This window comes from Trifolium pratense, linkage group LG5 (genome assembly GCF_020283565.1).
Source record: "Trifolium pratense cultivar HEN17-A07 linkage group LG5, ARS_RC_1.1, whole genome shotgun sequence".
Lineage (NCBI taxonomy): Eukaryota > Viridiplantae > Streptophyta > Magnoliopsida > Fabales > Fabaceae > Trifolium > Trifolium pratense.
The window spans coordinates 14,015,842-14,087,930 of NC_060063.1; the positions used below are offsets into that span (position 1 = coordinate 14,015,842).

At 34.2% G+C, this 72,089-nt stretch overlaps 3 protein-coding genes and 3 pseudogenes across 3 annotated transcripts; 3 read left to right on the forward strand and 3 right to left on the reverse strand.

Annotated features, from left to right (window-relative positions):
- Positions 1-8,383: 8,383 nt before the first annotated feature.
- Positions 8,384-12,012, reverse strand: LOC123886080 (NDR1/HIN1-like protein 10; the record flags this gene model as incomplete). Its single annotated transcript, XM_045935420.1, has 2 exons — positions 11,381-12,012; positions 8,384-8,405 (listed from the first exon to the last, which is right to left on the reverse strand). Coding segments are annotated over exons 1-2 (654 nt in total), but the record flags the coding sequence as incomplete, so codon positions are not given.
- Positions 12,013-13,750: 1,738 nt separating this feature from the next.
- On the forward strand, positions 13,751-15,082 carry LOC123884361 (annotated as a pseudogene).
- Positions 15,083-19,627: 4,545 nt separating this feature from the next.
- Positions 19,628-24,323, forward strand: LOC123884360 (annotated as a pseudogene).
- Positions 24,324-25,179: 856 nt separating this feature from the next.
- Positions 25,180-27,818, reverse strand: LOC123884363 (B3 domain-containing protein Os04g0386900-like). The gene is made up of 3 exons (XM_045933447.1): positions 27,685-27,818; positions 26,175-26,332; positions 25,180-25,719 (listed from the first exon to the last, which is right to left on the reverse strand). Exons 1-3 carry the CDS (start codon positions 27,710-27,712, stop codon positions 25,372-25,374), a joined length of 534 nt encoding a protein of 177 aa, XP_045789403.1. The 5' UTR covers positions 27,713-27,818; the 3' UTR covers positions 25,180-25,371.
- A 420-nt stretch (positions 27,819-28,238) lies between these two features.
- Positions 28,239-30,962, forward strand: LOC123884362 (annotated as a pseudogene).
- Positions 30,963-51,344: 20,382 nt separating this feature from the next.
- LOC123884364 (glycerophosphocholine acyltransferase 1-like) lies at positions 51,345-52,855 on the reverse strand. The gene is made up of 4 exons (XM_045933448.1): positions 52,634-52,855; positions 52,446-52,514; positions 52,215-52,272; positions 51,345-52,097 (listed from the first exon to the last, which is right to left on the reverse strand). The coding sequence occupies exons 1-4, from the start codon at positions 52,718-52,720 to the stop codon at positions 51,955-51,957; spliced, it is 357 nt and encodes a 118-aa protein (XP_045789404.1). The 5' UTR covers positions 52,721-52,855; the 3' UTR covers positions 51,345-51,954.
- Positions 52,856-72,089: the final 19,234 nt, after the last annotated feature.

The following is a 72,089-nucleotide window of genomic DNA, read 5'->3' on the forward strand; positions in this document are numbered from 1 at the left end:
CCAAACATGCTTACTATGTTGTCTAGTGTTAGAGAAAAATCTTGGTTTGGAATAATGACCTTTTTGAAACCTTTTCTTTTGAAATCTGTTATTATTCCAGGATTTGGATTGTTTATGATTCCAGGGTTTGTATTTATCATCAATCCCATGTTCTGATTGATTATATCTACTGACTCTAGAATCATAAATAATCTGAGTCCTGTACTTCAACTGAGATTTAGAATTTTTTCTTTTAAAAACTTCTGATCTTTTAGATTGACTGGCTTCAGGTACTGAAGTTCCTTTGGATCCAGAATTTGAAGTCTCAGATGTTGAAGCTTTCAGAACTTCTGAACTGATGTTCTCAGGTTCTGAACAACTTCTATCTTCTGAACTTTTCTCTCCAGATCCTGAGGAACTGGGTTCCTCTGAGCTGTCAGCTTCTAAATCACTCAGATCATCATTGTCATTTTCAACAATACCAGGATTCTTTCCCTCTTCACTTGGTGGAACAACATAATAAACCCAAGATTTTCCAACCTTTTTGGCAAAGGTCTTCAGCTTTGAATATGTTCTACCATATTCATAGCCAAGTCCTTCTCCTCTATGTCTCAAAACGTTATAAATTCTATTAGCAGCTTTGCTCTTCCCAAGGTTGAGATGCACAAACTGTTGAAGAGCTATTTCCTGCTCATCAATAGGTTTGTGACAAACAGCACAACCTTTTTCAAAGTCATTTACTCTATTCAGAGTTTCTTGATATAGACCTTGAAAATGTTCTGCTTGTTCAGTAAGAGTGTTAAACTTTTCTTGTAAAACTTTTTGTTTACTTAACACTCTGAGATGTTTCTCAATGACCTTGTTAAGTGCAGTTATAAGTTGAGATTTAGAGCAGTCAGAAAATACCTCATCAGTTACTTCTGAATCTAATTCTGATTCATCGTCTAGGTCTGCATCTGAGTCAGTTGAAGCCATCAGGGCTAGATTTGCCTCTTCTTCTTCCTCAACTTCTTCCTCAGATGATAGCTCTTCAAAAGTAGCCATCAGACTCTTTTTCAATTTGCTCTTGAATTGTTGCTTCTTTGAGCTGTATCTTTTGCTTTTGTCTTTAGAAGACATTTCTGGACAATCAGCAATAAAGTGTCCTGGCTTCTTACAGTTGAAGCAGTTCTTCTGATCATCCTTTTTGCTGACAAAATTTCTGGAGCTGTTACCTCTGAAATTTCTTTTGTTAAATCTGTTCCATTGCTGAAACTTGGTGAATAAAGCAAACTCATCTTCACCCATTTCCTCCTCTTGACCATCTGCAGAAGATTCCTCTTCAATGTCAAGAAGCTGAGTCTTAAGAGCTTTAGAAGGAGTCCTAGTTGACTGTAAAGCTACAGACTTGGACTTCTTCTTAGCTTCTGAGTCAGCGTTCAGAACCATCTCATGGCTTCTGAGATTGCTTATCAGAGCCTCAAGACTCAGAGTCTTGAGATTTTGAGCTTCCTCTATTGCAGTGACCTTAGGTCTCCAAGCAATAGGAAGACTTCTCAGAATCTTCTGAACATGGTCATAGGTGGAATAACTTCTCTTAAGAGCTTTAAGACCAGATACAAGGATTTGAAACCTTGTAAACATAGTCTCAATGTTTTCATCTTGTTGCATAGTGAATAGTTCATATTGCCTTATCAAGAGACTAGCCTTAGCCTCTTGAACCTTTTCATTACCATCATAGGTAGCACACATAGAGTCAAAGATAGATTTAGCAGTAGACTTGTTCTCTATTCTGACATAATCCTCATGTCTAATAGCACCAACAACAATGTCCTTTACTCTATGATGCTTAGTGTAGGTTTTTAAGTTAGCTGGTGTGAGTAACTTTCTATGCTCAATGGACAATCTTCCATGTTCATTTAAGTTTTCAAAAGTTACTCCCAGCTCAACCAAATCCCACAACTCATGATCAATAGCAGTAATATTGCTATACAGTCTTTCCTTCCACCACTCAAATAAAGATGCATCACCATTGAATATAGGGGCTTTTCTATTGCCACTATGTTCATGTGATTCATTACTTAAGTAGTCAAAACCAAACGCATTTCTAGGACCACCACCAGCACCACTGGCCTCACCGGCTTCACCGGTTGTTCTAGTACTACTATCGTCTCCTCCAGACATAGTGTTCTCACAAGATCTTTACTGTCTCACTGTTAAGTGAAAGTAACAGACCAGAGCTCTAGATACCAATTGAAGGTGTGAAAACACAAGAAGGGGGGGTTGAATTGTGTTTTAGTCAAGTTTAAAACTTTTTCAAGTTCTTAACTTAACTACAACAGCAGCGGATAAATAACACAATAAAACAAGTTAAGAGAGAGAGAGAGAGATCACACAAGCAATTTATACTGGTTCCTCTCACAAAACGAGAGTAGTCCAGTCCCCTTGCACTTCCAAGGGATTTCACTATAATCACACAAGATTACACCTGCTCAAGCACACAAGCAAGAGACTTCTCAACAATGCTCAAGCACACAAGCTTAAGACTTCACACTTAAGCACACAAGCTTAAGTTTCCTCAAGTAATAGTAAAGTATATGAAAATATACAAATGCTCTTAGAAGAACCTAAAGAGAACAAATACAAAGAGTACAGAGTATTTGACTAAAGTGCAAAAACACTTGATAAGAGGTTCAGAGCTTGTATACACAGAATTCAGAGTTTGTTCAGCGCACGTTCAATCCTTGATAATTGTATATGTATATTTTTTAATGCAGCTGATCCTTCTAGTATATATACCACCAGAAAAGAGTCGTTGCAAAAAGAACCGTTGGAGTTGATAATCTTTTGTCTTCAAGTAGTCTGTCTTGATGCAGTTTGTTTGTATCTAAACTGAGTAAGAGTTTCAGATACTTTGACTACTGCAGAGTGGACTTTCCTTATTCAGCTAACAAGTCTGAAGACCCACGTTCTCAAGTGAGGACAGACAAAACGAGAGTAGCTGAACTGATCAGGCTTGAAAGGTCCTTTTCTTCATTGGTAGAAGAGTTGACTTGCAAAGGGAATCTTCACAGCTTTCAAAAAGATCTTCAGAGGTTGATGAAGCTTTAGTCACTCAAGAAGTTCTGAAGACTTCATCATCTGAAGGTTGTAACTTCTGAAGTCCAACATCTTCTGAGCGCTTATGAACTTCTGAATTCACATCCTCTGAGCTTCACTCAGAGCTTATCTGATGCTTATATCTGCGCACTTAAAATAAATTTTTAGTCCTTCCAATTGTTTATTAATACTTTGTTATCATCAAAACCTTTATAGATTTAGGGGCTAACATTTTTAAATCAATTTTGTTCCAACAGACAAGATCTCAACTGAGAAATGAGGAATCTTTTGTTGGTCTTATCTCAATGATGGAACCTTCAAAGATTGATGAAGCTCTAAAAGATGATGCTTGGATTGTAGCAATGCAAGAAGAGCTGAATCAATTTCAAAGGAATGATGTATGGACTCTAGTGCCCAAACCTTCACACAAGAACATTATTGGAACAAAATTGGTATTCAGAAACAAGCTGAATGAACAAGGTGAAGTGGTAAGAAACAAGGCTAGATTGGTTGCACAAGGTTATAGTCAACAAGAGGGGATTGACTATACTGAAACCTTTGCACCAGTTGCTAGACTTGAAGCAATCAGGTTACTTCTATCTTATGCTGTTAATCATGGAATAACTTTGTATCAAATGGATGTTAAGAGTGCCTTCTTAAATGGTTTTATTTCTGAAGAAGTGTATGTTAAGCAACCTCCTGGTTTTGAAGATGTCTCAAACCCAGAACATGTTTTTAAATTGAAGAAATCACTGTATGGTCTTAAACAAGCTCCAAGAGCTTGGTATGATAGACTCAGTAATTTCCTTCTTGAAAAGGGTTTTGAGAAAGGGAAGGTTGACTGCACACTCTTTAGAAAAACAACCAAAGAAGACATTTTAATCATTCAAATTTATGTTGATGATATTATCTTTGGTTCAACTAATGCTTCCTTGTGCAAGAATTTTTCTAAGATAATGCAGGATGAATTTGAAATGAGCATGATGGGAGAATTGAAATTCTTTCTTGGAATTCAAATCAATCAGAAGAAGGAAGGAACTTATGTTCATCAATCAAAATACACCAAAGAACTTCTGAAGAAATTCAACCTAGATGACTGCAAGATAATGAATACTCCTATGCATTCAACTACCAACATGAGCAAGTCAGATGATGAAGGAAAAGTAGATCAAAAGGTCTACAGAGGTATGATTGGTTCCTTACTCTATCTGACAGCCTCTAGACCAGATATTTTATTCAGTGTATGCTTATGTGCAAGATTCCAGTCAGATCCTAGAGAATCTCATCTTACTGCTGTAAAGAGAATCTTTAGATATCTGAAAGGAACAACTAATCTTGGACTTCTCTATAAGAAATCCAATGATTATGTGCTAAATGGATTCTGTGATGCTGACTATGCTGGAGATAAAATTGAAAGAAAATCCACAAGTGGCAATTGTCAATTTGTTGGTGAAAACCTTATCTCTTGGGCTAGTAAAAGACAAACTACTATAGCTTTGTCTACAGCAGAAGCAGAATACATTTCAGCAGCTAAGTGTTGCACACAACTACTCTGGTTAAAATATCAGTTAGAAGATTATCAGGTAAGCAGTAACAATATTCCTTTATATTGTGATAATACTGCAGCCATTCATTTATCTAAAAATCCTATCCTACACTCTAGAGCCAAACATATTGAAATCAAACACCATTTTATCAGAGATTATGTTCAGAGAGGCATTATAGATATTAAGTTTGTTGATACTGAAAATCAATGGGCTGACATATTTACTAAAGCCTTACCTGTTGAAAGATTTGATTTTATAAAGAAACATCTGAACATGTTTTCAATCTCTGAATGAAAATTTTTTTTTTGGCAATTAAAGTGTAAGAGGTTATGTATATCAGAACTTATGTCTCAGAACATCTGAAACACAAGCTCTGAAGTACTTAACTCTGATAGAGAATTTTAAATATCTCAGAGGCTCTGAACTATTTTAAGTGGGAAACGTTTAGTATTCACTGCTGAACAGTTGTCCATTAAAATAGCAGTTACCGAGTAAATTTCTGCACGTGGTCTACGTGTGTCAGGTAGTGGGTGGTTAATGATGATTTTTGGTATTCAACTTTCTGTCAATTAGCGTAACTTCCCAAATTTGCTATTTTCGTGTTAACTGTGTGCATTTAAATAAAACTTACACAATACACTTGCACACTTCTCACTCTCACAACCCACACTTTCATTTTCTCTCTAAACCTCCAACAAAAATCTTCTTTCTCTCTCTTTAGTTCCTACCCTTACCCTAACTCCATCATGGCCGGTTCTTCATCGTCTTCAACAACAAAGATTCCACCGTTCATGTTTAGAAATCTTCAAATCGTTGGGAACGAAATGGAGTTTCCAGAATCTGAGCTCATCTTTCTTTCTGAAAAGATGATCGACTTTGACAGTTTGAAGGCAAATGGGTTCGATGTGAAACATTACTTCTCCGCTCAAGGATGGGATAAGTACTTCAGCATGCTAAATGGTCCTATTTACCCAGATCTTTTGAAGAAATTCTGGATGAAAGCTAAGGTTTTTGATAAGGCTGAAGCTAAACAGGAAGAACGTGCGGCTATTGAGAGGAATCCTAGTTTAAAAGGTAAATCTAGGAAAGAAATGGGTTTATTGGAATTCACTGGAAAACAGATTAGGTCAAATATCTGTGGTATGAACTTAGCTTTCTCTCCTATTCATTTCAATGCGTTGCTTGGTCTGGATAACTCTGGGATAGAGTTGGATGTTTTTGAGAAGGACACAAGGTACAGAGATGATCTTCTGGCTCTGATGTGTACAGATTTGAAACTGAAGGGTAAAGTCAAGGGTTTGACTGACGTCTGCAGAGTGCTATTCAAGATCATACTAGCTGCTATCAGTCCAAGAGTTGGTGGTACTGATACAATTTCCTGGACTCATCGTCATCTGATCTACTTTCTTCTGAAAGAAATGAAAGTGAATCTGGGAGAATACTTCTTTGAGAGGATCTGTGAGGCAATCTTCTTAAGCAAATCTCAGAGGAAGACAGCTATAGCTTATCCAAGATTACTCTCAGACCTTCTCTATCAAGGTCATGTTGTTCAAAATCTGAAGAAGTTCCATCCAGAACTTGTTGAAAAGAAGTTCACTCCTGAGATTCTGAATGCTAGCTTTCTCACCAAGATGCGTCTCATCTCATCAAAAGTGGTTCCACCTTCACAAGAGTTTACAGCCAGTCTTGAAGATCGTCTGTATGTGGATGGATATCCAGTAATCTCTGAAATGGATGCTGAGCACATCATTCAAGACTATCTGGAAGTTCTTAGAAAAGAAGGATATACTGTTGATAGGAGTATGGTTCCAAAAGCTCCTGCAAACTTGTATAATCCTAAGAGGAAACCTAAGAGGAAAGCTGAACAAGAAAAACCAGATCTTCTGGCTCAGAAGAAGGTTAAAGTAGAAGAAGCTGTTGCTGAGCAGAGAACTAAAAGGAAATATGAAGCTACTTCTAAGAAAGCTGCTGCAACATCATCAAAGGAGCCTATCATTGTTGATGATGAAGAGGAAAGTGAAGAAAGTGACTCCTCTGAAACTCAGTCTGAATCAGAAACTGAGTCTGATGAAGAAACTCTGAGTACTAGGCTGCGTCAGAAACATGTTCCTGATCCTAAAGGTAAGACTCCTAAGTACAATTTTAATGAAGCTGAAATTGGAATAGGTTATACAAAACCACTTAGGACTATACTTCCTGTACCCACAATTATTCCAACCTCTGATAACCCTCTTTCTGAACTAGAAAAACATCTGAGCCCTGACCCCCTCAATAATCAACCTCTTACTCATGAAACCCACAAATCTACCTCACCTCCTAAACCAAAATCACCTCTACCTCAACCTCAACCACAAAAAGTATCATCTGACATTCCACCATCTGAACCTCAACCAGATATTCCAACTGCTGAACAAACCTCTCCCACCAAACAACCCTCTCCACATAAATCTCCTGAACCATCACCTGAACACATTTATCCTGAATCAACCTCTGACATCTCATCATCTGAATCAACTCCTGAACCCAATCCTAATCCAAGTACTAAGCATACTTCTCCTGCACGCACTCATACTTGTGCTCCTAACCCTTCAGAAGCAGAAGTTGTTATCATTGACAACCCTGCTAATGACCCAACAAAACTCTCTACCATTCCCAACATCTCACCCTCATCCTCTGACCCTTTTGGTAACCTTTCCAATCAGCTGTATGATGATCTACTTAGGTTATCCCATATTCAGGACAAGTTTCTGGTGTGTCCCTCTGATGTGGATATGGAGGTGTCACTAATCAAGGCTAGAATCTGCAAAGCTCTGGATGTAATGGGTGATGAGATCAAGACTGTGATTGGACAACGGGATTTGGATTTAGTGTATCTTCTGAAGGACAGCTTAGCAAGAGCTAATTTGAAACGACTGACTGGGTTTAATCATGTAGAGCATGAGCGTGCTAAGCTTGCTGCTATTGCTGCTACTGCAAGGCATATGTCTGTTTTTAAGGAATGCTGGATTGATTCCAAGCTCTTTCAGAGTCTTGAAGCTCACAGGGTTGAGAAGGAACGTCTGGAAGAAGCTGCTGCTAGAGTTGCCCGGTTGGCAAATGAGCTACAACAAGAGGATGCCCCAGAAGAGGATGTACTGGATGTACTGAATCAGGATGATGTTCTGATGATCGATTATCCAGAGGAAGGTGAACCCTCTGATAAAGGCAAGGCACCTTTGGTTGAAGAACAAGCACCTTTGGTTGAAGATCAAGCTCCTGTGGTTGTTAATCAGTTGCAGATCTTTCAAGAAGCTCTGAGGGAACAACAAGAAAATTTGGAAAGGCAAAGGACAGCTCACCTCAATTTGGAATCCAAAGTGGATGGTCTTGTTTCCAACGTGGGGTCTCTGAATGACAAATTTGACCAGCTCTTAGCCTTTCTCAAGAAACCTTAGGATTCTTTGCACTTTATGTTTGTTTTTGTTTTTATCTTCTGAACTTGTTATTCATATTTTTCTTTATTCTGTCTGAACAATTTCTTTTTGGATTTTCACTTAGTTATGTGGTGTGTTATTATTTTTGTTTGTGCTAACTTTCTTTGATAAATAAGAACATAAGAACACAAGATGCTTTTAAACGAAAATTTTTATTCATGATCTAACAATGTTGAGTACATTAGTAAAAAGAAAAAGAAAAAGACAACCTAATCCTAATCAGATGGATAAAACTCAGAAGAAATCTCAGATTTCTCCTCAGCATCCTCTGATGAAATTTCTATGGGATCTGGGTTCTGCTCTTCTTCTTCTTCTTCTTGTTCTTCTTCTGGAACATAGCCAGCCAAGAACTCAACATAGTCAGCATCATCTTCATTCTCCTCAGCTTCAGAATCTGATGAGATGATTATAATCTCAGCTTCTTGTGGTTTCTTGTCGTCTTCTTTATCTTTCTCATCTTTTTCGCGTTTTTCTTCTTCTTTCTTTCTCCGAAACTCTGCGATGCGTGAACTAAACCTTCTCATTCTTCTTGATCTTTCTTGATATACTCGTTTATTCTTGTTTTTATGTGAAGAATGCATGTTAACTCGTTCGCCTTTTATAAACCTTTGAGCGCGTTGTTTTTTGTTTTTGAAATAACTTCACCTTTGTAACAACCAGTCTTCTTCTTTCACTGTCTTGGTTATATAATTTTTTTTTTACTTTTTGATAATGACAAAAGGGGGAGTAGTTACGCATTAATTGATAAGTGATAAGTTTTAAAGCTGAAACCACACTTTTATCTCGCTTTTATCCGTTAAGTTAAAAGTTGTTACTTTTAAGTTGATTTACGTATTTCAATGTGGAGACTAAGTTAGTTGAAACTGAAATAAATTTCATAAGTAAGGATAAGTTAAGAGTGCAATTTTAACTTAGCCTTATGAGACTTAGGGGGAGAGCTTGCAAACCTCTCACTCTGAAGAAAGAACTGAAAATTTGTTTTATTTCAAATTATCTTAATCTTATACTAAATTAAAATATCATGGATATAACTTAAAGCTTTGGCTTTAAGAAGTATCAATCTTAGGGGGAGCTTGCAAACCTCACAAACCTAAGAGAAACATGATAAGTTAATTTAACAACAATTGTCAATTAATACTTATGTTTGTCATCATCAAAAAGGGGGAGATTGTTGGAACAAAATTGATTTAAAAATGTTAGCCCCTAAATCCATAAAGGTTTTGATGATAACAAAGTATTAATAAAGAATTGGAAGGACTAAAAATTTATTTTAAGTGCGCAGATATAAGCATCAGATAAGCTCTGAGTGAAACTCAGAGGATGTGAATTCAGAAGTTCACAAGCGCTCAGAAGATGTTGGACTTCAGAAGTTACAACCTTCAGATGATGAAGTCTTCAGAACTTCTTGAGTGACTAAAGCTTCATCAACCTCTGAAGATCTTTTTGAAAGCTGTAAAGATTCCCTTTGCAAGTCAACTCTTCTACCAATGAAGAAAAGGACCTTTCAAGCCTGATCAGTTCAGCTACTCTCGTTTTGTCTGTCCTCACTTGAGAACGTGGGTCTTCAGACTTGTTAGCTGAATAAGGAAAGTCTACTCTGCAGTAGTCAAAGTATCTGAAACTCTTACTCAGTTTAGATACAAACAAACTGCATCAAGACAGACTGCTTGAAGACAAAAGATTATCAACTCCAACGGTTCTTTTTGCAACGACTCTTTTCTGGTAGTATATATACTAGAAGGATCAGTTGCATTAAAAAAAAAAACATTTATTAAGGATTGAACGTGCGCTGAACAAACTCTGAATTCTGTGTATACAAGCTCTGAACCTCTTATCAAGTGTTTTTGCACTTTAGTCAAATACTCTGTACTCTTTGTATTTGCTCTCTTTAGGTTCTTCTAAGAGCATCTGTATACTTTCATATACTTTACTATTACTTGAGGAAACTTAAGCTTGTGTGCTTAAGTGTGAAGTCTTAAGCTTGTGTGCTTGAGCATTGTTGTGAAGTCTCTTGCTTGTGTGCTTGAGCAGGTGTAATCTTGTGTGATTATAGTGAAATCCCTTGGAAGTGCAAGGGGACTGGACTACTCTCGTTTTGTGAGAGGAACCAGTATAAATTGCTTGTGTGATCTCTCTCTCTCTCTTAACTTGTTTTATTGTGTTTATTTATCCGCTGCTGTTGTAGTTTAGTTAAGAACTTGAAAAAGTTTTAAACTTGACTAAAACACAATTCAACCCCCCCTTCTTGTGTTTTCACACCTTCATTTACTACAGAAACAATGTACGTCTATAGTAATTTATTTTCGGATGAAAAACGCCGTGCAATGAATGTATACACAATTTAGAAATTGAAAACTAAAAGTAAAAGTTCTTGGTCAATGAAAATTTCGGCATATATATATCATTACAAAAGAGAAGACAAAAAAAAACAATGATGAAATAGGTTTTAAAAAAGAGAAACAATTCAAATTGGAAAAAATTTATTTTAAACGTACTTAAAATAGTGGAAGAAGGGTGTTTTGTTCCAAATAGAAAAGATGGGCATATTGCTAATTTAAATATTTGTTAAGAAATTTCACATCAGTTGCGAGATGACCTGAATATGTGTTTATAAGTAAGAGATAATTCTCACCTTATAAGCCGATTAAACTGGTTTTATAAGGATGAATTAGAATCAATATTCAATTTTAAGAATATTCATGTTTTCAAATGTGTTTACTACAGAAACAATGTACGTCTATAGTAATTTATTTTCGGATGAAAAACGCCGTGCAATGAATGTATACACAATTTAGAAATTGAAAACCAAAAGTAAAAGTTCTTGGTCAATGAAAATTTCGGCATATATATATCATTACATTAAGTTATAATATATCAAATGATGGGTCTCAATAATATATCAAATGATTTTCAAAAAATTTTAAAAAATTTATGGATGATCTATACGATATAAACTTTCAATCCAACAGTGAATTTCATAAAATTTATATTCGGTAGATCACTTGTCCACAATGAATCACTTGTGAAGATGGTTCACCGTAGCATTAGCCACAGAAACAATGTAGGTCTATAGTAATTTATTTTCGGATGAAAAACGCCGTGCAATGAATGTATACACAATTTAGAAATTGAAAACCAAAAGTAAAAGTTCTTGGTCAATGAAAATTTCGGCATATATCATTACATTAAGTTATAACTGGCTAGCTATGATCATAAGAAGAAAAAAAAAATATTACTAGCAATGTGACCAAACGCAAGGTATTCTCTTTGTTGCAATGTCACCATCCTCGTCCTGGTTTAGACCTTGATCTTGAACTCAAAATCCACACCGAAGAACTATGATCTTGAGACCGTTTCTTGCATCTTGTAACATTGAAAATAGGTGGTGATGATGATTCACTATTAGAAATTAAAGGAACTTTCAAACGACCACATTGCGCTAACGAAATATGGCCACTCTTAAACCCTCCAAATTTGGCTTTAATTTTAAGTTCCAAATCTACAGCCAAATCTTTATATATTCCAACACGGGTCTCCTCTTTATATTCATTAAGTTGTTTTTCTTTAAGGTTAATCACATAGTTCCCTTCAAAAACTATTGGCCCAAGTAAATTAGTACTCTTTTTGCTTTGATCAAAAGGTGTCAAACTCACCCATGCAAAATCATGATCTTTATACCATGCAACTGCTGTGATCCTCCTATAATGAATTTTTCCATTGTTGTTAGGGTTTCTTGCTGTAATGTTAACCCTAAAGTTGTAATATAAGGTGTTGTTGGTTGTGAGATTGAATTGTTCGAGAGAAAAATTTGTTATGTGGAACTTGACATTGAATGGGAACGTGGTGACAATTATTAAATATATGATGAAGGTGGTTAAGGAAAGTATAAGAATTGACGCAAGGGTGAAAATTATGCAACTTGTTTTACTCATCATGGTGAGTGTGATTTGTGGAACATATGCATGTTTATGAGTATTTATAGAGAGTATCAATTTAATAAGGTAAATTATATATTTGATTTTTATTTTCTGTTGTAAGAAAAATTCGATTTAGAAACAATGAGATTTAATAAAAAATTAAAAAATTAGATTTAATTTTTTTTTATAAGCAATATTAGTTGTTAGTAATATAAATTAAATTTAATATTGGTGATAGTTGTATAAAATAAAAAAATTTAGATTGATCTCATAAAAAAATTTAGATTGAAAATCAATAAATATAAAAGATTTGAAACCATGCCTAAACAAAAAAAAAAAAAAAAGATTTGAGGCCAAGCCTTTTATTAAAATTAGCCTGGTTGTAGACTTAATTAATTAATAAATATGATTGTTGGGAGAATTTTCTTTGAGAGAAAGTTGAAACTTTTATTGATTAACTTTGAACAAACATAATAATTATCAAAGGAAGCATAACATAGTGAAACTTATGTGATCAACTTATAAATTGCCACCACCACGGAGCCTAAGAACAAGGTGAAGTGTAGATTCTTTCTGAATATTATAATCGGCGAGAGTCCGTCCATCTTCAAGTTGTTTATCGGCAAAGATCAATAGTTGCTGATCAGGTGGAATCCCATCCTTATCCTGAATCTTGGATTGGTTTTTCGTCGGTCGACACTCAGTAGTTATCGGAACATTTTCTCCAGTTTACTTTTTCTTCATGTGTGGAATGAGAGAAATAAGAGATTATTCAGAAATTCAAAGTGCTCCTTATCTCAAATGGTGGACAAAGTCAAAATTTATTCTTATCGGTGGTTGAAGATTACAAATCTTAATCTAGTCTCCAATTCTCATTGTTGGTGGTCGAGCCCGTGTATTTGTTTGGGCATTTTATAGTTTTCATATTGTGACTTAGACATTGTATAATCTTTTGTAGTCTTTTTAGCACACCTTATACCGAGGAAATTATTTGGTTAATATATATATTTCATTTTTGCCTTTTCAAAAAATAAATTTATTCATAATTTTCTATGCAATGTAGTCTTGGGACAATATTTTTTGGAAAAGGAGAAAATTAATTTTATATTTTGATGGTTTCTCTCCCGACCCCTCTCAATTCTTTTCTACCCCCTAAAAATTCAAGTTTGCCCCTTGCGGTTTGAAACATTTTTGCCAAAAAACTTCGGTTCGTATTCACCGAAGCCAAATATTAGACCATTTCGGTAACTGCAAACCGAACATTAGCGTTTTCGGTACACAAAAAACGAACGTCAGCTTGTTCGGTATCTGCGAACCGAAATGTTCTAGATTTCGATACGTTGGTCGCTGGAATTAGGCCATTTTCGGTAGAATTTTACCGAAATAATTGTTTCGGTACCTGCGAACCGAAATGTCTCAGATTTCGGTAAGTGGTTACCGAAATTTATCAGTATGTCAGCTTATTTCGGTTCGTATAAACCGCAGTACCCCCAGGGGCAAAAACGGAAATTCAGGGGGTAGAAAAGAATTGAGGGGGTTGGGAGAGAAAACATCTTATATTTTTTGAAATGGACTTATCCCAAAAAGTCTATTTCGGTGGGCTGGACTACAGAAGTCACTATATTTTTAAGTTGCACATTAGATAAAATTTAGCTTTTCAGAATATTATATGGTACATGACCTTATCATAAGACCTTTATAAAAGGGTTGCTCAATCGATCTAAAGTAATCAAACTTTTTAAACACAAAGTATAATATGAGTTCCAAAATTGAAGCATTGATCCTTTTGTTGGTCTTAACAATATTTCCATTCACTACCAAAGCATCATCATTATCAAGTGATGGTGGCATTGCAATCTATTGGGGTCAAAATTTAGGAGATGGCACATTGTCATCAACATGTGACACTGGTAACTACAAAATTGTTCTCTTAGCTTTCCTCCATGTCTTTGGAGATGGAAGAATTCCAAATTGGAACTTTGCTGGTCATTGTGGTGACTGGAGTCCTTGTACAAAACTCGAACCCGAAATAAAACATTGTCAACAAAAAGGGGTCAAAGTTTTCCTTTCTCTCGGAGGTGCATCTGGATCTTACTCTCTTAGCTCACCAAACGATGCTAAAAATGTTGCCGAATATCTTCATACTAACTTCCTTAGTGGTCAATTTTGTCCACTTGGAAGTGTTACCTTAGATGGTATTGATTTTGATATTGAAGAAGGTTCAAATCTTTATTGGCATGACCTTGCTAGGCATCTCGACGATCAAAGAAAACAAGCCAGGTAAATTTTTTCAATTTATTTTTAGATTGCGTATACTTCTTTATAAAATAAAAAAAAAAACTATGCGCACAAATTTTGCTGATAATACGAGTTTTTTTTGGTTGAATTGCCATACGAATTGTGATGTAATAAATAAATATATAATGAAAAAAAAGGATTAATGTTTAATTAGTATTTTAAAATGAAAAATAATGAGAAAAATAAATATGAAAATTAATGTGACACTTAATTAATATTAGACATAAAAAATATATATTAGTCTTATATTGTGGGTGGAGAAAGAACCCTCAACATTCAAAATTCTTAATAATCGGTAAACTTTTTAACTTTTTCACTCTGACTAACAAGTCATCCTTATATCTCCTTGCAGATACTTTTACTTGTCTGCTGCTCCACAATGTTTGATTATGTACTTGTTCAATTCTACAATAACCCTCCATGTCAATATAATCTAGCAAATGGTGATGCAACATTGCTCTTAATTACAATCATGGAATGCTTGGACATCATTAGTTTTACCAAATAATATTGTTTTCATGGGACTGCCGGCATCACCTAGTGCAGCTCCTAGTGGTGGTTATATACCACCAAATGATCTTATTATTACTAAGGTTCTTCCTCACATTAAAAAGACTTCTAACTATGGAGGAATTATGCTTTGGGATAGATTCAATGATGCTGGAAATAATTACAGCAATCAGCTCAAGGGGCATGTAAACGATCTGTTCTTCAATCTGTGACACAAATTTCCAAGGCAATAGTCGGGTCTGTCCACTCGGAAGCTTTGAATGCCATATTTCCGAATTAATATTGATCGCGCGCAACTATGTATGTGTATGGAATAAGACAAAACTTTGATCCTCTACATCCAACTTTATGGTGGTTGTAGACCACTGGATCGAAAATAAGACGATGACTTGTTAGGTTACGTACCTTCATGTAACCCACACAAATCAAAACATCTTATCTTAGGTATGTACCGGAATTCGCTTTGAAATTTGAATAATATTCACTTGCACAATTTCAACTAGTATATTATTATTAGCTATGCTATGTAATTCTCGCAAATGCACCTGTTATATTCTTATAAGATTTTGTAGTTCCGTGTTTTTCGGCCTCTGTTCGTCTTGTGAGAGACCGATTATTAATAAAAAATATATTTGTTGTTAAAAAAAATATATTTTGTGTAAAATTTTCCATAACAAATGTGTGTTGTAAAGGGAAATTTAAAATAGCCAAACCATCTAATTGTTGGGAATCACTTTTGAAGCTTCAAGATTGAAGTTGTGAAATTATATCATTTTTTGTAAATTGGTGACACTTATTTAGGCAACGGTTGTTGCAATTTAAAGCAATTAGGGTGATTGGAAGCCACTAGATTTGGTCTAGTTGTGAAGGATTTGGGTAGTACGTTGTAGGTCATGGGTGTTGAGAATATAGCAAGTGTGAGTTTGTGGAAATAGTCCCACATTGGATAGAAATGTGGTGACTTGAACATTTATAAGTGGGAGAACCCACTCACCTATCACCTTAAGGTTTTGGGTGGACAAGTGGTGTGTCTCTCACAAAAGTGTGTTGCTCAGACGAAAAAGTGCCACAAAAGTGAATGCTTCATCGCTCGACCCTCTCCGATTGTTGCGCCAACAAATGGTATCACGAGCCTTTGGTTTCAAGAAAGGGACCAGCTTACTTGTATCGAAAAGTACCCCACATGGTCATGAGTAAGTGTTCCACATGTGGGTAAAAGAGTGTCCCGTTGAAGAGAGTCAACAGCAGTACAAAGGGTATGTGGAAGAAAGAGCTTCCACTTGAGGGGCGCATTGTGAGTTTGTGGAAATAGTCTCACATTGGATAGGAATGTGGTGACTTGAGCATTTATAAGTGGGAGAACCTGTAACGACCCATTTTTCGTATTTATATTTCTTAAATGTTATTTGATTTATTAATTGGCTTTTAATTATTTTTAGTGATCGACGAATAATTAGATAGCGCGATCATAAGTTAGTAAGCGCGAAACTTTAGTTTTGGGCCAAGATTGGGGCGTGGAAAGGCAATGGGCCTAAGCCAATTGGGCTTGGTTCATGACAGTAGAAAGTAGTATAAGTAGCAAGTCAAACCCATGAATAGTATCACAACTTATTTTCTTTGAGTGAGCAAGAGCAAGAACAAGCAAAGCTAAGCTAGGGTTTTGGCTAGGAGATTCACGAGAAAGAGAGGAGAGGAAAGGCTTGGATCATCATCTTTGCTAAGGTAAGAGATTAGAATTCATGATTCTTGAGTGGCAAGGAGAGGGGAGATTGTCTATGTCTCCATTCCCGAACTCTCCCACTCAATTTCTTTTTAGACTTTTGATTAGGCTTTTTTATGTGAGTGTGATGTTCTTCATCATCACTTTGTATGTGTTCATCACTAGCTTGATCCCATGAAAAATATGTATGTGTTTGAATCATGTTTGAAAAGTTTATGAAAGTTGCTTAAAATCCAAGTAAAGGGCATGATCATGATTTTGTGAGGTATTTGGAGGTTTGTAAGGAATGATTAATGTTCCTTGATACCATATATGTTTGAAATTGCTGTTTATAAGAATTTATAACATGTTTGAATGAATTTTTGAGCTGATTCAATGTTAAACCGCCTTAGAAAACTCAAGAACATATATTTTTCTGGTGTAGTTCGCTAAGCGAACAGGAGGCTCGCTACGCGAACCTGCTCGCCACAAGCTCGCTACCTGTTCGCCATGCACCTGTAATCCTCTGACGTTGTTCGCTGCAGCGAACTGAGCTTCGCTTAGCGAATAGCTCGCTACCTGTTCGCTACTGCTTCGCTTAGCGAACAGTACTGAACCTGCAACTTTTGTTAATGGTTGTAAGTGTAATTAGGCACTTGTAACATGGTTTAAGGGTATCCTTACATGATTGTTGATACATGTTGATACTGTTAATGCTTATTGTTAATCGTTATATGATTGATAAACGTGTATGCAATAAGTTGTAGTTTAAAGTGAGTAATGTGATGTTTTGGCATTAATTTGTAATGTTAAAGTGAATGTGTTAGGATTGTGTTCCCGCATTCATAAAAGAGTAGCTTCGAGCTAGAGAATATCATATGGTTGATATGTGCATACATACATGCATTCATGATTGTATGTGAACATTGGAAACTTGGGTTCCAATAACGAAAATGGATTATGTGTCCATAATGAAGCCGAGGATCGGATTAGATGAATCCATGAGTACAGAGCTGCTATCCAACAGGATATAAAACTGTGTTGGCTTATCCAAGGGAGATAAGATGGTTCGGTAAGTTCCGACATATCCAGCAAGATATAAAACTGTTCTTGGTCCACCGTTGGTGAGACGCCTTGGTACCACATGCATTTAGTCATGTCTAGGGATGGCATGACAGTGAATTAATTGGCATTAGATTGCATCAGGGTATATGCACATTTACTTGGTAATTGTTATGTGACATTACTTGACTGGTTTTGACGTGTTTGCTGTAAGTAGCATACTAGGTAAATTCTTATGTATTTAATACTGTAATTGTATGGCGTGAGTTAGAATATGTATGATAGTTCGAAAGTGTAAGGCCTTTCTTATACTCGTATGATATGCGATTATGTTTTTCTAACTCTCTGCTTTGTGTTAATTGCTGGACCTTTGGGGGTTCAGATATTCAGGCTAAGGACTGTGCCGACGATTAGACTGCTGTTTTAGCTTGGTGTTGAAGTATCTTTTGGTGAGGAGACTTAGCATAGATTTCTCCTTTTAGTACTAGCTTTTGGTTAGAGTTTGTAAATAGTAAATGCTCTGGTAATGTAACATCGAGTCGGGGATTACGCTTGGCTTTCATCGTATATCGGTGTTACCTTTTTGTTATGCTAGTTCTTGTATAAGTGATATCCTTAGGGATGAATATGGCTTATGTATATATATGTATATATATGCATGCTTGGTTTGATTGAATCCGCTGTTGCTTTTCATGTTAAACTTCATGACGCTCTGTGTGTATGCTTGTGTTTTAATTACCGCGTGGCACTCTGCCTTTACACTTGTTAAAAAGTTTTTAATATTACGTTTTTAAGGGTAGTATGGGTTAGGGTGTTACAGAACCCACTCACCTATCACCTTAAGGTTTTGGGTGGACAAGTGGTGTGTCTCTCACAAAGGTGTGTTGCTCAAACAAAAAAGTGCCACAAAAGTGAATGTTTCCTCGCTTGGCCCTCCCCGATTGTTGTGCCCCACTTACCTATCACCTTAAGATTTTGGGTGGACAAGTGGTGTGTCTCTCACAAAAGTGTGTTGCTCAAACAAAAAAGTGCCACAAAAGTGAATGTTTCCTCGCTCGACCCTCCCCGATTGTTGCGCCAACAATGGGTTCTATCCCCAGCTCATTGTAAACCAAAAAAAAGTAGAGTAATTGGACATGCAATTAGGTGGAGGATGTTAATTTACCTGTAAATTAAGTTGAGTAGATTCAATTAGATCTTCAATAGTCATCTTTGGAGTTTGCAGCAAATCATCAACGACAATAATCATCCCATAAACTAAGTTAGCAATGTTAGAGAACAAATTTCTATTATTTATATTTTATTTTTAATTTAATATCAAATTATTTTATTATTTATATTTTAAAATATATTTTATAAAAAAAATTTATTTTGTTTTTTTTATGAATAATAAATTATTTTGTTATCCCGTTGTCACACCAAACACTTGATTGAGACAAAATATATCCTATCATGTCTCTTATCCTATGCTCCAAACAAATCCTTTAGGTGGATAAGTAAGATGAACAAGATTCGACCTTATATATTATATAATCGAGATGTAACATTATATATATATATATATATATATATATATATATATATATATATATATATATATATATATATATATATATATATATATATATATATATATATATATATATCCTACCGATCGGAATGACTTACGTTTAAGTTTTTATAAGGCTTAATTAGTAAAATGGTCCTTTAAAGACATTTTTGGTTTCACATTGGTCCCTTAAAGAAAAAAAGGACAAAATAGGTCCCTTAAAGAAAAAAAGGTCTGAATTGGTCCCTTAAAGATATCTCCGTTAATCAGTTTGGTCCTTTAAAGACATCTCCGTTAATCAGTTTGCTCCTCAAAAAAGTGGACGGAAAGGATCAAACTGATTAACGAAGATGTCTTTAAGGGACCTATTCGGACTTTTTTTTCTTTAAGGGACCTATTCAGACCTTTTTTTTCTTTAAGGGACCTATGTGAAACCAAAAATGTTTTAAGGGACTATTTTATTAATTAAGTCTTTTTATAATTAGTCAAGATTTTTTTTTAAGTTTTTATAAAAAAAAAATAAAAAAAAATCATAAACCTCTTGAATGAAAAGAAGGATGGAGAAAGGGCAATCGAGTCGTGGAGACAATCGGTTGAGTTGGCGGTAGGTCGATAGCTGATAGCCGTAGGCAGCCAGTGTCTCCGTTTTGTATCGTGTTCCAAATCCCCAAATCCAATCACAAAACCCTAATTTAAAACGCAGTGCCTTGTTGTCGTCGAAAGAGATAGTTGCGTTGAAATGCTGGGTGGGTTATACGGAGACCTACCTCCACCTTCTTCTGCCGAAGAAGAAAAACCAACCACCAATGTCTGGTCAAGCAGCACCAAAATGGCCCCCGCCACTCTCCGTAAACCATCTTCTCCTTTCACACCTCCTCACACCCTTCTCAGATCCCAAAACAAACCTAAAATCACCAATTCCAAAACGGTTCTGTCTTCTGCACCACCTATACTTGCTCCGGCACTTGAAGAGGTGATGCAACCGGCTCTGGTGGGCGTGCAGTCGACTGTGTTGGAGGAGTATGATCCGGCAAGGCCGAATGACTATGAGGAGTATCGAAGAGAGAAGAAGAGGAAGGCAAGGGAAGTGGAGATGATGAGGGAGCTGGAGAGACGGCGGGAGGAGGAGGAAGAGAGGGAGAGAGAAAGGGAGAGAGATAGGGATCAGGGTGATTCCAGGTTGAATATTTCGGGTGAGGAGGCGTGTGGGGATGAGTGGAGGCGGTGGAGGTGGTGGGGGTGGTGGGGCTGTGCCGAGGTCCCCATCGCCTCCGGGGAATGTGGATGGATTTACTATTGGGAAGTTGGAGACTGGCGGGTTGGGGGTTGGTGCTGGTGGGCAGATGACTGCTGCTCAGAGGATGATGGTGAAGATGGGGTGGAAAGAAGGGCAAGGGCTTGGGAAACAGGAGCAAGGGATTACTACTCCGTTGATGGCGAAGAAAACCGATAGACGAGCTGGTGTTATTGTCAATGCCAGTGACAGTAAGTCTGATAAGAAAGTCAAGAGTGTTAACATCAATGGAGTACCTACCAGAGTGCTGCTACTTAGAAACATGGTATGCACATTTTCGCATGTTAACTACTGGTGGTTTGGTTTCATTTCAGTGCTTATGTGTTTGTTAACGATGCTGATATATTTCCTGAACTTTAAGCCGTGTTTTATATGAGATGGATAATAATTGTGATGAGTTTATTCCCTGCTTTATAGTGTTGCTCTCCTGCATTGTTATGATGTGTTTTTAAGAATAGTAGTACACATTTTGTTGTTTGTTATTTTAATTCTAAAATATCACAGGCTCATTGTGTAGTTGTTCTTTGGTTTATTTGGCATATGATGTGGCCTTCTGATGTTTTGACTTGGTGATCACTGGATGTGATTTCAATTATTTATGGTTTTCTATTATAACTTAATAAGCTATGATCAGCTTATATTATTTGCCTTATTAAAATGAACATCACACTTTTTACCAGGTTTTCTTTTTGCTAATGATTCTGTTTTACTGGTCAGAAATTGTGTCTTAGTAATAATTAGTGACTGCTCTTTCAGTATGGTTTTGAAGATATATATTAAATATCTGTTAACATTATATATTAGAAGAACGTAGGGCCAAATGGGCTTGCCTCTGTTAGTTAGACATTGTTTGTAGAGACTTGAAAGTATTAGAGAAGCTGTGCTGCACGTACTAGAGGTAGTCGTATATAAAGAGGGGGAGAATGTAATCGAGGGATCTTAGTTGGTCAGTTAGTTATTGGGGCAGACCAGGTGCTTGATCTTTGAGCAACTTTTTTTTTATCATATGGGCTCTTAAGTTACAGCTCAAGACCTGGCTTCTACACTTAATCTGGCAGCTACTGTTTGTTTTTTTTTTTTTTTGAAGAAGTTAAATTAGCCGACCCAAATTGGCACCAGAGAGAATCGAATCTGAGACCTTAAGGAGGAGCACACTCCCAGGTCCCAAGCCAATACCACCAAATCAACCCAAGTGGGTTCTGTCTGCTTCTTGTTGCCACAATATCATATTTCCAAGAAAGAGCACAGTAATCTCATGTAGAATATCTTTCTGAAGGAGAGTCTGCCCAATCAACATTTATATAATGAAACTCATGTACAAACTCATTGAAAAATTCGGCCTGGCTGCTATAAGATCATCGATGTTCTATGAACAAATGTTAGGAAGTGAAGTGTGAACGAGAGTAGAAAATAACTGCTGTAAAGATGAGAATAGATGAACAGACATACAAGATAAGATATGATGTAGAATGAAAATATCTGAAAGAAAGTTGGAGTAATAAATGTCGAGGATATAAGTAAATGTCCATGATTGATACTGGTCCTGAGAATATAGAAACTATGAAAGAAAAGGTTGGAGAAAGAATGAGTACAATCAGTTGTTCCTTTCAGGGTTTTGAGACCCTGAAATCTTTCCTTCTAAAACCAATATCCAACAAAGCATAAAACCCCTAATCTTTTCTCCCTTCTCTTTATTGTAGCCTATCCCTGCCAATCCTGTTAGAATTGTAACCAACTCTATCCGTGTTGACTAATAAATCAGCTCATTGGGTGTACCTGACAATACTCCACCCTGAAATTTTCCCCTTCTCCTCGTTAAATTCAGGAGAATACTCTTTCACTCATTATCACGCAGCAATCAATAACCTTCTCCTTCCCTTGAATATCCCTCCATCAATTTCACATGGAATTTCATTCTTGCAAACATGGGTTTGACAATATTTCTCATCACACTAAAAAAATAACCCCTTCTTGACCTTCTCCTGTAATTATGCCTCAGTAGATGAGTAACTGTTTTTCAATGGCCTGTTCTTATAATGTTATGATGTTAATGCAATGTGAGGGGAATAGGGGATGATATTTATAACTATTTTTATTTATAACTATTAATATACGGTGTAATTGTAAATAGGGAGCTTGGGTTTATTAGCAGATTGGAATTTTGATATGTTGTCCCTGGATAGATTGTGGCCTTATTTCTTATTTTGGAATTTTGGATTAGAACTACTTCAGAGTTCAGTCAAGTTTGGGTAATGCCTTTTAAGAATTACAGTTCTTGGAGTTAAGTATGTATGGTATAGTTTCTTTCTCGGGGATGCTTGCTACTTTCAAACTGATTTGTATCACTTCATGGTTCTAACAGAGTATATATTATTCCTACCAAAGCCAAATAACTTTTTTTTTCTCATTGAGAACGGACCTGGGAGTTGAGATTCTGTTCCTAATATTTTGAAGGAATTGAAAAAAAAAACAATTCAGTTCCTTTTTTGCAGCTCTGAAATTCATTTTCATTCTTTAGGGGATTTTGTGGGGATAACTCCCTTTTGATTTTGCGCCTGCATTGTAATTAATGGTTTGATAAATACTTGCCGACACATTTAATATGTCGTGTCTGTTGTAAACTGTTTAGGCATGGGGGTGGAACATAGAGGTGTGCACTATGTTTTCCTTATTTGCATGTTATTAATGCTGAGTTTGATCACGATTCACAAAGCAATATATCAAATTTAGTTGTTTATCTGAAGTTGTCTTTGTTTGACATTTTGATCAACAGAAGAAATTTACTTAGAAAGAGGAGGGGGAGGGAGCAGTCTTTCCTAAGAAAGAAAGAAATAATGCCATCCCCCTCCCCTGCACAAAAACCTAAAACATCAGTCTTGTGATGTAAGGAGCTCTCCAATCCCAAAAATTAGAATGCTCAATGCTATGTTATTCTTTTTATTTCTTCCAATCAAATTTTACTTCTGGTTGGATTGAACTGAAATTGATACTGTAGTTGTGATTTCCATCACACGTCTATACTGAGCAGAGATAAATCATAGTTCATAAAGAGCCAGTGCCCTGTATACTGTAACTTTAGGTTGTTCTCCAGAGTACCTGATGAACTTGACGTAGTACACATATGCTCTGCATGCTTTTGAGTCCTTATTATTTATCTGTATCATTAAAAGCTCAACAGTGATTGTATTAGTTCGTCCTAAAATGGTGTTTAATTTGTTATGTTTGAACATGACTCATTGTTGCTTTGTTTTGAAGGTGGGGCCTGGCGAGGTAGATGATGAGCTGGAAGAGGAGGTAGGATCAGAATGTGCCAAGTATGGAACAGTAACCCGAGTTCTGATATTTGAGATAACAGAGCCAAATTTTCCCACCGACAAAGCAGTGAGAATCTTTGTGCAGTTTGAGATATCCGAAGAAACAATTAAAGCGCTCGTTGACCTTGATGGTCGATACTTTGGGGGTAGAGTAGTGCGTGCCACATTTTATGACGAGGATAAGTTTGGCAAGAATGAGCTAGCTCCGATGCCAGGAGAAATTCCTGGCTTCACTTAGAAGAACAGAGCGTCTATGATTTTTGTCAAGTTGTTCTTAGTGATTATGCGACTTGAAGTTGGAGTTTAATATTTCATTACATGATAGTTGAGCATTTGGTTAAGCTCCAATCTCGGTCTAAATGTTTTTGTAACAGTGACTAAGGATTGTTGCTTAGGGAATTATTGCGATGTCCACACTGAAAATACCTTACCTGCACTAATGAGTAAGTCGCCACTGTACATTGTTTGAACTTGAACGTTCCTTAATATTATGATCACATGGAGATTTAGATACCATCGAATATGCTATTGCCATTTGATCTTAAACTTATTAAGACTAATTTACTGAAATTTTTGTACTAAATAGTTGTTTTTGTGTGTAAACAAATCCATCCACAATACTTGCATCCCTGATCCTACCTTGCGCATGTTTGAAAGTATGACATTGATTAGAATAAAATGTAAATGTTTCATTCAAAATGAGAGTGTGAAACCCGTTTTTTTTTATAAAAAAAAAAAAAAAAAGAGGGTGTGGAAGTGGAACTACTATAGTACTATGCTACACAAAGGCCTGTCTAAAAAATTGGAGAATCAAGGAGTGAACTGCATGAATTTCACTTCTCTCCTTTGTTAAACATCCAAATAACATTTTCTATTCCACTCCATTAGATACAGTTTTCCGTCCTCTTTAAAACTCTAAACAAATTATAGATGTTAGATTGCTTAAATAGCTTAGAGAGAAGAAAAGGGTCAGGTGTGAAGGTTGGTTCAAATTTTCGAAGTCTCACCAGTGTTTTATTTGATTTACATACTCTCATTTTGCTCGTTACACGACTAGAATATAATTTTATGTTAGTTGCACATGAAGTTATATTTCACTCTTCATAAGGGTACACAAGGAAATAGATACAAGACTGTGAAGATGCTTCTTGGATAGAAAGGAACAAATACACAGTTATTTAATCTAATGAAACTTTAGTAGACTGTTGAGAAAACGGGGAACCATGATGTTAGTTAAAGCCATTCTGTTGGAAGGAACTAATAAGGTGTTCAGACCTCAGATTGCCAAAACCATTAAGCTACAACAGGGTACTACGAAATGGGTCTATTACCAGAAAAATTAGCTATAGTCAAAATATTCTTTGAAAAGTTAAAAGGATCATATCTTTACACTTCAATAAAAACATATTATCAAACCCTGAGTTAATCAAGAAAATTGCGTTCTGAGTTAAACCATCAGTACAAAACAATATGTTTCTTTGACATTAGTAATAAAATTCCAGTGGCATTTACTCATTTAGCTAGCAAGTTGACGTAGTGCATTGTACATAACTTCACTGCTCCTAACACCAAAATCTATGTTCTAACATGCCTCACAAAACAAAAGCATCTTCCAACCTTGAACAATCCCACAAAGGCATGTGGTTTTCAGCTAGTCAATGAGAAAGGGTGCATCCCTCTCACCAGTTCCAGGGAATTCAGATAGGACAACTGGCATTTCTTCACTCTCACCAATTCCAGAAAATTCAAACTGGAAGTCACCTCTAAGAATTTGAACTTCAAAGACAATTTTATCTTTACTTTGCTCCATGAGCTCGAAAACGCATGCGTCTCCAAGCTTCAAATTATTACCCTTCACAAAATTTCCCCAGCCCTTGCGATCAAACTGCTTGCATATGTTTTGGCCATTATAAATCATGTTCCAGCCCTTACCACGACAGTTAATAATAGTCGGAACTGCTACAAAAGGAAGTGTTGAGCATATATTGCCAGATGGCCCCTATATACACAAACAATACAAGATTTAAACGATTTTTTCATGCACCTTTCCAAAACCTTCATTAATTGACAGTATACTATATTGATTGCCTGCACAAATATGAAACTGTCTTGTCTTGTGTGCTAAAATGTGCTCAGCATTTCAATAGAAAAATGAATTTCCTATATGATACAGAGAATATGGACCTTTTTGAAACAACAAAATGTGCTAAAAATGAATTTCCTTTATGATACATTTCCAAGCATAAAACCAAATGTGTTAAAATCATGGCCATAAATCTGTCGTCTGAATATATGATAAGATCTATCTTGTTAGAAGCCACTGCAATTGATCCAAATGAGGAGAAATTATATCATAGATGTAATAGTAAGTAATGCATCATCAAAGAAAATTATGGTATTTTACTTCTGAAAGTGTGGTAGTATATCCTTTTGTAAAATCGAGTATGAAATTACCACTGCATAACGGGGTCCGAGATGTGTTTTTGAAATAATCACATCAAAGTATGGCTTTCCTGAAAGCGGCTTAATTCCATCCGTTTGCATATTTGTCATAGGAACAGAAGGCGGTGGTAACGGGCCTTGATTTTCCACTTCAACTTGACAGCTACTCACTGAAAATAAATGTGAAGTTGGTGATAGGTGGTGAAGATGAAAGTTGACAATGAACTGAGAATGAGGGCAGGAAAACCTAAGTTACATCAGTAGACTCGGTACATCTAGCTCAAGCATTTAGAAGTTCAAATAAGAATGATGCAAAGTGATAATTCTCGAACAAGTTTCTTAGTAAAAGCAGGAATTTAGATGAACTCCAGTTTGCAAATGTAATACTAGTATAAAACAATGAGGAAGATGAGTAATCATAGAAGGAAACTCATTAAACACTCGAGTCCAATCATTTGGTTAGTGACTAGCGAGTCCTATGTAAACTGGTTGGTTTTGAGACACAGAACACTCATTCACATTGAAGGGGATCTCTTCTCTTTTAAGGCTCTGTTTGGTAAGGCCATATTTTGAGCTTATAGCTTATAAGCTCATATGACAAAAAAAAATCTGTTTGGTAAATGTTTTTCAAAAAGAGCTTGTAGTTTATTTTACTAGCTTATAACTTATTTTTCAAATGTTATTTCAAGTAGCTTATGAGCTTAGAGCTTATCATTTTTTTCTTCCAATTTTACCCCTACTATCTTACTTGAAAAAAATTAAATATTAATTCAACCTATATTTTTATATCATTTCATACTTATAAGCTAGTTCAACCGTTAATTTTATGAAACACTACACATTCAATCAGCTAGCTTATTCGCTAAAAGCTAGCTTATAAGCTATTCACTATAAACTCATCTGCTATAAGCTAGCTTATCAACTATCCGTTATTTTTTACCAAATAGAGTCTAAGTGTTGCTTTAAGGAGTGTATCTTTTCCAATACTTCAAATGAATTCCACGTTATAAGAGACCGGGTTTTGACAACAGTTATTTATAAAAGGGAATTTAGGGAACGGTCAAATTGGATATACAAATTTGGGTTTGTTCCATTCACTCCTGGAAGATTAATGAAACTCATTAATAGTGAGTCCCATTAATTAGTGAGTCTCACTAGTATTCAATCGTGTCTATCCCTCTCCTAAATGGACAACAAATGAAAGGAGTAAACTCAAACCCTTAAAATTATACTTTTGAGCGAAATTTGTTTTGATTTTGAGTATCATAAACATTGAATCAAATCTTTTGACCAAAGTTGTGTAGCATTTTTACAACTCATGCAAATATTGTTAGAGTAATGTCTTATGAAAACACACATGTTCATGGGCATGCAGTAGTAGTACCATTGTCAGAATTCTATGTGTATATAAAAAGGAACAAAATATAGAGAAAATAAAAACGCTATACAGTACATGAATATATTGGTGACAACCAAGCTCAAGCTTAAGTTATTATGCTAAATAAACCAATTTGAAGATTACCTCTTCCACCTGACTCTGAAGACGACATCACTAGAGACGAGAGAAACTTGTGGGTACCACTCCCGATCTATTTTGGCAAAAGGCAAGGGTATGTTTTGTTAAAAAAAAGTAGGATGGTAAATAAGGAAATGAAAAGATAGATATTTAAAAAGAAAATTTGATTATAAAATGTAACTAATTGAAGGACAAAAATATTATATTGGTATTTTAAAATATTTGCACTTAATATAAATAGTTGTTTAGTGCGGCGCAACATCATTAATCCCGACTCTCAGTTGTGTGTGATTGGTTGCGGGAGTGTGAAAACAACATAACATTTGGTGGTGAGCTCGTCACCCATGCTTCTGGAGGCTCGTGAGCACACCGCTCATTCATGCATCTACTTTGGTGGTGTAACATTTAGGTGGTGTGGTATAAATGGAACAATAGACTTTTTAAGACTAAAAGTTTCAATTGTCCATATGTTAGATAAGGTCAAAGCACATTCACTATAGTGGATGAAAGCCTATAATGCGAATATGATTTAAATTCTCACATGTGATGGTCGAGTCTTTTCGTTTGCCGCCTAATTAGCGTTTTGTTCGTGTGTATTATGTAAACTGCTAATGTTCTGTTTGACACACATTGCACTATTACATTTGCACATGCCTTTTCGAAATTAAAATACGATGATGGGGGCGGTGAACAGCTGAGCTGAACATGAGACGACGCCGACTCGAACAAAGCTGAAAGTATCTATCTATCTATCTATCAGACATGTGTATCACGGTGTTCATGTGGCAATGTCATCCAAAATACCCTTTCCTCCTCTTACTCAACAGAGATGAATTTCATTCTCGGTCGGTACTAATCATTTCACTTTTACTTACTATTTCATACAAACAAACAAACAAATTCATTCTTTTGACTCTTTAATTAAGGCCTACGGATCCGTTGGCTTGGTGGGGCGGCGCCGAAACAATATTGGGCGGTAGGGATGGACTCTGCGGCGGTACATGGTTGGCTGCCACCAAAGATGGTAAGGTTGCCTTTCTCACCAATTTTAGAGAAGTACAAGATATTCCACAACCCAACACTAGAGGGGATCTCCCACTTCGTTTTCTTCAGGTCAGTCAATTCATGCACTCCATCTGTTTGTCAAAATTCTCCAAATTTAACTATCATTCTGATACTTAGGCTAGGCCTTGTTTTCATAAACTATAGTATATATAAAATCAATAAATTGTAGTATTTATAAGTTATGGTAGTAAATTTATGGACTAAGCTAATAACAGCGTACTGTATATTAGACATGTCATAAACTATTTTCATAAAAAAGTTCTCCCAAATATTGTCACAAGTGTTTATGACTTTATGCAAAAGTTCAAATAAGTCAATTCAAGCATACCTCGTTAGTCCTAAAGTCTATGAAGCAAATACACAGACAAAGGGCATGGGACTGAATATGAATGTAAGTGATTGAATGTAGTCACATATGCCGTTATTGTGTTGGTATCAAACACCGACCGGCCTGTGTCAGTGCTACATTGCATAAAGTATATGGAAATAATATAAGAGCAACTTCAGCACGTAGAGCTTGCGAGTTGCCTAAGGAAATGAAACCGTACCTATTACTTTTCCTTCGTTGGAGTTTGATGATTTGGCACCATTGATTGCTTAAAAACAAATCATGTAAACTATATAAGAAACATTGAAAGTTGGTTGCTTATCAACAAAATACTATTTATTTTGTATAAAAAGGAGTAAAAGACAACAGATAGAATTAATATGGGTGTGTTCACTATTTGATTCTGTTTGCATTTGGTTTTGGATGTTTGATTGTGGCCTTGGATCAATGCAATTGATTTTTCCTTATTCTCGTGGATTGGATTGGGGATAAAAGAGCTGGTGTGCATATTAAAAGCAAGGCCATTCAATGTTTTTGAAATTATGCTTCTTGATTGTGATGCATATGTAAAAAAATTATCATTGTTTTGGAGCCTTTGTCTATATGTTGTCACTGTCTTCTGTTATTTATGTTTTTACATATTTTAGTTAAAGTAGAAAATAAAGTATTACTTGAGAGACTGAAGTGGTGGTTTATCTTCCTTACTCGCTTTCAATTGTGTTTGCTTGGTACCTATTGTAACATTTCATTCATTGATGGTTTTTATGTTGCTGGCAATAGAGCAATAAGAGTCCCCAGGAGTTTGCAGAGGAAGTGCTCAAAGAGGCTCATCTATACAACGGATTTAACCTTGTATTAGTTGATATTTGCACCTCCACCATGGTTTATGTCTTCAATAGACCATAAAATGGTTATCTTTCTGTTACCCCTGGAATTCATGTCTTGACTAATGCATCGTTGGACACTCCTTGGCCAAAGGTACACACACAAAGTTACTGATAACTGATTCATGTATGCAAATTAAGTTACACCAGCACTTAATGAAACTAACAACCCCCGCTGAATTTTGACACTATTACGTTCCTTTTTCATTAAGGCTGAACGGTTGCGCCATAGTTTCAAAGAGCTTATTGATGAGTATGGTGAAGGTGAATTTCCAATAAAAGAAATGGTTGAGAAACTAATGACAAACACAATTAAAGATGATGAACAGTGCTTGTTACCAGGGATTCGTCCTCCAGAATTGGAATTTCCATTGAGTTCGATATTTGTTGACATACAACTTCCCTTGGTAAGTAACAAACACATTCCACTTGTTTGCATGCTTAAGCTTAATCTTGATTTTGCACTTGACACTAGCTGAAAATTTGCCTGTGCTTAGGGGGCTTATGGAACTAGAAGCTCCTCTGCTTTGTTTGTTACATCAAACAAAGAAGTCACATTCTATGAGAAACATCTGGACCAGAAACAATGGAAAGAGAACACGGTAACCTATCAGATCAGTGAGACATAAAGAATGTCAGGGATGTGGTTTAATACCGCTGCAAAAAGAAAAATGTTTAATTAGTTGGATACTATGGTTTAGCCACTCACTAGCACCTTGTCAATATGAATAAAGGGGTTTTCCACACAAATTTGATTAACTAGTCCAGTCTTACTCTGTTCAGTTTTGTTTGGATTAGTTGGTTATTTTTGTCAACTTGTTTGTAACATTTTTCTCACTTGGATTATTTTGTTGTTGCTGACCTTTATAGTGATACCTACATCTTGGACTAGTTTACAGAATAAGCACAAGCTCGTCATAAGGCTGGCTTGCTTTTATGATGTAACATAAGTATGAATTTTAACTTTGTGCCGTCCATATAAATAGAAGTTCAACATATTTTTGTTTTCCTCTGGTAACAATTAAATTGAGATGAAGATTATCACATCTGATTTGTGTTACTATTATAATGTCATTGTGCAATTTTAATGAGATATATCATATCATTTTGCTCAGTTGTCGCAAAATACAAAATACGAAGTTGGAACCTCTGCAACCGTGTACAATGTCGCCGATAGCTACTATAAATCCACCAACTCTGGGTAAGATAGATTTTCCTTACTGGAATTCAACCTCGGAGAGGGAACTTTCACTTTGAGATTTACCTATGTATAGCAAAGATAACCGTCCTGCCGAAGAGGACCTTCTAATTGAATAATAATACTGTATTGATCAAGACAGTTGGAGTAGATTCTTTAGCCTTGGTTTACATAAGTGAATTGATTTGAAATATACCTTTAAATGACATGGACCTGTGGTTTTTGGATCAAAGTTGAAAACGGTGCTGGAATTATGATTTACTCCGTCCGTCCTTTAATAAAGTCCTCATTGACATTTTTCACGTATATTAAGAAAAGTTGATATTGTAATAAATGTGTACTTTTTGGATATTACAATTACTAAGTTGTCCTTTGTGAAAATATGTTGTAGTTAACTTTTCGTATTTCAATGCAAAATAAGGTTATGTTTGGAAAAGTAATAATAAATGTGTCTAGTGAATTGGAAATGAGCTTATATTTAGGGACAATTTTTATCTTTAAAAGAGTGATTATAATTAGGGTAATATTTATGAATGATGTGTGATGTCATGTCATCTATGAGCAAAACTAATCCTTGAGATGGTTGTCAACAACTTGTAGCAAGCACTTTTAGAGCAAGGAGAATACTAACAAGCTAGGAAGCACCGACACTCCTCAGATTAGGCGTGACCGTGTCGGACACGTGTCGGTGTCCGTGTTCAACACAAACACCGACACTTATTACACTAAATATTCAAATATTTTATCCCGCAACAGTTGCAGCCCTTGTGCACTGGGATGCCCTCTAATGATATTTAATTTAACTTGCCTTTTTTGCTGGCTGTAGGGATGTTGATATTGTTATCTTCAGCATGTGGTTTGTGGTTTGGATCATGCAACATGCCACTTCCTGGGCATGTTGTAATATATGGACCTCCGGTGAGTACCACTTAAGCTTTATTATGATATTAAGTTCAATGTATAATGAACAGGGTTATTAGCAGACTAGAAGTTCGAATTGCTGGATGGTTAAATATTTATACCTTGAAGTCTTTCCAATCATTTGTTTACTGAATTACTCTTCGATGCTCATTATACAGTATTTCTTACTGTCATTTTTGTGTTGCTTGTTACTTCATATTTCAACGGTGAGATTTGTAAAGAAGGTGATGCATGTTGTATATTTTAACTAACAATAATGCTAAATGGTACGACTAAAATTTTCGTGCAAATCACACGAATGACATATAAGTGCTTGTTGATTGGCTAAATAGCATTACTCTTGATCATTTGTACATGGAATTTATTAAGGATTTGTTTTGGATATTGCAAACTCAACGCTTCTGTAAATGCGATTGAACATTCAATAGTGGTGGTGAGCAGCTTCATCTAGCAACCGGCATGATGGCCAATCAACAAGCACTTATATGCCATTCGTGTGATTTGCACGAAATTTTTAGTCGTACCATTTAGCTTTATTGATTACGAAATAGGATTTATACGTTCCCATTCACACAAAAAAAATTAATTAATTAATTGATTTAAATATCTTTATTAAAGAATATAACACTAATAATTTTCTTTTAAAATAATATTTATGTATTTTGTTTTAAGTATTATTTGAGTAATTTGATTTAAAGAAATTTGGTTTAAAATTCTATGATGAAATTTGGTTTAATTAATTCAAATATCTTTATTGAAGATTTTTTTTTTATTTTTTTGTAATGACTGGTTAGAGAAGATTCAATTGAATGCCAAACAACCTCTCTAATTGAAGTTTTTTTTTTTTTTCAATAGGTTAGATAAGATTCAATTGAATATGCCACCTAAGCAATTCTAACGAGAATGCCCGAAAACTCCGTGGAAATTTTGTAATGTATATAATAGAGATTTGAAAAATATTTCTCAGATTCTCTATAAAATATTACTTCTATTATTAGATATATATATTTGAATATTTTTTAACATAATCTTTTTACAATTTTTTCTTTATGAATATGGCAAGATGTTTGTCAAAAATATATATAATATGGTAAGACAATTAAATAGGCACTACGCAAGACAAAACAACACAAGTAGAATTCTTGTTTTGGAAGAGACCTCGTCATTCTGAAAAAGAAATAATAAGTTCGTCAAATATGACCTCAAAGGTTGAACAAAGAGTTGGTAGTGGTAAATTGAAATTGACATATAGTTTGAATGTGAGTACACATGATTTAAGTGTTTGTTTTGCATGTAAAAGTAACATACATGGTAAAACCATATACATGTACAGGTACGAGCTACTTATTGATTTCTATTTGGTTAGAACTATTATATTCTTTGAGCGATTTATTTGTTGATTGCAATTGTTATTTGTTCCTTCTCTTTATTCTTATTTGAATTCGCAACATCCTACAATTTTATTTTCCGCAATTCCTTCTAGGCACCTTTGAATTTAATTATTATGAACTCTTTTTTTTTTGTTGAATTAATTATTATGAACTTTATTACCCAATTCTAGTCGATGTTTTTTAATTTAGTGATTACATTATCTAATGAAAGTACAGTAAAAGTTAAATTCTTATTTTACACTAGTATGAATTCAATTTACTTTATTTTATTTATGAAGGTGAGTGAATATTATGTTGTTGATGACTTGATGTGAAAACAAATAACCAAAACGTACCTAATAATTTAGTTAAAATTTGATGCCTAAGTTTTGAATTTTTTGTGCTTCATTTGATAAAAGTATAATATTTTCAAATAATTAGAGGTTCAATTGCTAAAAATATAATCTAAAATAATTAGAGCTCAACTATAATTTCTTTATATATATATATATATATATATATATATATATATATATATATATATATATATATATATATATATATATATATATTGACAAATACACACATTCAAGGACTAAATTTTTAAGCTTAGAATCTAATTCCAAATTTTTTTTCTTTTTCAGGAGCAATGGTTACTGCACAGAGCGATGTCGTACACGACAAATGATCTATGATGAGAACATGGAAATAGAGAAATCTATGAAGAGCTCAGTTATCTCAACCTAATACACGTCTCAAAAATCTCAAATTGCCACCGCAAAAAATCCATCTTACCTTGCTAACATCTAATAATCCCTATGTTACCTTATCTAATATGTTTTATGAATGATTCCTTAATCATGCTTCATCAACTCTATTAGTTTAGTATTTTATTTTTTTATATATGGAAGGAATACTATTATTGTTTATTTAGCAAAAAAGGTATTAGACTATATATTTTCCAATGGAACTTTAATTTCAGTATTTGCGTATAGTATATTTATTTATTTATTTAATTTTGGGTTGTATAACTAAAACTTATAATTTTTTTTCTTTCACGTTTGGTTAGTATCATTGTGAGTCTTTTATATCTTTTTAGATTTTTTTTTATCAGTAACTGGTGACTACAAATTCTACTTGTGATGACTGAAGGTTCGAATTCCGCCCCCTACATATATAATACAATATTCCTGTCAATTTATCTAAGCTCACAAAACATTTTTTAGAACTTATTACTAATGATAAAAGGTGTTTATGGCCTCATTCTCATTGTCTCATTAATCCACCGTTCTAAACTAACTATTATTAATTAAGGTGCCGTTTGACCTAACTTATTTCAAACTTTTTTCCTCAGACCAAACAATTTTTTAAGAAGTTCTTGATCAAAACAAAAAAAAGTTATTTAATTTTTATGAATAAAATACATAGGTAAATATCTTTAAGGTGAATTTTCTAGCTGACTACTTACAAAAAAAAAAAAAGGTAAATGACTTTTGTATTTATATTTATTTATTTTTACCTTTTTGTTTATAAGTCAGTGAATTAATCTGACGGAAGAGAAGATACCATTTGTTTTATTTCCTTCCAAAAACTATTTCCTCCCTCGTTATTATGGTATGTTTGGTTGTGAGAAGAAATTGAGAAGAGAGAAAGAGGTAAGAGAGAGTATGAGAAGAGAGAAAAAGATGAGAAATATGATAAATTTGCAGTGTTAATTTGTTTAAAAGAAAGACGAGAGAAATAGAAGGGAGAGAAATGTGTTTAGCTTATAAAAAGACAAAAATATTCTTATAGTTAAAAATTAATTTATTTTATTTGTATAAAACTTCTTTGAAGAATATTAATACACACCCTCCAAAAAAAATATTAATACAAAATTATATTTTTTTTGAAGCAAGTGCGTTTCATTTAATTATAATAATAGTTTTAATACAAGGTGAACAATAATAAAAAATTTGGGGACTAGCATTAAAACGAGTTGCCAGCGCAAGATCATGAGCTACTCGGTTGACTTGTCTCTTAACATAACTGACCTTAAAATTTTGACTCATATTTAATAATCTACGACACGACTCAATAATAACACCAAGCTCGGTGTTATTTCTATACTTCTTTTTTATAGCTTGTACCACTTGGAGGCAATCGGTTTCAATTTGAAAATTTGACAAATTAGCATATTGTAACCATTGAAGTGCTTCCGCCTCTGCTATCTCCGATTTTTTTGGCATTCTATATTGTTTATTAATTATACTATACAATTACAGAAAAATTAATTATACTATACAGTTTTCTTTTTTAAGTAAAGCACTAGTTAAAAGACCCGTGCATTCGCACGGGTCCATTGACTTTTATTCGATATTTAAGTTTGTCATTATATTAAGGTTGAAAATTTATTTAGAGACTTTGTACCATGATATAGGTGTATTGCGAGTTCTACACTTCCTGATTTTCATATTTTCTAAATTTTTTAACAATAATGATGTGGGTCGTGTGAATACAAATAATGTCTTCTCACCTGTTGAGGTTGAGATGCATATTATTATATTTAGGAAAGAAGTTGATCCGTGCTACCCGTTTTGTCTGGTTAACTTCTTTGTTACTTAAAATTCCCTATGTTTGTTTGAGCGGTTTTAGGCTGTTAGTATTGATGATCAATTCACAGAATTGTTAGAATTTTCTTCATTGATGCTGCTTCACATCAATTTGAATTCAACTCATCCAAATATTTTATCCTGCAACAGTTGCAGCCCTTGTGCACTGGGATGCCCTCTAATGATATTTAATTTAACTTGCCTTTTTTGCTGGCTGTAGGGATGTTGATATTGTTATCTTCAGCATGTGGTTTGTGGTTTGGATCATGCAACATGCCACTTCCTGGACATGTTGTAATATATGGACCTCCGGTGAGTACCACTTAAGCTTTATTATGATATTAAGTTCAATGTATAATGAACAGGGTTATTAGCAGACTAGAAGTTCGAATTGCTGGATGGTTAAATATTTATACCTTGAAGTCTTTCCAATCATTTGTTTACTGAATTACTCTTCGATGCTCATTATACAGTATTTCTTACTGTCATTTTTGTGTTGCTTGTTACTTCATATTTCAACGGTGAGATTTGTAAAGAAGGTGATGCATGTTGTATATTTTAACTAACAATAATGCTAAATGGTACGACTAAAAATTTCGTGCAAATCACGCGAATGGCATATAAGTGCTTGTTGATTGGCTAAATAGCATTACTCGTGATCATTTGTACATGGAATTTATTAAGGATTTGTTTTGGATATTGCAAACTCAACGCTTCTGTAAATGCGATTGAACATTCAATAGTGGTGGTGAGCAGCTTCATCTAGCAACAAGCATGATGGCCAATCAACAAGCACTTATATGCCATTCGCGTGATTTGCACGAAATTTTTAGTCGTACCATTTAGCATTATTGATTACGAAATAGGCTTTATACGTTCCCATTCACACAAAATTAATTAATTAATTGATTTAAATATATTTATTAAAGAATATAACACTAATAATTTTCTTTTAAAATAATATTTATGTATTTTGTTTTAAGTATTATTTGAGTAATTTGATTTAAAGAAATTTGGTTTAAAATTCTATGATGAAATTTGGTTTAATTAATTCAAATATCTTTATTGAAGATTTTTTTTTTTTGTAATGACTGGTTAGAGAAGATTCAATTGAATGCCACATAAACAACCTCTCTAATTGATTTTTTTTTCAATAGGTTAGATAAGATTCAATTGAATATGCCGCCTAAGCAATTCTGTCGAGAATGCCCGAAAACTCCGTGGAAATTTCGTAATGTATATAATAGAGATTTGAAAAATATTTCTCAGATTCTCTATAAAATATTACTTCTATTATTAGATATATATTTGAATATTTTTTAACATAATCTTTTTACAATATTTTCTTTATGAATATGGCAAGATGTTTGTCAAAAATATATATAATATGATAAGACAATTAAGTAGGCACTAGGCAAGACAAAACAACACAAGTAGAATTCTTGTTTTGGAAGAGACCTCGTCATTCTAAAAAGGAAATAATAAGTTCGTCAAATATGACCTCAAAAGTTGAACAAAGAGTTGGTAGTGGTGAATTGAAATTGACATATAGTTTGAATGTGAGTACACATGATTTAAGTGTTTGTTTTGCATGTAAAAGTAACATACATGGTAAAACCATATACATGTACAAGTACGAGCTACTTATTGATTTCTATTTGGTTAGAACTATTATATTCTTTGAGCAATTTATTTGTTGATTGCAATTGTTATTTGTTCCTTCTCTTTATTCTTATTTGAATTCGCAACATCCTACAATTTTATTTTCCGCAATTCCTTCTAGGCACCTTTTAATTTAATTATCATGAACTCTTTTTTTTTTTGTTGAATTAATTATTATGAACTTTATTACCCAATTCTAGTCGATGTTTTTTAATTTAGTGATTACATTATCTAATGAATATACAGTAAAAGTTCAATTCTTATTTTACACTGGTGTGAGTTCAATTTACTTTATTTTATTTACGAAGGTGAGTGAATATTATGTTGTTGATGACTTGATGTGAAAACAAATAACCAACACATACCTAATAATTTAGTTAAAATTTGATGCCTAAGTTTTGAATATTTTTTGCTTCATTTGATAAAAGTATAATATTTTCATATAATTAGAGGTTCAATTGCTAAAAATATAATGTAAAATAATTAGAACTCAACTATAATTAATATATATATATATATATATATATATATATATATATATATATATATATATATATATATATATATATATATATATATATATATATATATATTGACGAATACACACATTCAAGGACTAAATTTTTAAGCTTAGAATCTAATTCCAAAATATTTAAAATGCCCTTCTATTAGATTTTTTAATTTTTTTTTTCTTTTTCAGGAGCAATGGTTACTGCACAGAGCGATGTCGTACACGACAAATGATCTATGATGAGAACATGGAAATAGAGAAATCTATGAAGAGCTCAGTTATCTCAACCTAATACACGTCTCAAAAATCTCAAATCGCCACCGCAAAAAATCCATCTTACCTTGCTAACATCTAATAATCCCTATGTTACCTTATCTAATATGTTTTATGAATGATCCCTTAATCATGCTTCATCAACTCTATTAGTTTAGCATTTTATTTTATTTTTTTATATAAGGAAGGAATACTATTATTGTTTATTTAGCAAAAAAGGTATTAGACTATATATTTTCCAATGGAACTTTAATATCAGTATTTGCGTATAGTATATTTATTTATTTAATTTTTTGGTTGTATAACTAGAAAATTATAATTTTTTTATCTTTCACGTTTGGTTAGTATCGTTGTGAGTCTTTTATATCTTTTTAGATTTTTTTTTATCGGTATCTGGTGACTACAAATTCTACTTGTGATGAATGAAGGTTCGAATTCCGCCCCCTACATATATAATACAATATTCCTGTCAATTGATCTAAGCTCACAGAACATTTTTTAGAACTTATTACTAGTGATAAAAGGTGTTTATGACCTCATTCTCATTGTCTCATTAATCCACCGTTCTAAACTAATCATTATTAATTAAGGTGTCGTTTGACCTAACTTATTTCAAACTTTTTTCCTCAGACCAAACAATTGTTTAAGTAGTTCTTGATCAAAACAAAAAAAGTTACTTAATTTTTATGAATAAAATACATAGGTAAATATCTTTAAGGTGAATTTTCTAGCCGACTACTTTAAAAAAAAAAAAGGTAAATGACTTTTGTATTTATATTTATTTATTTATTTTTACCTTTTTGTTTATAAGCCAATGAATTAATCTGACGGAAGAGAAGATACCATTTGTTTCATTTCCTTCCAAAAACTATTTCCTCCCTCATTATTATGGTATGTTAGGTTGTGAGAAGAAATTGAGAAGAGAGAAAGAGGTAAGAGAGAGATGAAAAGAGAGAAAAAGATGAGAAATATGATAGATTTGCATTGTTGATTTGTTTAAAAGAAAGATGAGAGAAATAGAAGGGAGAAAAATGTGTTTAATTTATATAAAGACAAAAATATTCTTATAGTTAAAAATTAATTTATTTTATTTGTATAAAACTTCTTCGAAGAATATTAATACACACCCTCCAAAAAAAATATTAATACAAAATTATATTTTTTTTGAAGCAAGTGCGTTTCATTTAATTATAATAATAGTTTTATTACAAGGTGAACAATAATAAAAAATTTGGGGACTAGCATTAAAACGAGTTGCCAGCGCAAGATCATGAGCTACTCGGTTGACTTGTCTCTTAACATAACTGACCTTACAGTTTTGACTCATATTTAATAATCTACGACACGACTCAATAATAACACCAAGCTCGGTGTTATTTCTATACTTCTTTTTTATAGCTTGTACCACTTGGAGGCAATCGGTTTCAATTTGAACATTTGACATATTAGTATATTGTAACCATTGAAGTGCTTCCAGAACACCCATTGCTTCCGCCTCTGCTATCTCCGGTTTGTTTGGCATTCTATATTGTTTATTAATTATACTATACAATTACAGAAAAATTAATTATACTATACAGTTTTCTTTTTTAAGTAAAGCACCAGTTAAAAGACCCGTGCATTCGCACAGGTCCATTGACTTTTATTCGATATTTAAGTTTGTCGTTATATTAAGGTTGAAAATTTATTTAGAATTAAATATTTAAAAAATTGTTATATAATATTGTTGGAGTAAGCCCTAAAAGCCAATCTATTTTGATAGAATCGTCTTTTGTATGATGACTTTGATTTATATATTTAATATATATAATAAGGCATTTCTTTATTATGTTTGTTTCAAGCTAATAAAGTCCCTAGAATAGCTAGTCTAATTAATGGAACATTAAGTGTGACTTAATAGTGAGACTCCATTAAACATAATGACACTATTCTTAAAGTATCCATAGTCAAGTTTTACTGTGATGTGGGATAACAGTAAAACATAGAGATTATTATGTGAGTAGACCGATGACTTCATCTCACGAGTCATGGATATGAGATATCAAGTCTTCACATAGATATAAATATTAGGAGTAATATTTATATTGGATTGACCCGCCATGAGAATGCTACATTGTATGTTATGAAAAGTGTCATAAGTTATTCTCATAGTGACAATGGTGTATACCACCCTTCGACCTGAAACCACTATGGACCCTAGATGTGGAGTAGAGTACTTAGTTGCCGTTCAAACATTGTCCGTAACAGGATGACTATAAAGTCGGTTGATGGGTACTCCACAAATCATGTTGAGGGACATGAGTGACCTAGATGGAATTTGCCCCTCCTACATAACAGGAGCAATATCTGTAGGCCTCTTGATGGAATATGACTGATAAAATGCGTGGCCACGCCGAACTAAGTCAATATGAGATATTGAGCTTATTCGTTGCTCAGTATATTCTGGGATCAAGAAATAAGATATTGAACCATACAAGGGTGACACAATCTATGCCTTGTGTTCAATATAGATATAAGGGCAAAGGGGTAATTATACACACGATCGTTATCACGGAAAGGTTTCGTCAGATCACATGACATTCTCGTCACATGGGTAGCAGTGATGTGTTTCTAGATACCGCTCACTGTTTATAATATTAAATATGTGATTTAATATTATTGTCAACGTTACGAGAACCTATAGGGTCACACACAAAGGACAGATAGATGAGAGAAATAAATAAGTAAGACTTATTTATAAAATAATAAGTAGGACTTATTAGTAATTAAATAATTAAGTATGACTTAATATTTAATTTATGAAAATAGAGAAATGCGGTCCACCGTAAGGTACGGTGAAGTGCTTGGTTTGATGACCACACAAGTAGTTCTATAAATAGAACCCTTGTGATGAAGTTTTGTAAGCTTTAACCTAATTCACAAAGTGAAACCTAGCCGCCACTCTCTAAACCCTATTCTCTCTGAATCTCTGGTGGAATTGGCTAGCACCGATCATCGGAGAAGTTCTGTTCGTGTGGACTGAGTAGATGCATCGCTACTTTGCTTTGCTCGTGATCAGAAACAGTTTCTACTTCAAAGGATCTGCACTTCAAGAGGTAAACACATAAACTTGTGGTTTTGTGTTCTTTGATTTGTGATTAATGATTTAATCAAGATCCGTTCATCGGGATTGTTCCGCTAAGAGGATTAAAATTTTGAAAAACCCCTCTTAAAATCCCTACAGTGGTATCAGAGCATCGGTTGTGATTAAATCATTTAATTCAATTACCTCTAATGCATATCAATAATTATATGGTGATATAATTATTGTCGGAATGCGTTTACATGATTCAAGCATGTTTATATGGTTTATATGTTTGTTTTGTCCGTCATATATAATTGATATAAGTATGTATATGATACATAATTGATTTCTTTTAATTTGGTACACTAATCGAGTATGTATGATATACTTATTAATTCGCTCATTCAGCCTAGAATAAGTAATTATTGTCCATTCGAATGATTAGTGTTTATGCTTCGGAACCGTCTTTTCTGATGAAGTGTAAGTCACTACGGTCAGTCAGATTGAACAAGTAATTGCTTACCTCTGAATGGAACGATAATTATTGTATAAACGCATCAAGTGTTGATGCAACAATTAGTTAGTAATTGAAAGAGATATAATTTAATTTTGAAATCGTTTTAAAATTCAAGAAATATCTTTTAAATTGTTTTAAAATAATATTACCAATTTTGGGAAATAATTTGATTCAAAAGAGTTTTGATCAAATAAATCTTCATATTTGATAATTGGAGAATTGTCAAAGATTTAATTCAAAATCAAAATTGGATATTTACGCATTATTTTCAAAATAGATTTTGAATTCATTTGATTTCTAAAATATCGGATATGAGTTGAATATATATGATTCAGGTTATACAATATTTCTTGTGATTGGCCAGTACCTTAGTTTCATTGGTTTTAATTTTGAATTTGATTCAAGTGTTCTCATCTGTAATATGGATTGCGTGAGTTTGAAACCAATTTGTTTTTTTGAAATTAACCAATTTTGACTTTTAATTTGGAATTAAAGATGTTATTGTTGGTAAACAATCAAAAATATTATTTGTGGGACAAATAATAAACAATAATTTGAATTTTCTTAATGGTTAAGATGTTTCCAAATCGATTGCCTGTAATTTGTTACAAGTGATTCTTAATAGTTAAGATTTGGTTTGGTGTTTTAAAGTGATCCAATTGATTCAAAAGGTTTGATTCGATCCGTTTTAAATTAATTATTTGAATTATTTTAAGTTTATTCAAAAGGAGTTTTGATTAATTAAATTACCATATTTGATGATTATAGAATCATTAAAGATTTGATTCAAAAATATTTAATTTAGAATTAAAATATTTGAATCAAATAAAATTGATTTGGTACTTTTAAAGCGATGATGAATCAAAAGGTTTGATTCTGATTTAAATTAATTCAAAAGTGTTTTGATTAATTGTTAAAGATTTGATTTAAAAGTTTAGCATAAATTTAGCATAATTTTTTTTTTTATGAATCAAAAGATTTGATTGTAGATTAAAAGATTTGAATCAGTTTTACTTTTATTTGATATATATCCATGTGATGCGATATTATTTTGAAATAATATTAGTTTGTTATACCAATAAAACAGAAAGAATAAATTTTTTTTTTTTGGCGCTAGTTCGTTAAGATACAAAATTTATCTAACTTTATGTTTCCATAAAAATCTGAAACGTTGTTATTGGCATAACAATGTAATATTAATTTAATAATAATAGTAATAATAAGATGTTATTATTACTTATTTATTTATTTATTAAATATATGGTATATGGTTATGACCTTAGATATTTGGTGCGTTAATTTATACGGCCTGCGTGTCGTGGTTTATTTTAAAATACGGCCTGCGTGTCGTGCATTTTATTTATTTATTTATTTAGTTACTTAAATAATGTAATTGCTCGAGTTCAAAAGAGACAACGCCAAATGATGATACCGATGGAGAAGCTTGAGAAGTTTGCTCGAGGGTCAAAGAATTGTAATAAAGTAGTTTATTTAATTCTTGTGCGTTAGGAGGTCATAACCATACTACCTAGTCTATTTTATTTTATGTATGTGATGCATGAGATGTATGTTTTAATTATATTTGCCATGTATGTTTTATATAATTATTAAACGCATATTTACATGAATGTCATGTAAAGTGAAACGCGTGTATAAGATACACATGTCGGTGAGATCAAATTTAATTAAAAATCCTTCAAGTACTCATAAAGACTAATATTGAAGATGTAGGTCTTGCCAACGCAAGGTGCATTTTCTATACTAGTAAGATGTGTCTATATTAAGTTTTATGCTTTCCAAAGAATAGCACCCTTCAAGATCAATATCGATTAATGTAGGTTTTGCCAACGTAAAGTGCATTGTCAATATTGATAAGTTGCGGTGAGATAACCAGTTTATTCGATTGCTATTTATTGGGTTTAACTTAACTAAAGAAAGATATAATATGATTATATGACTTTAGAAGCAAATGTTGGGTTATTCCATATGATGGATTAAAATAAGTGTTATTCTCCCAACGGAAAGGATATGAGAGTTGTATGAGATACAATTGGAAACAGTTTCCTACCTAAATAACTACGTTTTGTGTAATCAGCCCAACGCTGACTTAAAACAAAGTGAAATAGGGATCTCATTCCCACTAGAAAATTTTCAACGAGATTTTCCGAATCAAATGTCGAGGGTCATTTGTTTTGAGTAAAATAGTGGGAGCATATTTAATTAAAGACCTAGTTAAATATGTTTTAATCATGATACAAATATTCTTATCTTCATAATTAGATATATTTGACATATAGTTTATATTTCACTAAAGGTCCTTACGAAGGACATAAGGTTCGGAAAAGAGTTTCTGAATTGGTACATATATTGAGAATTGTTCTCAAATACGAGAAAAACTACTAATAGTTTTGAAAGAGTCAAAATGGAAGAAAGAAGTAAGACCTCTTCATACATCTTGTTATAGAAAGTTAAATTATTTACTTTTACATCTAAGGTATATGATACTAGATGCAAATTTCATATTTGTTGAAATATGAAATTGTTTTAAAGAAGTAAAAATTTGACTATAGATAAAGTCAACTTACGTTTAGAATGAAATAGTTTCATTGATCGTATAAGTTGAGTTTAACATGGAACCAAATAATTGTTATTAAGTTTCATTTAATAATAGAAGCATTGAGCCTAAACCTTGTATTGACAAGAAAAGGACTACTTGTTTCATTTCTCTTACTTCATTTACATTGCTAATAAGTTTAATAGATGTGAATATGTGTATTTGACACAAACTATGATTCTTTGAATTTGTTCAAAGAATTCATGAATGAATGAAGTAAAGGAAATTTTGAAAAGTATTTAGACCATACGAACATGTCGTGATGGTAAATGCTTAAATAAGAAGTATAATGATAACTATTTATATTACATCATGTTTCACATGTTTACATATAAGATAGTTCATTTATATCTCTTACGACTCTTTTTGAAAAATTATTTTAATTAAAGTTATTCTTTACCCACAACAAGTTCCAATAAATCAAATCATAAAGACACCATATTCGATATGGAGGTAAGAGTACCTTATTTGACTTTATGATAGTTTGAGATTGTAAGGTTTATTAGATAAACTTAATCTCAAATTGAATGAATGTGTATTTGTGGAAGTACCTAAGGGATACTAATTTTACGACACTCTCTAGGATAAAAGTTGTTTTATTACATGAACTGAAATATTTCTTTAGAAGAAATATGTCTCTAAAAGAGACAGTGGGAGTGACGTAAAACTTGAGTAAATTCAAGTAACACGAAACACATGTCCTTTCAAAATTGGAACACGAATCAATTCCACAAGGTTGTTGTTGGACTACCGGTTCGAGTAGCACAAGAACTAGATGAGTCTAATATGTCCTATCAAAAGTTGAAGGACATGGCCTCACCATAACACTTCTGGCGGATAGATAACGAGGTTCTATTCCTTAATTGGAATGACCTTACATATGTATTTAACATATGGATAGGGTTTCGTTAATCTAAAGGATGCTAGAAAAGTATATAAATTACAAAATTCATTTATGAATTTGTTCAAATTTCTCAAAGTTGAATTATCAGTTTTATTGATCAAGTTTTATGAAAACTAAGATTAATAAAGGAACTGTTGTGCACACAAGAAATTCAGTGGGAGTACTTAAATTAATCTGGTATTGTATGTGGATGACATACTGATCATCAAGACAATTTTCATACACTACACATGTAAGACATGATTAAGTAACTGTTTATTGATGAAATACTTAGGTGAGACTTCCTAAAAGATAGGAATCAAAATCTATAGAGATAGATTGTTGACATATCTCAACCTTAGCCTACATACATATTTGATGAAGTGTACAGACACCTCGTGTGCCTAATTTTATTGAAATTATTGCATACGTCACATGATGTATTTTGTCTCAAAGACAATATCCAACCTCATTAGATGAGAAAGGGATGCATGAGGAGTATCCAAATACTTTGGCAATTGGATTGATCATGTACATCATGATATGTACTAGACCAGATGTACTATATGCTGTTAGCATAAACAACATGTACCAAATTATTTCTAGTGATTGTCATTAGATCACCATCAAGAATATCCATGGATATCTTAAAAGGACTAAGGATGACTTCCTGATTGGATCTGGAAAGGATCATTGTAAATGAGTTACAATGATACTGATTTTCCAAATCGAAGAACAGTATACCCAGATTGTAGTCTGGAATAAACTTTATGCTCGGATGTCAACTATGTAAGCTTACAAGCTTCAGAAGATTGAAATAACTATTACAAAGGTCAAATATATAATTTGAATCGTTTGTCTCATAAGATGAGGAAGAAAATTGTTTTTCCTTACGTTGCAGATTCCCTTGACCTCATTAAAGATGGTAATGGTTTAATCTTGCAAGCAACGGAAAACCAGATCTCACCAACGATTCAAATACAAGTTTTGACACTTGATTTCTTTTTATAGAAGATCAAAAGTGTAAATTGGAAGATGTAATGGGTACCAACATAAGAAAGAGTTTCTTATCCAATAATAGAAAATCTTGCATAGAAGATGCTTGATGATGACGCTAGTCCAGTAGGTGTTGAGTTAATATCTGATTGGCTTTAGTGCTAGTGGGAGATTGTTGGAGTAAGCCCTAAAAGCCAATCTATTTTGATAGAATCGTCTTTTGTATGATGACTTTGTTTTATATATTTAATATATATAATAAGACATTTCTTTATTATGTTTGTTTCAAGCTAATAAAGTCCCTAGAATAGCTAGTCTAATTAATGGGACATTAAGTGTGACTTAATAGTGAGACTCCATTAAACATAATGACACTATTCTTAAAGTATCCATAGTCAAGTTTTACTGTGATGTGGGATAACAGTAAAACATAGAGACTATTATGTGAGTAGACCGATGACTTCATCTCACGAGTCATGGATATGAGATATCAAGTCTTCACATACATATAAATATTAGGAGTAATATTTATATTGGATTGACCCGCCATGAGAATGCTACATTGTATGTTATGAAAAGTATCATAAGTTATTCTCATAGTGACAATGGTGTATACCACCCTTCGACCTGAAACCACTATGGACCCTAGATGTGGAGTAGAGTACTTAGTTGCCGTTCAAACATTGTCCGTAACAGGATGACTATAAAGTCGGTTGATGGGTACTCCACAAATCATGTTGAGGGACATGAGTGACCTAGATGGAATTTGCCCCTCCTACATAACAGGAGCAATATCTGTAGGCCTCTTGATGGAATATGATTGATAAAATGCGTGGCCACGCCGAACTAAGTCAATATGAGATATTGAGCTTATTCGTTGCTCAGTATATTCTGGGATCAAGAAATAAGATATTGAACCATACAAGGGTGACACAATCTATGCCTTGTGTTCAATATAGATATAAGGGCAAAGGGGTAATTATACACACGATCGTTATCACGGAAAGGTTTCGTCAGATCACATGACATTCTCGTCACATGGGTAGCAGTGATGTGTTGCTAGATACCGCTCACTGTTTATAATATTAAATATGTGATTTAATATTATTGCCAACGTTACGAGAACCTATAGGGTCACACACAAAGGACAGATAGATGAGAGAAATAAATAAGTAAGACTTATTTATAAAATAATAAGTAGGACTTATTAGTAATTAAATAATTAAGTATGACTTAATATTTAATTTATGAAAATAGAGAAATGCGGTCCACCGTAAGGTACGGTGAAATGCTTGGTTTGATGACCACACAAGTAGTTCTATAAATAGAACCCTTGTGATGAAGTTTTGTAAGCTTTAACCTAATTCACAAAGTGAAACCTAGCCGCCACTCTCTAAACCCTATTCTCTCTGAATCTCTGGTGGAATTGGCTAGCACTGATCATCGGAGAAGTTCTGTTCGTGTGGACTGAGTAGATGCATCGCTACTTTGCTTTGCTCGTGATCAGAAACAGTTTCTACTTCAAAGGTTCTGCACTTCAAGAGGTAAACACATAAACTTGTGGTTTTGTGTTCTTTGATTTGTGATTAATGATTTAATCAAGATCCGTTCATCGGGATTGTTCCGCTAAGAGGATTAAAATTTTGAAAAACCCCTCTTAAAATCCCTACACTGCTATCTCCAGTTTGTTTGGCATTCTATATTGTTTATTAATTATACTATACAATTACAGAAAAATTAATTATACTATACAGTTTTCTTTTTTAAGTAAAGCACCAGTTAAAAGTCCCGTGCATTCGCACAGGTCCATTGACTTTTATTCGATATTTAAGTTTGTCGTTATATTAAGGTTGAAAATTTATTTAGAATTAAATATTTAAAAAATTGTTATATAATATTGTTAAAATATCAGGGGAATTCTTGTGTTTTTTCTTGTAAACTTATTTATTCAATTTTTTATGTTTCAGTGATAAATAATGGTCCCGTGTATATTTTTAATCTAAAATTAGAAATTTTATTATGAATATTTTGGGAATTTAGTAAGTTTGATCCTAATTAATTTTATTATATTATTATTAAATTTTTTTTTTCTATTTTTATGTATAGATTGTTATGTTTTGTTCCTATTTATGATTTATTTTGTTCCTATTTTTAAGCATATCGTCTTTTTATATGTTTTTTATATTTATTTTAGTGAAATTACAATGAAGGATATAAAACTTGCAACGTGGTTAAAAGTATTAAGGATAAATTAGGAACTTTGGTAGTAATCGATTTTAATATATTTTTGAACAAGTCGATTTTAATATATTAATAATAGATATGACAAATCGTTTTTATTTTTCACGGTAGAGTGTAAATCTTTAACAATTACTACCAGTAAAAAATTTAAAAATTATCCAACCACCATCTAAAGGAATAAAATTGAAAAATGATTTTAAATTAAGCTTCATTATCTTCACAAAAAAAGAAGAAAGAAATAAAAATTGATCGATATTATAGAAATGAATCTTTTTTTTTTGAACAAGCCAAAATGAGATATATTAACCAAATCAGCCTCCCTGGCACAAGGCGTACTACAAAACAAACAAAAAACATATACAAAAGTCATACAAAGCCCAAGCAAAGTCGAGGACTAGACCACCAGCTATGGTAGTTTAAAGCTAACGTGATATTCGTTGAATTCAACCACCTAAATGAAAACAGCTTGATCTTGTCCAACAAAACATGGGGCATATCTACTGATCCTCTGAACAGTCGATGATTTCTCTCCGTCCATACCACCCAAACGCAAGCAAGGCAGATGAGCTGAAGGAAAGAACGGCACGCTCGAGATCCACCTGCTGAGGATGTGAACTGAATAAAGTGATCGCGCAAAGAAACAAAATCCACCAAAGGAATGTCAATCCATGACCGCACTAAATCCCAAAGAGAGCCAACAAAACCGCAAGATATGAATAAATGATGAGCCGACTCAGCCTCACCACACCCAAAAACACACGTATGAGCTGTAGGAGATAAAACCCGACGAGTAACCAGATTCACTCTCGTGGGCAACCTGTCACGCAATAAACGCCACGCAAGAATGGAAACCTTCAAAGGAACCTGAGGGTGCCAAATAAGATTATCCGCAGCATCCATAGTAGCCAAAACATGAGATATCAGGAGCTGATAAGCCCCCCTAACAGTATACCCTGTGTCAGGATCAGGCTGCCACTGCCACCTGTCCAAAGAAATAGCCTGCAAGGAAATGTTAGAAAGTAAAGCCTGACACTCCCCCAATATCTCCTCCTCCCATGCCCTCAACTGCCTCCGCCACACCCACGCTCCTCCACCTGCTCCCCACCCTAAAGCACCCATCTCAGCTACCGTACAATATTTGTTTGCCGTTAAAACAAATAGACGCCCAAAACACTCACACAACGGAGTACCATCCACCCAGGGATCGGTCCAGAAAAAAGTCTCTAACCCGTCCCCCACCCTCCTCACCACATGATCCCCGAACCACCTACCACCTGGCTCGCCGCCTCCCTCCCTAATACGTACTATCTCCCTCCACCACAGGGACCCCCTCCGACCTCCATCCCGAATTCTGCCTCCCTCAACCCCATACCTAGCTGCCAACACTCTAAACCACAGTCCCCCGCTATCTACCAACATCCTCCAACACCACTTGCCCAATAGGGCCTGGTTAAACTCCCGCAACCTCCTGACCCTCAAACCTTGCTTCATAGTTTCAACGTTGCAATATGGTGCACTTCGTATGCTTCCTCCAATTAATCCCCGAAGCAAATTTGCAACGTAGGAAGGCTTAATGGTTGAACGAAAAAGGGCAGAAATGGAAAATGAAAAGTTGAGTCCATCCATCTGCTCTTTCTTCCTAAGCCAACAAATAAATGAAAAAGTACCTTGATCTAGGATGAGTTTGCGTTTCCTCCATTTGTTATCCCTCAATTTATTCTCAATTTGAAAAGAGATAGATACAAGTGAAGATTAGTGGGGTCAACAAATTAGTGGAATCCACTAATTTTTAATGTGTCTATCTCTCTCCAAATAGAGAATAAATGGAGGGATAACAAATGGAGGAAACCCAAACCCATGAAAATTAGTGGGCTCACAAATTAGTGAGACCCACTTTTAATGGATCCCACCAATCTTTAATGTGTCTAACTAATCTATCTCCAAATAAAAAATAAATGGAGAGAAAACTCAAACTTCAATTTAACCAACTTATTCTCATTACTTATATTTCTACAGAAGAAAACGAAAACATTAACGACTTTATCCTTATGATAATGACAATAATGAGACACTCCTCTGATGATTTTAATCAGAAAAGGGAATTGAAACTCAATTTCAATGACTTTGCAGTTATGTGTCTCAAACAACATTTAGCCTAAAAAAAAATAACACTTTTTGACAATACAACTAACATCGCATATGATTTTCTTTTTTGGTATTAACCCTCTGGTTCCTAGGGGAAGTGGGCCCCAGTAATCCAGAGTTAGACCGCAAGGTAAGTAAAGTCTAGCCAAAAATTGTTCCCATCAAGAATCGAACTCGGTCTAGCCAAGAATTGTTCCCATCAGGAATCGAACTCGGTTTCTCCGGAACGATTCGTCCTAGGGGGATCTCAATAACCACTTGGCCCAATGTCTTGATTACATTGCATATGATTTAAGGAGATATAGATTCACTATTATAATTGCATCGCACAATTACATGCAGTATATAATCTCAGACCATTTCGAAATCAGATAGCTCAGATTACACATTTCACCAAATCAACTATAAATAATTTCTATCCTCTATCATAGATTGGACGGTCGAGATTGGTAACCAAGTCACACAGTTATTGCAAGGAATCAAATTCCATGGTTTTGACAGTTACATATTATTCTCTTTTATCCCTCCTCACAAAATGCCTATACAATGCTACAAAATGACCAAAATTGTGCCATAATGCCAATGAAACTAATACCTATGTAGCACGAAATCAGATTCTCAGCTGTCACAAATTTGCCGCATTCACGCATTCAGCATTTTTGCGGTCGTGGAATTAACCTCAGACAATCGAGATTACAATGCAATTTTTAATTTGTTTCAAAATAAAAAATACCAAGCTTGAAATTTGGACCATTCCCTCTCAATCCAATGACCGAAGATTCGCCTAATGCATAAATGCGGCAAATTTGTGAATGCAGGGAACGGTGGTCCATGTAGCACTGAACTTTCAGATGGTAGACATGTCCAGGTGTATGACACATGTCGATATCCGACCCGCCCACAACAATGACACTTGTAATTACATACAATCACTATTATTTTCACAAATTATTACCAGTGTCGATGTGTGAATGCATGTCTAGTGTCCATATTTATGCTTCATAGATGCAAAATTATGAAATTCCAAACTCAGGATTTGAGATATTTGAATTTACCAGGAGATAGTAATGCCATTTCTTGAACCTATAATATATCCAACGAAGAGGAACAAACACAACATAGAACAAACAATAGACTAAAGGAACATCTTGAGGTCCTGTAAAAGAGAATAATAAAAAATCAAAACAACAAATAAGACATTGAAAATTTTAATTTTTTTAAAAACAAAACTGCACTTTATAAGTTAGAATGATAGATTAATTAATCAACTCACTTGCCCCTAAGAGGAAACAAAATCCACCAAAGCCAAGAACATTCAATAAATGAATAACCTGAATGAAAAGAACAACAAAAACACTTCAAAATCAAAACTTTTAAATATATTGACATACCCAAATGGCCATAAATTATGAAAAATAAGTCAAAACCAAAACTTTTTTTAATATTTGCATACCCAAATGACAATAAACAAAAAAAAAAGAATCAAAAAGCATAAAAAACACACCTTGTTGAAGAAAGTTTCATGTTCTTCAGCACGTTTTGCGATCTTAACGGCTTGTTTGGACAATACCTCCTTCATTTTGATTAAAAAACAAAACAAACCCACATCACAAAAATCAAAAACAGGTACAGTTTGTGAAAATGAAATGAAAAAATGAAAGAAAAAAAAAAAGAATTGAATGTAACACGAACCTTTGACCTATCCCTCAAACGTTTTCTGGCCGCTGCAGAGGGTTCGGTGTCTGCTGTGTATTCTGTGTGTTCTTCGTTTTCTGACATGCTCTGATTTAACAACCTTTGATCCAGAACAAACAACTATGGTGATGTTTTTCTTCTTCAGATTTTAAGGAACGTCTCTTTTGTAAGGATCCAGAAAAAAGTAGCAATATCCTACAATTACGTGGAAGATTCTTGAAACAAAAGTTTTGATTACGTGTAAATTTATATAAAAAATAAATTTTTATCTAATAAAATAGTTTAATGGATTGGCTTAAATGTAATTTTGATCCCCTATTTTCAATTTTTTAAAGGTTTGAATGTTTGATCTCTATTCACATGAGTTATTCACTTTTATTCAATATTATTGTGACAAATATACCCTTCTTCTTTAATATGCGCTCCTTTTTCATTTGGACAGATTTACCCTTCATCTTTAATATCTAAAAGTAGTAAATTGAAGGTTAGTTTTGTAAGATTCTTTAAATTATGTGCACCCACCTTACTAATTTATACCCAAATATTTTCTATTTTTTAAACAAAAAAATTATTTTCTAATTTAATGTAAGCCTATATGCTATTTGCATTACATAAGCCTATGCTATTTGTGGTTATAAACTTGAATATTCAACTACTAAAAAGAAAAATCTGAATATTCAAGTTCATGGCTTAATTAAAGCCAATGATGCACGTGAACTACACTTTTTTTTTGTGCTCTAGATTTTTTTTTTCATACATGTTTCAGTTTATTTTTCAAATGGTAGCTAGTGGAGACATTATTAGAGTGGTCGGGGTTCGAATCTTGAATTTCATATTTCTCCATATTTAAATATGTGAGAGTCTAGCCACTAGGCTAATTGACAAAAAAAAAACTGCTTTTGATGTTTTTTTATATATACAAAAAAAAAGGAAACAAGCTTGACTATCAACCAGAACATCGACTCGTACGGTGCTCGAGTTTAATTAGCGGTAAAATAAGTAATTATAAATTACAATATGATAATAGCAATAGTTGAGAGATTCGTTGACTCCATGAGTAAGTCTTCATTGACTTACTCCGCTTAATAATTCGATATCGGCATTATATTTATTCAATCCAACCGTTGAATTCAAAGATCTCATTGAGTAGATCAACTCCATAAATTTTTATAAAAATTCAAAAAATGTAATTATGTATTCCGACTATTGAAATTCAACAGTTTTTTTAAAAGTTTATCGTACGTTCAATTGAAGTTATCCGAAAAAATATTAAACGGTTTTGAATCTTATGCTATAACAAATTCACAATTTATTGTCGTCACATATGACCCTTGCGAATGCACGGGCAAGCCGTGTAGTAATATAAGAGATAACAAAAAAAACAATGATGAAATAGGTTTTAAAAAGGAGAAACAATTCAAATTGGAAAAAACTTATTTTAAACGTACTTAAAATAGTGGAAGAATGGTGTTTTGTTCCAAATAGAAAAGATGCGCATATTGCTAATTTAAATATTTGTTAAGAAATTCCACATCGGTTGCGAGATGACCTGAATATGTGTTTATAAGTAAGAGGCAATCCTCACCTTATAAGCTGATTAAGCCGGTTTATAAGGATGAATTAGAATCAATATTCAATTATAAGAATATTCATGTTTTCAAATGTGTTTACTACAGAAACAATGTACGTCTATAGTAATTTATTTTCGGATGAAAAACGTCGTACAATGAAGGTAAATTCTAATATGGACCACTTCATCAAGTGATCCATGGTGGACCAGTCATGAATAACATTATAACGAATACGAATTTTACAAAATCTACCGTTGGATTGAAAGTTTATATCATATAAATCATCCATAGAAAAATTTAGAAAAATTGAAAATCATTTGATATGTTATTGAGACACATCAAGATTAACGGTTTATTAAATAACGTAAATCTTGATGGGTCTCAATAATATATCAAATGATTTTCAAAAAATTTTAAAAAATTTATGGATGATCTACAGTGCCGGCTCCGAGATTTTGGAGGTCCAGGGCAAATAATAAAAATGGACCCCTGATAAAAAATGCAATTTTTTTTTATAAAAAGAACATCATTTGTTTAAATTGTAAATAATGTTAATAACATAAAAAATAGTTATTTTTATGTGTAACTGACATAAAAAAAATTAAGAGTCATATTCCGCAACATTGAAATTGAAACGATAAATAAAAGATTAATAGATTATTAATAAATAAAATTAACATTTACACAACAAATAAAATAAATAACAAAATTGATAGTGTCTTAATGGTCTGAAAAAAATTGACAGTGTTTTGATGATCTAAAAAAAATTGATAGTGTTTTTTCATAAAAATTACAATTTAATTTTATAAATTAATTCTTTATTTTCATAGAATTTTTTCAAAGAAATAACAAAATGTGGTTTTTCTTTTATATCGATAAAGTAGTAAAGTTATTTATGAGTTATAAAGTTATTTTATTTATAGAAAAAATCATCATTTTGTAAAAAGAAATAATTTTTGAATTAGTTTGATTTATAATTTTTATGGTGGTATTGATTGTGATTTGTTGAAAGTTGATCTAGGAATTGAACCCAGTCCCACCTGAGCTGGGAATTGCACGCTAACCAATTGAGCTGCCATAAATTCATGTAAACAAAATCTCAGCACAAATACTTAACCAATTAAATTTAACATGATGGGCCAAAAAAAAAAAGTTGAGGCCCCAGTTTTTTGGGGGCCCTGGGCTTGGGCCCTGCTTGCCCTGACCCAAAATCGGGCCTGATGATCTATACGATATAAACTTTCAATCCAACAGTAAATTTCGTAAAATTTATATTCGGTAGATCACTTGTCCACGATGAACCACTTGTGAAGATGGTTCACCGTAGCATTAGCCACAGAAACAATGTAGGTCTATACAGTGGCGGATCCAGGACCCTGGCTCAGTAGGTGCAAAATTTTTAACTTCAATTAATAATTAAACTTAGTAAAAAATATAATAAATTAAAATATAATTATTTAAAGGATTTAATTTTTTTTGACTCAAAATAAGGATATTCATTCATTCCAATAATTGATACAGTACATCACATGCAAATACAAATTCAACATAGCTAAAAACAAAAAGGATGAAACTGCAAACAATCTCACAGCATCCATGTTAATAGCATACAACGGCAATTGCAATATGCCTACAAATAATATAATATGATAAAAGTCACCAGAATGTCCATGCTTCCGGATCTGCAACGATGATGCCCAAATCATTGATCGAATCTGCAATTGATTGAAATCTACCTTTCAAAATGAACCAAACGAACACCGCAACAAGACGGACAAACAAACGCCGTAACAATGACGACCACCAACAAAGCGCCGCACTCAGACGACGAAATCACAAAACAAGAAAAACAAAACTAAAAAACTTAATTTATGTGAAATCACTTATTTAAATGGAAAGAAAATAAAAAAACAACTTAGAGGGGTGATTTTGGGTCAAAAATTGACCCAAAAATCACCCCTCCTTGGTGGATGATGAAGAAGAAAAGCAAAATAGGGTTAGAAGAGAGGGGGAGCGGCGGCTGTAATGCGTACGTTAAAAGGATTTAATTTGTACACACTAACAAGTGTAAAATATTTTTGCCACATAGATGCCACACAGAGTCATTTAATGCTCATTCTTTGCACGTTCACAGTAGAGACTAATGTTGAAAACGACAAAAACGTAGGGGACTAATAAGTAGAAGTCCGCTAAAATTTAAGGACTAAAAACATATTTAATCATAAAAAAAATCACATGGTCTTTTGGTACACATATTAATTGAATATGTATTGATATACAATACCATTTAAATGAATAAAATTTATAAGTTCATAATAAATAGTGTTTATTAATTTTTGTAACTATAAGAATTATTCACTTCAACAGTATAACAATACATTTTCAAATACGATGTGTACCGAATAGTTTACGAAAAATTAATTGCATATTTAAATTATACCATTTTAATTAAAACTTGATTTATTATTTAATGTATCAAATTTGCATTAAATGCTTATATTAATGGAGACCCACGCCTTCACAGTTGTAACAATTAATTTCTAAAAACAGATGGTGCAAGGTAGAATTTTCAGGGGGTGCAAAAGTAAATAGCTTAGGATAATTGGTATAATTATTGAAGATTGAGAGTGGTCAGCTGCACACACTAAGCTAAGTGTGGATCCGCCCCTGGGTCTATAGTAATTTATTTTCGGATGAAAAACGCCGTGCAATGAATGTATACACAATTTAGAAATTGAAAACCAAAATAAAAGTTCTTGGTCAGTGAAAATTTCGGCATATATATATATCATTACATTAAGTTATGACTGGCTAGCTATCATAAGAAGAAAAAAAAAAATATTACTAGCAATGTGACCAAACGCAAGGTATTCTCTTTGTTGCAATGTCACCATCCTCGTCCTGGTTTAGACCTTGATCTTGAACTCAAAATCCACACCGAAGAACTATGATCTTGAGACCGTTTCTTGCATCTTGTAACATTGAAAATAGGTGGTGATGATGATTCACTATTAGAAATTAAAGGAACTTTCAAACGACGACATTGCGCTAACGAAATATGGCCACTCTTAAACCCTCCAAATTTGGCTTTAATTTTAAGTTCCAAATCTACAGCCAAATCTTTATATATTCCAACACGGGTCTCCTCTTTATATTCATTAAGTTGTTTTTCTTTAAGGTTAATCACATAGTTCCCTTCAAAAACTATTGGCCCAAGTAAATTAGTACTCTTTTTGCTTTGATCAAAAGGTGTCAAACTCACCCATGCAAAATCATGATCTTTATACCATGCAACTGCTGTGATCCTCCTATAATGAATTTTTCCATTGTTGTTAGGGTTTCTTGCTGTAATGTTAACCCTAAAGTTGTAATATAAGGTGTTGTTGGTTGTGAGATTGAATTGTTCGAGAGAAAAATTTGTTATGTGGAACTTGACATTGAATGGGAACGTGGTGACAATTATTAAATATATGATGAAGGTGGTTAAGGAAAGTATAAGAATTGACGCAAGGGTGAAAATTATGCAACTTGTTTTACTCATCATGGTGAGTGTGATTTGTGGAACATATGCATGTTTATGAGTATTTATAGAGAGTATCAATTTAATAAGGTAAATTATATATTTGATTTTTATTTTCTGTTGTAAGAAAAATTCGATTTAGAAACAATGAGATTTAATAAAAAAATAAAAAATTAGATTTAATTTTTTTAAAAAGCAATATTAGTTGTTAGTAATATAAATTAGATTTAATATTGGTGATGGTTGTATAAAATAAAAAAATTTAGATTGATCTCATAAAAAAATTTAGATTGAAAATCAATAAATATAAAAGATTTGACACCATGCCTAAACAAAAAAAAAAAAAAAAAAAAAAAAAAATTTGAGGCCAAGCCTTTTATTAAAATTAGCCTGGATGTAGACTTAATTAATTAATAAATATGATTGTTGGGAGAATTTTCTTTGAGAGAATGTTGAAACTTTTATTGATTAACTTTGAACAAACATAATAATCATCAAAGGAAGCATAACATAGTGAAACTTATGTGATCAACTTATAAATTGCCACCACCACGGAGCCTAAGAACAAGGTGAACTGTAGATTCTTTCTGAATATTATAATCGGCAAGAGTCCGTCCATCTTCAAGTTGTTTACCGGCAAAGATCAATCGTTGTTGATTAGGTGGAATCCCCTCCTTATCCTGAATCTTGGATTGGTTTTTCGTCTGTCGGCACTCAGCAGTTTTCGGAACATTTTCTCCAGTTTACTTTTTCTTCATGTGTGGAATGAGAGAAATAAGAGATTATTCAGAAATTCAGAGTGCTCTTTATCTCAAATGATGGACAAAGTCAAAATTTATTCTTATCAGTGTTTGAAAACTACAAATCTTAATCTAGTCTCCAATTCCCATTGTTGGTGGTCGAGCCCGTGTATTTGTTTGGGCATTTTATAGTTTTCATATTGTGACTTAGACATTGTATAATCTTTTGTAGTCTTTTTAGCACACCTTGTACCCAGGAAATTATTTGGTTAATGTGTATATATATATATATATATATATATATATTTCATTTTTGCCTTTTAAGAAAAAAAATTCATTCATAATTTTCTATGCAATGTAGTCTTGGGACAATATTTTTTGGAAAAGGAGAAAATTAATTTTATATTTTTTGAAATGAACGTAACTCAGAAAGTCTATTTCGGTGGGCTGGACTGTTGGGATTGATTGCAATGTAAGTCTCACATTGCTAATGAAGAAAAAAAGAGGTCAAAGAAATTATATTGAAGAAGTCTCACATCGCTTAGAATGGTGAAGCAATGAGGGAATCAAGGCTATATAATGGACCTAAGTTCTTTATTTATAATTGCACCAATCAGTAGCACTTTAAGCTTATATCTGATTTTTTTTGTTTTTCTCTTGTACTCTTGTATTAGAGGGTTGAGAGATGTAGTTAGGTATTTGCTTTGGAGAGTGTGGGTGTATTGGGGGCCAAGGGAAGGTTGAGGGTAGTCTATGTGTTGTAACAATTTTCACATAGTGTTTATTCTCTGGTTGTCATTTTTGACAACAACCGTGGTTTTTTCTCCGGTTTGGAGTTTCCACGTTATATTCTTGTGTTGTGATTGCGTTCATTTATTTTCTCTATGCCGATTTTTCCCAACAACTGGTATCAGAGCTCTTGGTTTGATTCAGGGAGAGGGAGTTCCGCTGTGAAGTTTAGGCTAGAGAAAACTGATGGAAGAATCATGTTTGGCTTGTGGAAAATCAAGTCAAGGATGTGGTGATGCAATTTGGGTTACACAAGGTCAGCCTGGAGAGGCGGTGGTAATAATACTCAATAATAGTCTGGAGAGGCGGTGCTAAGAATACTCGGGTTACGTCTGAAACAACAACTTATTATGATGCAGAGGTGCTAGTGGAAGTTGAGAATCAGTTGAGTGTTGAGTCATGAACTTTGGAAGCTCATATCACATGTGTTTGAAGAAGAAATACTTTTGAATCCCTAGAGCTAGTTGAAGGTGGAGTTGTTCATCTTGGTGACGGAAAGCTTGTAAGGTTCAAGGTATGGGTGAGTTTCATTTAACACAATGCGAGATATTTTCTTGAACTTTGATGCATAGATAGTAGGTAGATACTTGTTAGATAGTTCTACTATTATTGGTTATGCATCTGTTACTAGTGGTGATTCTCATGTTTTGGTTAAGTTGTGGATCTTCGGGTGGGTACTTGTTAGTGACATGAGTTTAGTTGGACTAGTGAAACAAGGTTTACTAGGTGATGTAACTAAACTAGAATTGTTGGAGCCTAACAATGGCCTGAAGGTGGTTTCACAGATGTTTGAAGTTGTTCAAGTGACACATGGGCATCGGTTGACATGGATGCAAGGTGTGTGATGATAGCGTGCGGGCATTGGTTGGCATTGATGCAACTATGCAAGGTATGCGGTTATCTCGATGGCTGATGAACTTATGGAGAAAGCCAACATGGAAGTTGCACCATAAATTTTCAGCGAAATTTCGAGATGAAATTCTTGGGATGGCTTGGTTCCAAGTGAAGCAAAATCTTGGGATGATTTAGTTCCAAGTGAATAAAATTCTTGGGATGGTTTAGTTCCAAGTGGAGTGTACTTTTTATGGTGGAGTATGATAATTTAATTTGTCGGTATAGACAATGAGAATTATGATTGTCGGTGAAGACAATGATTGTCGGTATAGACAATGGAAGCAGAAGATAATGATTGTCGGTGTAGACAATGAAGATTGAAGACCATTACAATCAAGGTGGAGATTGTTGGGATTGATTGCAATGTAAGTCCCACATTGCTAATGAAGAAAAAAAGAGGTCAAAGAAATTATATTGAAGAAGTCCCACATCGCTTAGAATGGTGAAGCAATGAGGGAATCAAGGCTATATAATGGACCTAAGTTCTTTGTTTATAATTGCACCAATCAGTAGCACTTTAAGCTTATATCTGATTTTTTTGTTTTTCTCTTGTACTCTTGTATTAGAGGGTTGAGAGATGTAGTTAGGTATTTGCTTTGGAGAGTGTGGGTGTATTGGGGGCCAAGGGAAGGTTGAGGGTAATCTATGTGTTGTAACAATTTTCACATAGTGTTTATTCTCTGGTTGTCATTTTTGACAACAACCGTGGTTTTTTATCCGGTTTGGAGTTTCCACGTTATATTCTTGTGTTGTGATTGCGTTCATTTATTTTCTCTATGCCGGTTTTTCCCAACACTGGACTACAAAAGTTACTATATTTTTAAGTTGCACATTAGATAAAATTTAGCTTTTCTGATGTTTTCTCTTCGAGCCCCGTGTTTCTTTTATACTCCCAAATATTTCAATTTTGTCCTTGATAAAAATTTCGGTTCGCAGAAACCGATTTTTTTTAGTACAAATTCAGAGTAAAATTCGGTTTTTATAAACCAAAATTTGTTTTCAAGGCAAAAAAACTTTGGTTTCTATAAACCGAAGTTTTTTGCAAGGACAAAATTGGAAATTTAGGGAGTATAAAAGAAACACGGGGCCCAAAGAGAAAACATCTCATAATATTATATGGTACATGACCTTATCATAAGACCTTTTTATAAAAGGGTTGCTCAATCGATCTAAACTCTAAAGTAATCAAACTTTCTAAACACAAAGTATAATATGAGTTCCAAAATTGAAGCATTGATTAGGGACGGATCCAGAAACAATTATTACCGGGGGCCGAAAAGTAACTAACCTATTTTATTTATAGAGATTATATTTGTTTACATTGATCATATAATTTTCTTTTGGTAAAATATTATAAGTATAAAGTTATTCTCTCTCAACTGAATTTTTTTCATACGCATGAGTCCGAAATTAAACCTTTGAACATAAGTTAATATTACATGCAATATTCCTATTAACTAAGCTATATTTATAGGAACATAAATTATATAATATACTAATACTAAGTATATATACTATTTGTTGTGAATTCGTCTTAAAATCACACCAATAAAAGAACTTGATGTGTGGAGCAATAGAACGGCAACCAATAATTAAGTGGAATAAACAATAATAATAACCGATAAACAAGATAAAGGAGAAGAAAGAACAAGATATTTGTTTACCCAGTTCGGTCCAATAATGACCTAGTCTGGGGGAGAGAGCAGCCCCTCCGTTCCACTATATCAAAGAGTAACGCTACAAAGAAATTCCAATTGGGTTACAAGAATTAATCATAATTCTACCCAAAACCCGAATCGCTTCCCGTGGCCAAGAGACTCAATTTGATAAGTGTTTTCCAAGGTGTAATCAATCCCCTTTGCTCAACCCTAGAGTTATACCAAGAGACAACCCCTCTTGTTTCTCTCTAAAACCCTAGCCTTGTGTCGGCGGCAAATCCTAATTGAAAACCCTACATTGTTGCTCCTTTTCTCTCTCTCAATTTTTCTATGAATAAAGCACTCCCTATTTATAGAAAAATATATGCCAAAAAATTAGTAACAAATCTGTTTTAAAATAAAACAAATCCAAGTCAAAGTATCTTCCAAGAAAATATATTTTTTTCCCAAAAATCTTCAAAACATCAAAGATGCAAAAAGATTTAACAAAGATTTTTCTGACTTCTTGTAACTGAGATTTCAAGGCATATCCAACAATTCTCCACCTTGCCTTTAAATCGATGGTGATCCCATCAACCACCGTGCTGCTCTCTCCATCTTGAATCTTCTATTCAAGATCACCGGATTGTACCTCCCTCTTCATCCTCGGAATGCCTTCCGCTCTCATGAAGATCTTGCATCCCACTACCATAGGATTTTAGGTAGCCCCACAAGATTCACCGCACCCTCTTCAGACTCCGAAGTGGTCAACTTCGTACCTCCCTGAAGAAACGCTTGTTCCCAACTATCATCGGAATTTTAGATAGCTCAACAAGCTCCACCATCCCTCTTCAGCCCCCGGATTGTGCCTTTTCCGTCCTCCTGAAGAATCGCTTGCCTCTGACTATCCATGGATTTTTTGCGATAGCCCTACAAGCTTTCACCACTCTTCGACCCCGGAATGCCTTCCGTACTCTCGAAGTTTTGCTTGGCTCCAAACCAACCTTGGAATTTTAGGCGGTTCCACAAGCTGCAACATCAAACTCTCCTTGTATCCAACTACCTCCAGCAGTCTCACAAGGTACCAAGTCTGATCACCTGTTGCTTTCAATTGCCTCCCTGAAGATCCTCTCAAGGTCTTGCACTTCTTCAGCCACAATTGAAACATAATCCACAAGGTCTCTATGGTAATCCCCTTTGGTTCAACAATACCACTCTCCTCCCTATCTCCGATTAGATAGCCAAGAGCTAATGTTGACTGTCTACCACTATTGGAAGACTCTGAAGGTGTGAAAACACAAGAAGGGGGGGTTGAATTGTGTTTTAGTCAAGTTTAAAACTTTTTCAAGTTCTTAACTTAACTTCAACAGCAGCGGATAAATAACACAATAAAACAAGTTTAGAGAGAGAGAGAGATCACACAAGCAATTTATACTGGTTCCTCTCACAAAACGAGAGTAGTCCAGTCCCCTTGCACTTCCAAGGGATTTCACTATAATCACACAAGATTACAACTGCTCAAGCACACAAGCAAGAGACTTCTCAACAATGCTCAAGCACACAAGCTTAAGACTTCACACTTAAGCACACAAGCTTAAGTTAACTCAAGTACTAGATATAATAAAGTAATTGAAAGAATACAACAGCTCTTAATCAGAACCTAGAAGAACAAATACTAAATATTTGAACTAAAAGTGCAACAACACAGTTCAGAGGTTCAGAGCTTTGTATGAGGAATTCAGAGTTTGTTCGTGCGTGTTAATAATCCTTGATAATAATTACAACTGATTCCTTTTGTATATATATGACTAGAAAAGAGTCGTTGCAAAGAAGACCGTTGAAGTAGATAACCTTTTGTCTTCAAGCAGCCTGTCTTGATGCAGTTTGGTTGTATCTAAAACTGAGTAAGAGTTTCAGGTACTTTGACTACTGCAGAGAAGACTTTCCTTATTCAGCTAACACCACTGATGACCCACGTTCTTAAAAGAGGACAGACAAAAAGAGATTAGCTGTTTTGATCAGGCTTGAAAGGTCCTTTTCTTCATTGGTAGAAGAGTTGACTTGCAAAAGAGAATCTTTACAAACTTCAAGAAGATCATCAGAGTTTGATGAAGCTTACACCTTAAGAAGTTCTGAAGACTTCATCGTCCGAAGATTACAACTTTTGAGTCTCACAATCTTCTGAACGCTTACAAACTTCTGAAGTCCTTATCTTCTGATCTTTAATCAGAGCTTAATTGAATCTAAGTCCTGCACACTTAAATTAAATTTTTAGTCCTTCCAATTGTTTATTAATACTTTGTTATCATCAAAACCTTAATAGATTTAGGGGCAAACATTTTTAAATCAATTTTGTTCCAACAATCTCCCCCTTTTTGATGATGACAAACATAAGTATTAATTGACAATTGTTGTTAAATTAACTTATCATGTTTTTCTTAGGTTTATGAGGTTTGCAAGCTCCCCCTAAGATTGATACTCCATAAAGCCTAAGCTTTAAGTTTTATCCATGAAAATTTAATTTAGTATAAGATTAAGATAATTTGGAATAAAACAAATTTCATATCTTTCTTCAGAGTGAGAGGTTTGCAAGCTCTCCCCCTAAGTCTCATAAGGCTAAGTTAAAATTGCACTCTTAACTTAACCTTACTTATGAAATTTATTTCAGTTTCAACTTACTTAGTCTCCACATTGAAATACGTAAAACTACTCAAAAGAAACAACTTTAACTTAACGGATAAAAGCGAGAACGTGGTTTCAGCTTTGAAACTTATCACTTATCAATTAATGCGTAACTACTCCCTTTTTGTCATTATCAAAAAGTAAAAAAAATTTAGATAACCAAGACAGTCAAAGAAGAAGAGTGGTTGTTACAAAGGTGAATTTATTTCAAAAACAAAAAACAACGCGCTAAAGGGTTTATAAAAGGTGAACGAGTTAACAGACATTCTTCACACAAGAAAAATAATAAACAAGTATATCAAGAAGAATCAAGAAGAATGAGAAGATTTAGTTCACGTATTGCAGAGTTTCGGAGAAAGAAAGAAGAAGAAGAACGCGAAAAAGATGAGAAAGATAAAGAAGACAACAAGAAACCACAAGATGCTGAGATTATAATCATTTCATCAGATTCTGAAGCTGAAGAAAATGAAGATGATGCTGACTACGTTGAGTTCTTGGCTGGCTATGTTCTAGAAGAAGAACAGGAAGAAGAAGAAGAGCAGAACCCAGAGCCTATAGAAATTTCATCAGAGGATGCTGAGGAGAAATCTGAGATTTCTTCTGAGTATTATCCATCTGACTAGGATTAGGTCGTCTTTTCTTTTTCTTTTGATTACCAATGTACTCATCGTTGTCAGATCAGCAATAAAAATTTTCTTTTAAATTCATCTTGTGTTTTTATGTTCTTGTTTATCAAAGAAAATAAAAGTAAACATCACACAACAACAAAAAAATATTAAACCAATAAATAAGTGAAAATTTAAAATAAGATTGTTCAGACGATAAATAACATTAAAGACATAAGGTGCATAGAATCCTAAGGTTTTTTGAGAAAGGCTAAGAGCTGGTCAAATTTGTCATTCAGAGAACCCATTTTGGAAACTAGACCATCCACTTTAGATTCCAAATTGAGTTGAGCTGTCCTTTGCCTTTCCAAACCTTCTTGTTGTTCCCTCAGAGCTTCTTGAAGAATCTGCAGCTGATCTTCAACCAAAGGTGCCTTGCCTTTATCAGAGGAGGGTTCACCTTCCTCATGATAATCAATCATCAGAATATCAGCATCTGGAGCATCCTCTTGGTTCAGCTCAGGAATTTCTTCAGCAAGTCTTGCAGCAGCTTCAGCCAGACGTTCATTCTCAATCCTTTGATCCTCAAGACTTTTGAAAAGCTTGGAATCCACCCAGCATTCCTTAAAAGCAGACATATGCCTTGCAGTAGCAGAAATAGCAGCCAGCTTAGCACGCTCATGCTCTTCATGGTTAAACACAGTCAGTCTTTTCAAACTAGCCCTTGCTAAGCTGTCCTTCAGCAGATGTACCACTTCCAAATCCCGTTGTCCAATAACAGTCTTGATCTCATCACCCATTGCATCCAGAGCATTGCAGATTTTAACCTTGATTAGTGACACCTCCATATCCGCATCAGAGGGACACACCAAGAACCTGTCCTGAATGTGTGATAACCTAAGTAAATCATCATAAAGCTGATTGGAGAGGTTACCAAAAGGGTCAGAGGGTGAGATATTGGGAATGGTAGAGTGTTTTGTTGATTCATTATCAGGGTTGTCAATGATGACAACTTCTGCTTCTGAAGGTTTAGGGGCACAAGTATGAATGCGTGCAGGAGAAGCATGCTCAGCACTTGGATTAGGATTGGGTTCAGGAGTTGATTCAGAAGATGAGATGTCAGATGTTGATTCAGGATATATGTGTTCAGATGAAGGTTCAGGAGATTTGTGTTCAGAGGTTGGTTCAGGAGATTTTTCAGGTGAGGGTTGTTTTGTGGGAGAGGCTTGTTCAGAGGTAGGATTATCTGGTTGAGGTTCAGATGATGGAATGTCAGGTGATTCTTTTTGTGGTTGAGGTTGAGGTGGAGGTGATTTTGTTTTAGGAGGTGATGAAGATTTGTGGGTTTCATGAGTAAGAGGCTGATTATTGAGGGGGTCAGGGCTAAGGTGTTTTTCTAGTTCAGAGAGGGGGTTATCAGAAGTTGAAATGTTGGGAAGAATAGTTCTAAGAGGTTTGGTAAACCCTATTCCAATTTCAGCTTCGTTAAAGATGTACTTAGGAGACTTACCTTTGGGATCAGGAACTTGTTTCTGATGCATCCTAGTACTCAGAGTTTCTTCATCAGACTCAGTTTCTGAATCAGACTGAGTTTCAGAGGAGTCACTTTCTTCACTTTCCTCTTCATCATCAACAACAATAGGCTTCTTTGATGAAGTTGCAGCAGCTTTTCCAGAAATAGCTTAATGTTTCCTTTTCGTTCTTTGTTCAGCAATAGCTTCTTCTACTTTAACCTTCTTCTGAGCAAGAAGATCTGGTTTTTCTTGTTCAGCTTTCCTCTTAGGTTTCCTCTTAGGATTGTACATGTTTACAGGAGCTGGAGGAACCATACTCCTATCAACAGTATACCCTTCTTTTCTAAGAACTTCCAGATAATCTTGGATGATGTGCTCAGCATCCATTTCAGAGATTACTGGATATCCATCTACATACTGAAGGTGTGAAAACACAAGAAGGGGGGGTTGAATTGTGTTTTAGTCAAGTTTAAAACTTTTTCAAGTTCTTAACTTAACCTCAACAGCAGCGGATAAATAACACAATAAAACAAGTTCAGAGAGAGAGAGAGAGATCACACAAGCAATTTATACTGGTTCCTCTCACAAAACGAGAGTAGTCCAGTCCCCTTGCACTTCCAAGGGATTTCACTATAATCACACAAGATTACAACTGCTCAAGCACACAAGCAAGAGACTTCACCACAATGCTCAAGCACACAAGCAAGAGACTTCTCAAGTACAAATGTAATGAATAATAGAATGTATACAACAGCTCTTAATCAGAACCTAGAAGAACAAATACTAAATATTTGAACTAAAAGTGCAACAACACAGTTCAGAGGTTCAGAGCTTTGTATGAGGAATTCAGAGTTTGTTCGTGCGTATTAATAATCCTTGATAATAAATACAACTGATTCCTTTAGTATATATATGACTAGAAAAGAGTCGTTGCAAAGATGACCGTTGAAGTAGATAACCTTTTGTCTTCAAGCAGCCTGTCTTGATACAGTTGGTTGTATCCAAAACTGAGAAAGAGTTTCAGGTACTTTGACTACTGCAGAGAAGACTTTCCTTATTCAGCTAACACAACTGATGACCCACGTTCTCAAAAGAGGACAGACAAAAAGAGATTAGCTGTTCTGATCAGGCTTGAAAAGTCCTTTTCTTCATTGGTAGAAGAGTTGACTTGCAAAAGAGAATCTTTACAAACTTCAAGAAGATCATCAGAGTTTGATGAAGCTAAGACCTTAAGAAGTTCTGAAGACTTCATCGTCTGAAGAGTACAACTTCTGAGTCTCACAATCTTCTGATCGCTTACAAACTTCTGAAGTCCTTATCTTCTGATCATTAATCAGAGCTTAATTGAATCTAAGTCCTGCACACTTAAATTAAATTTTTAGTCCTTCCAATTGTTTATTAATACTTTGTTATCATCAAAACCTTAATAGATTTAGGGGCAAACATTTTTAAATCAATTTTGTTCCAACAATATCCCCCTTTTTGATGATGACAAACATAAGTATTAATTGACAATTGTTGTTAAATTAACTTATCATGTTTCTCTTAGGTTTGTGAGGTTTGCAAGCTCCCCCTAAGATTGATACTCCTTAAAGCCTAAGCTTTAAGTTTTATCCATGATATTTTAATTTAGTATAAGATTAAGATAATTTGAAACAAAACAAATTTCATATCTTTCTTCAGAGTGAGAGGTTTGCAAGCTCTCCCCCTAAGTCTCATAAGGCTAAGTTAAAATTGCACTCTTAACTTATCCTTACTTATGAAATTTATTTCAGTTTCAACTTACTTAGTCTCCACATTGAAATACGTAAAACAACTTAAAAGTAACAACTTTTAACTTAACGGATAAAAGCGTGAGCGTGGTTTCAGCTTTGAAACTTATCACTTATCAATTAATGCGGAACTACTCCCCCTTTTGTCATTATCAAAAAGTAAAAAAATTTAGATAACCAAGACAGTCAAAGAAGAAGAGTGGTTGTTACAAAGGTGAATTTATTTCAAAAACAAAAAACAACGCGCTAAAGGGTTTATAAAAGGTGAACGAGTTAACATACATTCTTCACACAAAAACAATAATAAACAAGTATATCAAGAAGAATCAAGAAGAATGAGAAGGTTTAGTTCACGTATTGCAGAGTTTCGGAGAAAGAAAGAAGAAGAAGAACACGAAAAAGATGAGAAAGATAAAGAAGACAACAAGAAACTACAAGATGCTGAGATTATAATCATTTCATCAGATTCTGAAGCTGAAGAAAATGAAGATGATGCTGACTACGTTGAGTTCTTGGCGAGCTATGTTCCAGAAGAAGAACAGGAAGAAGAAGAAGAGCAGAACCCAGAGCCTATAGAAATTTCATCAGAGGATGCTGAGGAGAAATCTGAGATTTCTTCTGAGTATTATCCTTCTGACTAGGATTAGGTCGTCTTTTTCTTTTTAGCCAATGTACTCAACATCGTTAGATCATCAATAAAAATTTTCTTTTAAATTCATCTTGTGTTCTTATGTTCTTGTTTATCAAAGAAAATAAAAGTAAACATCACACAACAACCAAAAAAATATCAAACCAATAAATAAGTGAAAATTTAAAATAAGATTGTTCAGAAGATAAATAACATGAAAGACATAAGGTGCAAAGAATCCTAAGGTTTCTTGAGAAAGGCTAAGAGCTGGTCAAATTTGTCATTCAGAGAACCCACGTTGGAAACTAGACCATCCACTTTAGATTCCAAATTGAGGTGAGCTGTCCTTTGCCTTTCCAAACCTTCTTGTTGTTCCCTCAGAGCTTCTTGAAAAATCTGCAGCTGATCTACAACTAAAGGTGCCTGATCTTCAACCAAAGGTGCCTTGCCTTTATCAGAGGAGGGTTCACCTTCCTCTGGATAATCAATCATCAGAATATCAGCATCTTGATCATCCTCTTGGTTCAGCTCAGGGATTTCTTCAGCAAGTCTTGTAGCAGCTTCAGCCAGACGTTCATTCTCAATCCTTTGATCCTCAAGGCTCTTGAAAAGCTTGGAATCCACCCAGCATTCCTTAAAAACAGACATATGCCTTGCAGTAGCAGCAATAGCAGCCAGCTTAGCACGCTCATGCTCTTCATGGTTAAACCCAGTCAGTCGTTTCAAACTAGCTCTTGCTAAGCTGTCTTTCAGCAGATGTACCATATCCAAATCCCGTTGTCCAATCACATTCTTAATCTCATCACCCATTGCATCCAGAGCATTGCAGATTTTAGCCTTAATAAGTGACACCTCCATATCCACATCAGAGGGACACACCAAAAACCTATCCTGAATATGGGATAACCTAAGTAAATCATCATAAAGCTGGTTGGAGAGGTTACCAAAAGGGTCAGAGGATGAGGGTGAGATATTGGGAATGGGAGAGTGTTTTGTTGATTCATTAGCAGGGTTGTCAATGATGACAACTTCTGCTTCTGAAGGTTTAGGGGCACAAGTATGAATGCGTGGATTAGGATTGGGTTCAGGAGTTGATTCAGAAGATGAGATGTCAGATGTTGATTCAGGATATATGTGTTCAGATGATGGTTCAGGAGATTTGTGTTCAGTTGTTGGTTCAGGAGATTTATGTTCAGAGGTTGGTTCAGGAGATTTATGTGGAGAAAGTTGTTTGGTGGGAGAGGTTTGTTCAGCAGTTGGAATTTCTGGTTGAGGTTCAGACGGTGGAATGTCAGATGATTCTTTTTGTGGTTGAGGTTGAGGTGAAGGTGATTTTGTTTTAGAGGGTGATGAAGATTTGTGGGTTTCATGAGTGAAAGGCTGATTATTGAGGGGGTCAGGGCTAAGATGTTTTTCTAGCTCAGAGAGGGGGTTATCAGAAGTTGAAATGTTTGGAAGAATAGTTCTAAGAGGTTTGGTAAACCCTATTCCAATTTCAGCTTCGTTAAAGATGTACTTAGGAGACTTACCTTTGGGATCAGGAACTGTTTTCTGATGCATCCTAGTACTCAGAGTTTCTTCATCAGACTCAGTTTCTGATTCAGACTGAGTTTCAGAGGAGTCACTTTCATTACTTTCCTCTTCATCAATAACAATAGGCTTCTTTGATGAAGTTGCAGCAGCTTTTCCAGAAATAGCTTCATGTTTCCTTTTTGTTCTTTGCTCAGCAACAGCTTCTTCTACTTTAACCTTCTTCTGAGCAAGAAGATCTGGTTTTTCTTGTTCAGCTTTCCTCTTAGGTTTCCTCTTAGGATTGTACATGTTTACAGGAGCTGGAGGGACCATACTCCTATCAACAGTATACCCTTCTTTTCTAAGAACTTCCAGATAATCTTGGATGATGTGCTCAGCATCCATTTCAGAGATTACTGGATATCCATCCACATACAGGCGATCTTCAAGACTGGCTGTAAACTCTTGTGGAGGTGGAACCAATTTTGACGAGATGAGACGCATCTTGGTTAGAAAACTTGCATTCAGAATCTCAGGAGTGAACTTCTTTTCCACAATTTCTGGATGGAACTTCTTCAGATTCTGAACAACATGACCTTGATAAAGAAGGTCTGAAAGTAATCTTGGATAAGCGATGGCTGTCTTCCTCTGAGATTTGCTTGAGAAGATTGCCTCACAGATCCTCTCAAAGAAGTATTCTCCCAGATTCACTTTCATTCCTTTTAGAAGGAAGTAGATCAGATGACGATGAGTCCAGGAGATTGTATCAGTACCACCAACTCTTGGACTGATAGCAGCTAGTATGATCTTGAATAGCACTCTGCAGACATCAGTCAAACCCTTGACTTTACCCTTCAGTTTCAAATCTGTACACATCAGAGCCAGAAGATCATCTCTGTACCTTGTGTCCTTCTCAAAAACATCCAACTCTATCCCAGAGTTATCCAAACCAAGCAAGGCGTTGAAGTGAATAGGAGAGAAAGCTAGATTCATACCACAGATATTTGACCTAATCTGTTTTCCAGTAAACTCCAATAAACCCATTTCTTTCCTAGATTTACCTTTTAAACTAGGATCTCTTTCAATAACCGCAAGTTCTTCCTGCTTAGCTTCAACCTTATCAAAAACCTTAGCTTTCATCCAGAATTTCTTCAAGAGATCTGGGTAAATAGGACCATTAAGCATGTTGAAGTACTTATCCCAACCTTGAGTGGAGAAGTACTGTTTCACATCGAACCCATTTGCCTTCAAGCTATCAAAATCTATCATCTTCTCAGAAAGAAAGATGAGTTCAGATTCTGGAAACTCCATTTCGTTTCCAACGATTTGAAGATTTCTGAACATAAACGGAGGAATCTTTGTTGTTGAAGAAGACGAGGAACCAGCCATGATGGAGTTTAGGTAAGGGTAGGAACTAATGAGAGAGAAAGAAAATTTTGTTGAAGGTTTAGAGAGAAAAGAAAGTGTAGGTTGTGAGAGTGAGAAGTGTGCAAGTGTATTGTGTAAGTTTTATTTAAATGCACACAGTTAACACAAAAATGGCAAATTTGGGAAGTTACGCTAATTGACAAAAAGTTGAATACTAAAAG

What these genes read in the sequence shown, in the direction of transcription:
- LOC123884364 (XM_045933448.1), bottom strand. Translation starts at nt 52,720, where the DNA reads ATGTCAGAAAACGAAGAACACACAGAATACACAGCAGACACCGAACCC. An exon ending in GTTTGAGGGATAGGTCAAAG is followed by an intron (nt 52,515 to 52,633) that starts GTTCGTGTTACA and finishes ATCAAAATGAAG; the next exon opens with GAGGTATTGTCCAAACAAGC. An exon ending in ATGAAACTTTCTTCAACAAG is followed by an intron (nt 52,273 to 52,445) that starts GTGTGTTTTTTA and finishes CTTTTCATTCAG; the next exon opens with GTTATTCATTTATTGAATGT.
- LOC123884363 (XM_045933447.1), bottom strand. Translation starts at nt 27,712, where the DNA reads ATGTCGTCTTCAGAGTCAGGTGGAAGAG. An exon ending in TTCAGAGTCAGGTGGAAGAG is followed by an intron (nt 26,333 to 27,684) that starts GTAATCTTCAAA and finishes ATTTATTTTCAG; the next exon opens with TGAGTAGCTGTCAAGTTGAA. An exon ending in TCGGACCCCGTTATGCAGTG is followed by an intron (nt 25,720 to 26,174) that starts GTAATTTCATAC and finishes TTGTGTATATAG; the next exon opens with GGGCCATCTGGCAATATATG.